The 67,234-nt window shown below is 38.0% G+C and overlaps 1 protein-coding gene across 1 annotated transcript; it reads left to right on the forward strand.

Moving 5' to 3' along the window:
- The first annotated feature begins 35,773 nt into the window (after positions 1-35,773).
- On the forward strand, positions 35,774-37,958 carry LOC149240259 (uncharacterized). Its single transcript, XM_089370121.1, has 2 exons — positions 35,774-37,184; positions 37,834-37,958. Exons 1-2 carry the CDS (start codon positions 35,774-35,776, stop codon positions 37,956-37,958), a joined length of 1,536 nt encoding a protein of 511 aa, XP_089226247.1.
- The last annotated feature ends 29,276 nt before the right edge of the window (positions 37,959-67,234 follow it).

The raw sequence follows: 67,234 nt of genomic DNA on the forward strand, positions 1-67,234 counted from the left end.
CTCTTGTTTTCAATATTAATATAGATTATTGAAAATGGAGGGTTGTTCTTAGTGAGAAAAACTGCTGGAAATTATACATGAGAAAGTATGTCAGGTTTTGCGCAGTCTCTAAAAACTGGAATGCTCTCCTTAAATCCACCAGATTTATAACAACTCGATGGGCCCAAACCCCTCCCAACAAAAATCCATGGTTCATTGTCGTTTGGCTGGATGACACTAAAATTTGTGAGCCATACAGCTTCATCACACAGATACGAGAGAAATGCTTCTCCTCTTTCTTCTCGCAGGAAAGGGCAGCTGCCATAGCAAGGGCTTATCATGTAAAAGTTGATTGCATAGCATCCGCCATAGCCCTGTGTATAGTGGACCTCCTCCTAGGAAGTTTTAGATAATATTGCCCAATGAACATTACACGAACATTCTTGAAACTTCTGAATATCCCATCCCGAGAATGGTAACGACCAAGTCATGTTTGCAAGTTCCTCTAACTGCCCACATAAAACACTCCATGCATACCTTACGCACATAATACGCGTCTCCTACAATAATATTTGAAATGGCAATGTGTAAAATTGGAAAGTCAAAACATTATTTGAGCGATGGGAATATGTATTACCATAATATCATTAACGAATGAAGTCATACTCAAATAAAACTTGGAGAGTGTTTGTTCGACCAGGAGAATATGTATGCCAAATGAAAAATTAAGCCACAAGATTGTAGTGGCGCTACAGTTTCAAAGGGACACGTGCATACCAGACTCATCGAAACAGATTGTAAATAATGTTTGGAATATTTCCCTTTTATTACTTTCCACGAATATGGGAAGTCAGTGCGCCAACTCATATGAAAGGAACATTAACTCCATGAGATTCTAGTTGAGGAAATGAATGCCAACAGTATACAGTAAAGTTGTGTCGCAACAAAGGAGAAGTAGTTACGATTATAATCATAAAAAACGAAGAGGTAATAACTCCCACATCGCTTCCATATCATCAAAATTATGGGATTGGGTTTCGGTTGGATTCATTTTTTTTGTTTGTTCCGGATGTCTCTCCTCGTCCTACTCTCACTTCTACTATTCGTCTCATTAGTTCTTAATGCAGAGTCGGATTCCAGTTCTCCTCAATTGGGGGCTAATTTTCTATATCGACAGACGCTTCTAGACAATGTTCAAACAAAGTTCTCGCATTGTGATCCTTTAGATCAGGGCGCCCGGAGACTCTTGTGTGAGCTTCGGGGAGCTCTGGATTCAGAGGGGCTTAGTAACGATCATGATCTAGAATAGGGAATTCTTTGTCTCGGAGAGGAGCCAGACTATGAGAACACAATAGTCCACATGGAGATTACCCATGTGAGCTCCCTTTTGGAGACTGAGTTCATGGTCTGTCCCTCGGGGGTTTCTAGGGCACAAAATGTGCCCTTTATCATAATGAGAAGAAGCAACCAGTACTTTGCCCTGGGTTTCTTCCTCAACCACACTCTTACTCACTCCGGTTCTGGATGCTTTGTTCCTAGAAAGGAACCATTTCCACATTTTGTCCAAGTATCTCTTTTCTCCCAACGACCAAGTCTGGAAACACGTCCGCCATTATCTAGACAGTACCCTTGCCCCTCCCACGAGAAGGATCGGGGTTCAGGGAAGAGAGTTCATTAAGGAAAACTACACTGATGCCTTTGATCCAAAAGAAATTCTTTGCATTCAATCCTGTTCTGCTCCACAAAACCAAGAAGCTGCTTGCCGAGGACTATTTCTCAGTCTATGTGGCGACTCTTGCTCAGGGCCACATCACGAAGCTCAACCAGATGCTTCACCTGGGTCATAACGAATGGGCAAGAACTTCAGAGTGGCATAGCAAGTGGTGGATGGAATAGAGGATTTCGATTATGGGCATAAGCAGGAGGCTCTTGAAGACATGTGGGTTCTCAGTCTCAATGATATTCTACTCAGCGGTCAAAAGTCCACGTTCGGTAATGTGGCTCAAGCATTGAGCAGATTGGTTCTTTATTTCATAAACCCGCCGGAGGACGAGATCTGCCAGACGGGAATACGACCGATCCCTGGTACCCAAGATAAAGATAAAGATAGTCTATAAAACAATAAAACAACCCAATAAAGATAGTCTATAAAACAATAAAACAACCAACTAATTGAGAAAGAAAATAATAGTTATCGTGCGTGGAACATGCGGGAAATACTAAGTTGTTGATAATGCACTACAAAATTCGATATGAACTCGCACGCAGAACACCCTTCAAAAATGCAGCTAGTGAAACGGAAGCGTATCGGCTTTTGCATGGAAAATGTAGTTAGTGAAATTACAGGTGTGTCGACGGTCGGGTATTTTCAGACGGAGGGGAAATATACCGGAAACTAGATGTCAAGCAGAGAGAGTAAGACGTGAGATGTAAAGATGAAACTAGAAGTGTAGACCAAAATCAAGGATGCACTGATTCAAAAGAAAGCCCTATCTACATAATTAGAAAACAAATGAAGATATAAATTTTCAGCGACTCGTGAAATACCACATCATCTAGTGCAGGCAGACAATATAACTCCATTCCAGCACAATTTCAGGTAAGCAGGTGATGTCAAATATATTAGGACAAATTTTGATGTTCATGATGTCAACCCGAAGTGAGTTTTACATTTGATGGGAACAAATTCTTGTTCATGTTTTCCTTAAGTTAATAGTAATAATAACAAGTAAGAAGAAATGATAAACTAAGTTTGGGATAGGTGTTCGCACTAGGATTGGATGAGAGGAATGTAATGGAGATTAGGGTTTCGTTGATCTTCTTCTCGCCATGTGATTCAGGGTTCTGCCTTAAACCAGTTGACATTGCCATGGTGCAGTGAACGATCTCTAGATTATTCTTTTCGCAAGGATTAATTTCTTCTCCCACTTCTTTTTTGAGAGGATAGATTTATCTTTGGCTGTGGTTTATATATCACTGGCAAGGGAGGCAAGGGAGCTAGTAGAAAGTCAAAATGTTGGAACTATCTCTTGAATCGTTATTACATGGAGAGGGGAATGAAGATCAAAGCTGCTTCACGGCTCCCATGGTGTCGAGACTCTTTATACCGTATGTGGGTCACAAGCCCCAAAACTTTTGTGAAAACCTTGGACACAGCCCTTGCACTTCCATTATCGCAGAGGAAAAAATTGAAATCCCCAAATCCAAAGAAGTCGCTCAATCTCCCCGACGAGTAAAGCAGGTTGTGATGGATCTGACAAAAAGTGTGAGGTCTTCCAAACTGTGGGTTCCGATGACACAGTCTTCTAAATTGTATTAATCATGTGCAGTGTCTATCAAACTCCTAAGAAAAAATTCAAACAAATGATGGTGGAGGGTCTTCAACAACATCACTTCTCCTGCACAAAACATTGATCTCATTGTTTCTCCTTGGATATCTCGATTTTACGAAGAAAGGAACCAAACAAATGATGGTGGAGGGTCTTCAACAACATTGCTTCTCCTGCACAAAGCATCGATCTCATTGTTTCTCCTTGGATCTCTCGATTTTCTAAAGAAAGGAATCTCCGACGAAGAGATTATCTCCAGATCTGCATCCCCTTTTCTAAACATAGGATCTAAGCGTTGAATACCCAATATACTTACCAGATGCTCTCGTCAGATCTACAAAATAATGCCCTTGGTTTAAATCATGTAGAATTTTTCTACAAATCAGCTAGCTCTGATACCATGTAGAAGTTCCCACCTGTAGATCACCTGGTAATGCAATATACTAAAGAAAAACACTTGATCTACTTCTACAAACAATTTAGCGTAAGCTTAATCGAACATGAGCAACACCAATAAGAACACATATAACTGATAAGAAGGAATCAATCACACATAACACAGAAGATATATCACTGGGGAAAGCACCACCCTAAAACCCCAACTCTGTATTATCATACAACTGGAAATATAGTCCGAATTACAAAAAGAATCAGCTCACAAGCTATCATGTTCTCTCTACAATCCCTCCGCTGCTCATAGATAGTCAAAGGCATCTCTCAAACCTTCTCCTCTACCCTCCAAGCCTCCTATTTCTTTGCACATTCTGATTGGGGTCCAGTGCAGCCACTTGTGTGAATTGGCCTCTTCACACACTCACCAACCTCTGATCCAACTATGCAGTCCTAAAGGAGATAAACCCTCATCATGGATGAGCTTCCTTTATAGGAAAAATATTCATCCAACTGATAGTACACTATCCCTTCTTTGATCTCAACTGGGTCTCTCTCTGAATTGACATGCATGAGTTATTCATGAGAGAATATTCAGTTATCTGAAGAACAGTAGTTACATGCATGCAAGCATTAACTAACTGAACTCACATTAATTTAAACAAACTATTTAAATCAATCTAACTAGAATTGACTCAGTTAACTGAGCCAACTAATTACAACTCAAATTAGAACCCATCCTTATCTCTTTAACTGATGGATAAATTCCTCAATTAATAGATAAATGGTTGCATGTCCTCACATAGACTTCATGTTTGATTTTTCACAACTAATTAACTCATGGAGAATTAACTAATTTATTTTCAAACAGTTGTTAAGTTCAAATTCGAATTTTACTTCTTATTTTAGTCTAGGGACTAACTAAAATTGGAATCCATCCCGAACTGCTAAAAATAGAATGTTATTTTTAGCACTTCCATTTTTCATTCCATGTTGCTCAATCCAGCACTGGTACCCAAACTGTTATTTATAGCAGTGTTATTTTTAGCACTTCTATTTTTAGCATTTCTTGTTGCCATTTTCAACACTCCTTCTCAACAAGAAAGGAATTCAACTCGAACCCGATCATGTACCTTTGGAATGCTCTACATGCAACACTTCTACCAAGTGTGGTTTCCCCAGCAACTCTAGAAACAAAAAAAAAACTCCCAACTAACCTCTCTATTGGGCTAGAAACATACTCTGATGTTGAAGCTCTACCTGCTACTGACAAGTGCTCCCTCTCTAACCTCTGAGCTGCTACAACACTCCATGCATCTCGCACCATTGCACACCTTTCTGTGCCATCCTGCACTGGTGCAACACTCCTGTGCCTCTCGCGTCATTGCAGCCTGCTAGCTCTACATTGTCTTGGGACTCTTGCACTGTAGCTCTCTCTGCCACTCCATCCACATCTGTCTCTACCCAATCAGTCAGTCCTGCTACTCCTCGTCGAGGCTCCTGTAGCAAAGTCGAATCAAAGAGGTTGGGTACCTCAAGGATCCTGCCCCTATTCTAGCCTTCTTGGGACGATCACTCCACATCGCCCCACCTCCTACCTGGAGGTATGGATGCATGTGATCCCTCTACCCACCTGGCTTGAAATTTCCCCCTACTGGAGGTCTCTGCATGAGTAGATGTCTCTACTCGATCTCCTCTCAACTTCTCTAGTTGTGGCTGCTCCACAACCTCCTGAAGCTGCTTCACCAATCGTGGCTCCTCCACAATCGTCTGAGACTTCGTTTGTGGCTGTATGTTGAGAGCTAATGTACTCTCCCTCTCAACCACTAAGTATCTAACATGTGCCTTGCTCCTCAAGGCTTTGCATGCATCTTGTACCTCAAGTGCATACAGGTTCTTGGCTAGCACACCAATCTTTTCATCTTTCCCGTCATCACGAAATTTTCTGGAAAAAGAGCTGATTTTAAATCAATGATATCTCCCTCATCCAAACTCCGATTTAGCCGATTTTTTCTTTTGAATTTGGATCTTTTTCTGCAAGGAATCCAAATATGCTCCTTGTTTCTAAAAATTTTGTACTGAAATTTTCAGATCTGCTGTGAAAACTCTCGACCCAAAACTCAAAACTTTGAAATCTCCTCTTAGTATATTGTTCTCTCCTTTGATCACCTTTGCTCTGATACCATGTAGAATTTTTCTACAAATTAGCTAGCTCTAATACCATGTAGAAATTCCCACCTGTAGATCACCTGGTAATGCAATATACTAAAGCAAAACACTTGGTCTACTTCTCAAACAATTTAGCGGAAGCTTAATCGAACATGAGCAACATCAATAAGAAAACATATCACTGATAAGAAGGAATCAATCACACATAACACAAAAGATATATCACTGGGGAAAGCACCAGCCTAAAACCCCAACTCTGTATTATCATACAACTGGAAATATAGTCCGGATTACAAAAAGAATCAGCTCACAAGCTATCATGTTCTCTCTGCAATCCCTCCACTGCTCATAGATAGTCAAAGGCCTCTCTCAAACCTTCTCCTCTACCCTCCAAGCCTCCTATTTCTTTGCGCAATTCTCATTGGGGTCCAGTGCAGCCACTTGTGTGAATTGGCCTCTTCACACACTCACTAACCTCTGATCCAACTACGCAGTCCTAAAGGAGATAAACCCTCATCATGGATGAGCTTCCTTTATAGGAAAAATATTCATCCAACTGATAGTACACTGTCCCTTCTTTGATCTCAACTGGGTCTCTGTCTGAACTGACATGCATGAGTTATTTATGAGAGAATATTCAGTTATCTGAAGAACAATATTACATGCATGCAAGCATTAACTAACTGAACTCATATCAATTTAAACACACTGTTTAAATCAATCTAACTGGACTTGACTCAGTTAACTGAGCCAACTAATTACAACTCAAATTAGAACTGATCCTTATCTCTTTAACTGATGGATAAATTTCTCAATTAATAGATAAATTGTTGCAAGTCCTCGCATAGATTTCATGTTTGATTTTTCACAACTAATTAACTCATGGGGAATTAATTAATTTATTTTCAAACAGCTGTTAAGTTCAAATTCGAATTTTACTTCCTCTTTTAGTTCGGGGACTGACTAAAATTGGAATCCATCCCAAACTGTTAAAAATAGAATGATATTTTTAGCACTTCCGTTTTTCATTCCTTATTGCTCAATCCAGCACTGGTACCCAAACTGCTATTTATAGAAGTGCTATTTTTAGCATTTCTTGTTGCCATTTTCAACAAATCATTGCACTAGACTCATGATCTCCTGCTCTTTAATGACATCGGGCTTCTAGCTGGAGGTTTTGTCTAAGTTTTCTCTGGGGTTGCATTATACGTTCGGTCATGGGAGGCGAGAGATGGGTATGGAGTCGCCCTTGATTTTCAACACGAATTGAATGAAGGCAAAGAGTGCAGACTAGTTGAGATTAATAAAAGGATGGAACTTGAAGATCAATCACCAGCACCGCCCAAAGGAGCCCCGATCCAAATCTTTATCAGAACACTTAGGGAAAACAGTTTGTTTGAGGATCTGGTCTTGGGAGTGGGTAAAAGATCTTAAACAAAATATTCAAGAACAAATGGGTATCCCAACTGGTCTTCAAAATCTGATTTATGTAGGAAAATCATTGCACGATGACTACAGGATGGAAGACTATGGCATTAGTCTTGATTCGACAATTATCCTTAACTTGAGACTTATTGGAGGATGCCTTGGATCTAGCTCAAAATTCCCAACTTCATTCAAAGATGCAGTCAAAGGGAAGGCGGAGCCACAAAAACAACCAGAATAGTCTCCCACTATTTCTGGTCCTTATATTGTGGAATAGATGACCCAGGTGCCAACTTTGACAAATGTAAATGAGATTTATGTCGATTTCCATGCAAGAGCAGTTATATGTAGATTTAATGGCTTTTGGCCCAAATCAAAAGCGTTCCATCAATGGATTTTCTCTACTTGAACAGAAAGATGTGATATCCATCTACGGTCTAGGGGTTTTTTCATTGTAAAGTTTGATACAACAAAAGATAGGGATTATGTATTAAACAAGGGGCCATGATTTTGGGGCAATGCCAACTATTCATGATATCTTGGTTTCCGGGTTTTGATGCAAACACCATCGGAATTTCCAGAATTCTCATGCGGGTTAGGTTACATAATCTACCATTGCATTTTTGGAACCACAAAGTATCAGAAGGAATTGGGAATTCTTTCGGGAAATTCTTAAAGATGGATGCAGATCGAGTCCCAAAAGGAATTTCACCTTTGCTAGAATCTGTGTAGAGTTAGATCTTAGAAAAGGTTGTGGTTTCACAATAATTTGTAGTGGACACAACCCTTGACTATGAGAACATGACTTTTCATTGTCTACATGTCTTCAAATCAGTCATCTTCAAAGCGTTTATCTTCAAGTTAAAAAATATCTCAAAAGAAAAAAGAGACAACCTCAAAAGCCAAAAGGTTGACAGTTTTCATAAACTCGGAATACATAAACAAAAAGGTGCAGAAACCACATAAAACACCGTAAACATAAATGATGAGAAACCTCGGGACACTTCACAGAAGGACGACACTGAGCATAAATCTGCATTAATTCTAATGACTTCCAATAAAAAACAACTGATTGAGACGATTACATCTAAAAAAGAAGTGCTACCAAACAAACTCATTTATCAAAAAGTTTGGATTTTGATAAAGAAATCCTAGCAAATATAACTGAGAATCAAATGACTATTGTATCATCCATGCCCAACTCTAGTGGTTGGCTGAAAGTGGGAAAAAAAATAGAAAAGAGTAGACTAGTGTAACTCTCTTATCAGTTTTTTATTGATATTGGACACCACAATCTCTTGTTTTATGCATATGCTTTTTAGCATCTACAATATATAATTTTGCTCAAAATAATAAAATTGCGATTTTTCCTTGGGACAAAAAAAATAACAATAAAGAAAAACAAAATAATAATCACCAACATATTAAAACCAAATAAAAGAGAGTGGAAATTATAAAATCAGAATAGCTCCCTTGAAACCTTCCAAACCCAAAACTCTCGTATGAAGCAAGTGTGGAGAGCAAGATTGCAATCCCAATATCATCTAACTTGATCTGCTTAAGTCATCAAATTCACAATATAAGTAAAAATGGAAAACAAAGATTGTGGATTTTGATGAAATTCATAATTCCTTAAGTCATCAAATTCACAATATAAGTAAAAATGGAAAACATAGATCATGGATTTTGATGAAAGCAATAATTCATTTTTATGCAGAAGTAGCAGCGACATAGGGAATGATTAGTGGAAATGTAAAATGTTTGTGTTCTCACCTGCTTGTAGTATGATGTATATTTCATGGATTTTGATGAAAGCAATAATTCCTTTTTATGCGGGAGTAGCAGCTACATAGGGAATGATTAGTGGATGTGTAAAATGTTTGTGTTCTCACCTACTTGTAGTATGATGTATATTTCAATTGAAGCCGAAGGTTATTACTATGATGATATAGATGTGTACTATAATATTTTCCAAGTTGAGCCTAGTAATGATATAACTATTGTGCTTCGTTGTGGTCACCTATATTGCCTCCAACAAATTATTCTCCCACATGTCATGATGCACCTGTCATCATTATTCTCCATCTATTATTCTCCATCTACAACTTCAGAAACCTTAAACTCCAATATCCAACACAATTTTGAACACAAATAATAAATAACTCTATCCCAAGTCCACACACACTCCGATGCTTTCAAATCATGAACGCCCACAAAAATTCTCTGAATTACTAGTGCGCAATGACACAATAGATTGATTCATTCTTCCAACTCTCGATCTGCTATGCAAGTCACAAACAAGCAAACATAGAACACAAGCTCACAGGTTCGAGTCTCATCAACCACAATTCTATATAAAGGAAATGCATGCTTCTAATATTACCACTCAGCCAGAGGATAAATATTTAATTCTAAGGACAGGTGCACCATTTTGCATAGTAGTTCCCATGAAATCCATGCAGACATATAAATACTACACCCACCTCAGTCGGTTGAATCGTTCAAAGCCTGATTTCCTGAATACGAAAAAAATGAACATATTAATTGAAAGTCAATACCTATAGAGAACTTTGTAAGGGAAACAACGCCTGGTTTTGAACCCGCGTCCTTAGTTTGTGATTATCACTTCTTTTACTAACATTGTGATTTTACTTGTTCACGTTCATGGATCAAACACCTCTCTACAGTAAAAGCTTCGCAAAGAGAAAGGTTTTTTTATACGGTAAAAGCTTTTACAAAGTGAAAGTTTTTCTACATAGTAAAACTTCGCACAATTAAATATAATAATATTAATTAGAGATGTGTTTGCACAATTAAACATAATAATATTAATTGGAAATTTGTTTAGCTTTTTTGTGATCTACCTAAAAGTCTTGCAAAGCAGTGGCCTAATAGTGTCACTTTCAATATCAGTGCCAGAGCACGCACCTGCAGAATGACCACTCAGAAAAAATAGTTTTTTTTTTTTTTTAAATAAATTCCGGGTCATTATAAATACCCAAAATAAAATGCTCTTCGCTAGGAAAATTATAAAAAATTAGAAATAAGATTTCTAAAAAATTAAGAATTGAATTACTGAAAAATAAAAATATTTAGTATTTTCCTGAAATTTTGGTTAAAATTGCAAAAGCACATCCAAATAACACAGAGCCAACACACTTTGACCATACCGCAAATGCTATAGTCCTTGACTAAACTTTACAAGAAACTTTGATGACTTGCTATAATCAAAATAGTGGAAAAACAAGAATATGCATTGAGATGCTTTGATATGTTTTAAAATCAAAATAACGGAAAACAAATTCATTGTGTCTAGAGGCACTCTAGAGCCCAATAGGGGAGAGATTTTGTCACTTAACATTACATTTAAAAATATTAAAATAATAATTTAAAATACCCAATTAAAAATAATAATAGAAAAAAAAATTAATGTCTAAGTAAAATACATCAATTTTCACCTTAATTTTAAATAACTTTACATCGGGAAATAAAATAACCAAAAGTAAATATATATATATATATATATATATATATATATATATACCTTTTAGTACAAGAAATAAATGCAATTTATTCACTACTTAATAGGGAGATGAATAAATTTTTTTTTACTTTGAAATATAAGGAATAAATGCAATTTCTCCACTACTTAATATGGAGATGACAAGAAATAATATCATTGATATTACCTTATTTGTAATTCATTATATATTTAGTTTACATGTGACATAAGATTTTAATAACAAAAAATAGTTTACTGTAGTCAGTAAAATATTTCAATCTCCATATTAAATAACATAATTTTATATCTACTTTATATAGAGAAAAATAAAGTATAATTTGAATTAAAAAATTTCTTATATTTTCACTTTCTATTAAAAGTTGTTTTCTAATTCAATGTAGGAAGGTCATTTTTAATTTTTTTAATGCATAATATGGACTTGATATCTAATATTTTTAAAAAATATTAATAAGAAAAATAATTAAATTTATGCATAAAGCGAAAAAAAATGAGGAACATGTACTAACATTTTAACATTTTAATGTGGAGAAAGTGAATTATAAATAAATTATTTCAATGTGAACTAAATATAAATTATGTGTGCCTAGATCCATCATAACTCTAGATTCACCAAAGGCCAAAAAAGATCAAATCTTCTTTTACTTTAAAAATGTTTATATCTCAAGAAATTTGATCTCTCTTCAAACTTAACAAACTTAAATAGATCTAAATTAATATTATAACAAACAAAAAAACACTATAAATTATTAATAATTAAAATAAAACTATAAATTATTAATAATTAAAATAAAACCAAAAAATTTAAATGAATACGAGGAAATAAAATCTATAATCTATAGCTAATACATAATTAGCCTAGCTATTCAAAAACTTCATATTAAAGCTCTACTATTATAAATGAAAGACGGATTATTAAAATCCACCAATCACAAAATGGAGTTCAATAAGACTCTTAAATACACCGCTTACAACATATATATAGTTAACATTTACATAAAGTTGAAAATCAAAACATATTATTACAAGCCCTTGCCATTAATATGATATGGTCAGAGTTGATGTGCTAAACCATTAACTTACATTTCTCTTATACCTAAGTCATGCCAATCGACTCGATACGTTTAAGAGAGGAACACTGGAGCGGTATACCAAAAATAATATGCATGAAAGACACGTATATCATGCATGCTAATCTTGAATGTCACTTCTCCATTTGTAAAAGGGGATTTATTTAGTGTTGTATATAATTTGAAGTTAATACCAATATATCATGCATGCTAATTTCGAACGTCATTTTTCTATTTGAAAAAAAAATTATTTAGTGTTGTATATAATTTGAAGTTAATACGAAGGGAAGAGATCTTGAACAAAAATAAATAAATAAATTAAATTAAATTAATAAGAAATTATTTTAATGTTGTATATAATTTGGGGTTAATGTTTGTTTATCATTATATTTGTTGAATGCATGCAATTTTAATGTTCGTTCAAATTTTCCCACTGGGTAGTATGGATAGTAGAAGCATAATTATTATTACTTTTGACACAACAGATTTGCCAAAGATACGTATAACATGCACGCAAGACACGTATAGCATGCATGCAGAGGTTATTGATGTTAATTTTTATTGTAGAATCTGTGTGTATTCATAGCATTACAACGATGGAATTTCTTGGAATGATTTGCATAACAACATATATCAATCAATTTCCAGGACTCCTAGATCAATTATAGTTTAGACAGAGCATCCCGCAAATGTAATTCAAGATGACGATTATTTTACAAGGTGAGCGCCTTTGCATGGAATTTTCTCCCCGTCAGTAGCCCTCTGCGCTTGCTGAAAATTTGAGGGGCTTTATTATTTTTTTAATTTTGTTTTCTGATAATTTTGCAGAGCCCCTCCTCGGACATGAGGTTAACCAAACTCAAACTGTCACCGACCCATCTGGAATCAGTGACTCTTTAGTTGGATGGGTGTTTTGCCACACTAGACAACAATGCCTTTGCTCATGCTTCCAGGTTTGGAAGCCCTACCCATTTTCTTCGCTTGGTTTTGCATGTCCCAACAATTCACCTGCTAGAAGGTTGCATAACTACTAGTACCAACCAGTCTATGCTTACTTTGGTTCTTTCACTATTGAAACCTGGTCAAATGCTCTGGTGCTCATGCGAGTAAGCCACTACTTTATTTTTCGCCTCTATTGCTCTACCCTCCCCTGCTATTGTTCTCTTCGTCGCAAAATAAACCACATGTGCTCATGTTGCATTTAGGTATTTATATCCATTTAGTTTGGATGTTTTACACAGTCTAATTTTTAAACGGGATATGATTCAACAAAGTGTAATTTTTAAACAGGATATAATTCAACTAGACTACTAGCCTTCGAACCGGAACTAGGATGTTGGACCTAGGTCGTGGCACTGAAAGGGATATAGGAACACGTCCAGATGATATTTATATTTGTGCTGCTTTATCAACTCAATTAGCTGGTTATATGGTCCAATCCACTGATTCACTAGTTCTATTATCCATTTCTCAAGGTTTGAAACACTTTTTATGGCCAAAGGAAACTATGTTTGAATCAAGATGGTAGCATTAATGGCTTCTTGTTCTTTGTGGGTAAAAGTAGCATTAACGGCTTCTCGTTCTTCGTGGGTAAAAGTAGCATTAACTAAGATGTGAACTTCATAGAAGAACATTGCTTTGAAACTACAATGGTGGAATATGTTGTTTGTCTAGCTAAATATTAATAGTCCTTCCTATTGGAGTGGATTCTTACTTACCTGTAGGCCTGCTAATATTAAGGGAAAAGCCAGCTAATATTCAGGGAAAAGAATGTGATCGAAATCTCTCATTTTATAACACTGGAAAATCTATTAATTCATTTTATGTCTTTGCATCTTGATTATACATGTAGTATTAGTGTATTTCCTAAACGTCACAAGATATCAGTGTATTTCCTAAATGGCTTGAATTGACTTGGCATGTTTTGTTGGAGAGTTTATGATCTGCAAGAAAGATAGTTGTTATTAATGGGCGTTATGCATGGAACTAGAAGTTCTTTCATTTCTATGTTTTCTTTCAGGAGTGCTCAATATTGCGTGGAGGAAGAGGTAGCCCAATAGGGGAGTAAAAACATCTATTCAAGCAACAGTGACAACAACAGTAGCAGAAGGCACATGCATAGGTACAAGCAAACTTCTATTGAAGTAAAGGTGAACTTGTAGATATTGAATAACATTTGAATTTCGACTAATTTTATATTTTCCTTTCAGATGATGCATAGTCTTCTCTAATATATCCTTTGTAACTGCATCTTCATCATTTATAGAAAATGTTTATAGTATATACTTCTAACTGTAAACTTGAATAAACTTGAATAAAACAATTGGTGGATGGCTTGGGTTTATGATCTGCAGGAAAGATAATTGTTATTTTTGAATATTGAATGTTATAAAAACACTATGTTATGAAAACATGAAGAAACATAACGAAAAGCAGAATTGAAATAGATAATTGATATAATTTTCCTGTAAAGATAACTTACTAGAGAAATTTTGACACTTCCAACTGGTATTTCTGACTGTTCTAGCTGGTATTTCTGACTATTCCAGCTATTAGCAGATGCCTTTCTCTGTGTCCAATCAACCAACAATAAATTCACTGATAAGATAAGAAACATCAACAGTCTGCATGTAACAGTGTGGAGGGGCGTTGAACAGAGACGCTGAGCTCAATACACTTCAATCCTGGAAGACAAGTGCAAAAGAAGGTTGAAGGTTGAGGTGTGGAAGAAAAGTACAGGTTACAGGAAAGCCGAAGCCAAGTTCAGTAAAGCAAGTTACAGGAAAAGAACAAAGCTGAAGTCGAGTTCAGTAAAGCAGGTTACAGGAAAGGAATGTTGAGTTCATAAGTGCATGATCCAAGTTCATAAGTTCACGATCTAGGTGGAGTTCATATGGGGGAGTTAACACGTAACTTAGTTGTACACTCGACACACATCATTACATGCGCACACCCATGTGGCATGGCATGTACCTACCAAAAATAATATAGAAACAAACACACAAAAAAACCAAACATTTAATGTGTATTGACTAATGCTAGCATTAGTTCTGGTTTCGAAAATACTCATCGAGCAAACACCTATTGAATCTAGAAATTATATGAACAAAATAGCCTCATTTGCCTTATTTGCCTAGGGAAGAGGCCAAATAAGATGCTCAAAAGATGAGCAGACATCTAATTGGTTCATTACATCATTTAATAGGTTGAGCAACAATATTTGATATGTTGAAAAACAGAAACTTTAGGTTAATTCAAACATAGACTAATGCTACTAACCAAAACCGATTACTATAGTCCATTGTTGTAGGCAACAGGGACTAATAATATGTTACTTACACCTGTACCAGAACCTTAGTATAAAGAGATTTATAAATGAGGATAAGATAAAAAATAGCAAATCGATCATATAAAAGATTTGGTGGACAATCATACTAAATATAATCATCATTATATTAATGTAGTTGATATATATTAAGAGGCCTATATTAATTACATGTAAAACTATCTATAGAATTTATTAATAATAATAATTAATATGGTAAATTTAAAAGATTATTATTAAAATATTTAAAAATTATTTATATTATAAAACTTTGAGATTAATATGGTGAATATCTAACCGAGAAACTTGCACTTCAAGAGCTCTGCAACTTGTGAAAGGTTTGAAGTTGGCGCCAAGTTTGGTTTTAGGGTTCTATATCGAGTCATGCAAGGGGGAGCACTACTCCCTCCTATAGTCAAGCCGTCCCGGAGGGAGACAAGGAGGCAGGAGGGAAGCAGTTCAAAATACCAATGGAAAAGATTTCAGAAACAAGAGGCAAGCAAACAGTGGGAAGGAATGAGATCCAGAATAAGGAAGAAAAACAACAGAAACCAAGTCAAGAAAGGGAGAAGGGAGGCAGCAACAGGAAAACTACGGGAGTTTGCAAACCCAAATCGAGCATTATCCCCAGGGTCATATTAAGTGATCTAGCGATTCAAGTGCATAGAGACCATATGAGAGAACATGCGATCATCTGCAAGTTCATGGGGTTATGGCCAACGGAGAGGGCTTTATACATCTAGATCAGGAGCCATTGGAAGCCCAAGGGAGAAATACATTTGCATCTGGGTTCTAAGGGCTTCTTCACGGTGGTGTTTGCGAACCTAGAGGACAAAGATAGAGTGTTTGAGGGGGGACCTTACTTCTACGCTGCGGCAAGACTCTACATGCGTCCTTGGATGGTGAACTTTGTGCCGGAACGTGAAACATTCACATCCGTACCGGTATGGATCAGGCTATACTCTTTACCTCTAGACTACTGGCAACCAGAGTCCTTGAAAACTATAGGCAACAAGCTGGGGCATTTTCTCAAAATATCAGAGGCAACTCTCAAAGGTAAATATACCTCCTTCGCCCGAATATGTGTGGAAATGGATCTATCTGGAGCCCTTCCGGAAGCAATAATCTTAGAAGTATATGATGAGGAATGGGTGCAAACGGTAGACTATGAGCACATTCCATTCAGATGTCGCAAATGTCATGAACATGGCCATCTATTTAGAGACTGCCCCACAAACAATGTGGAAAGCAATGGGAAAACCTCTGTGGACAAAGATCATGAGGGTTTTACCAAGGTTGGGGGCAAAGGGAAAGGGGGTAAAAGATCACATAAGAAGACAAGCGAAGACAAACAGATAAGACACAATAGTTTCAAAATCCTAGAGGAAGTGGAGGAGAGCGTGGAGACAGCCCAAGTCAAGGAGAACATTCCCAAGGAGCAGGATATGGAAACTGAAATGGAGGATATCCCAGTAAACAACCAGCAGACAGAGGAGCTACAAAGCTGCATGGAGATCAGCAAGGACCATGAGATGACCCCAAGTGAGGCAGGTACAGAGGATCATGAACTGCAGGAGATTCTAGATAGGGAAAATCTAGATCTAGAACAATTTCTAGAACAAGGAAAGAACAAAGGAGTGGACTCATTGCCAAAAGAAGATTATGATCGAGTCCAACAACTCTATCTATGGAGGGCACAATTGAAGGGAACTGGAGTCAAAAGAAACCACGAAAGCCAAGAGCAGAGTGGGGTCAAAATGATGGAGAACCCGCAGATACTATCTCCAAAAAACACAGGAAGGAAAAGACATAATGAACTGCTAACTAAATGTGGGAAACTACTTATTAACCCAGGTAAGATGAAAGATCTTACTAGCTACTCCTTTACCAACCTTTCTTAATGAAGCTTACAACCTGGAATATTAAATTTTTAGGTAGTAGAAGGAAATAGAAAAATATCAGCAATAGAATAAAAGAAGTAAAACCAGATATGTTCTTATTCAGGAGACAAAATGTTCAATGGAGAAAATAAGAGAAATGCATAATAAATGGTTAATCAAGTATGATTATTTGGAAGTTAAAGCTAATAACTTTGCAGGTGGGATTCTTATGTTGTGTGATCCACAGAAATTGGGAATCCTAAACTATCTTTCTCTGGTGTGTAGTCCCGTAGGTGACAAGGAGACTTACATGATAACTAATGTATATGGCCCTCAACAACAAGTTGATAAACTCAAGCTACTCACCTCCTTGGAAGGTCTCAGAGCATGCTATTCCAATATTCCCTGGATACTTGCAAGAGGTTTCAATATGATAAGATCTCTCGCGGGAAAAAAAGGAGGCACTAGACAGCTTGGCAGAGACTCTGAAGCTTTCCAAGATTTCCTCATGAACATGGGACTGGTGGATACTGAGACTATAAATGGAACCTTCACTTGGAACAACAAAAGGGGAGGGGTTTCCCAAGTAATGTCTAAACTGGATAGGTTTATTGTTTCTGAGGATCTTCTCCTCACAGGTTCAGCCATCACAGCGTCCATTCTGCCCTTTGGAGGCTCGGATCATTGGCGAGTTCAGCTAGAAGCCTCCTTTATGAGCACTCTAAGAAATAGGTCGTTCAGATTCGAAAATGCCTGGCTCTCTAACCCCAAATTCACCAGTAACATTGCCAAATGGTGGAAGGAGGATTTGAATATTCAGGGCACTAAGATGTACATGCTCCAGCAGAGATTGAAACACATTAAATCCAAACTTAAGGATTGGAACAAAAATGAATTTGGTGATATCATCAAGGCCAGAATGAATATTGAGCAGAGACTCCAGGAAATCAATCATATCAACATCACAGAGGGCTTCAATGAGGAAAGGAAAAAACTAACTGACTCTTTGCAGGAAGAATGGGAGGAGTGTTGCTTACAAGAGGAAACATTTTGGAGACAGAAATCCAGAATTCAATGGATTAAAGAGGTAGAAAGGAACACTAAGTTATTCCACAAATCCATTATGGCCCACAAGGCACATGACAAAATCACAAAGCTAAAGGATTCTCAAGGTATTAAGCTTTTCGCTCACAAGGACATGGAATCAGCCATAGTTCAACACTTCTCTAACATTGCAAAGGAGCCATTGGAAGACAGATCTAGGTTCATTGATAAGTTCACCCAGCACATTCCCAAGTTAGTCACCAGCGAGGACAACCACAATCTCAACAGGCCAGTCTCGGAAGAGGAGGTCAGTGAGGTGATCAAGGAAATGCAAAGTGGAAAAGCACCAGGCCCAGATGGTTTCAATGTTGATTTCTTCAAAGCCTGCTGGGATACAGTCAAACAGGACATCCTCGAGGTTGTGGAAGACTCAAGACAACACAAAAAGGTTTTGAAAGCACTAAATGCAACCTTTATAGCTTTAATCCCCAAAAAGGAAAATGCTATGACTCCGGATGGGTTTAGGCCCATCGCCTTATGTAATGTGGTGTATAAAATCATCTCCAAAGTGATAGCCAACAGACTTAAGCCTCTGCTACCTTCTCTCATCTCTGAAGAACAAATAGGCTATGTGGAAGGAAGACAGATTCTGAACAACATCATCCAAGCACATGAGGTGGTACACACTCTCAAAAGCAACAACCAAGCAAGCATGATCATTTAATTGGACCTTGCGAAAGCCTATGACAAACTCAATTGGTCTTACATTAGAGCCATTCTAAAAGCCTATGGCTTTGACCAAACTGGATAAGATGGGTTATGGCACTAATCACCTCGACCAGTTTCTCCATTCTACTCAATGGAGCTCCCTCTAATACTTTTACACCTTCTAGAGGGCTCAACAAGGCGATCTGCTCTCCCCCTTCCTCTTTGTCCTCATGATGGAAGGGCTTGGTAGTTCGAGCTTTACTCAGATGTGAGTCCTTCCGGAAGCAGTGTCAAACGAAGAAGCCCAAAAAGCATTAGCTCTCCCTGAAAAGGAGGTGATCCAGCCGCACCTTCCAGTACGGCTACCTTGTTACGACTTCACTCCAGTGCTTTTCCAATAGTATCCGGCACAGATGGAGTTATGCCACAGACTTATTATATAGTACCTTGTATTAACGAGTAGGTGTTACTTATTAGATAAAACCAAGTGGATAGTGCAATAGAACCTAGTCAATTTTAGGTATGTGAAATTACAAGTTACTCTTTTCAATAGGTGGAATTTCTGTAATACAATCAAATTAGCAAATGTTGAAGGTAGAATTCAGGGAATCAAGCTCACCCCAGATGGATAGGCTAACACCCATCAACAATTTGTGGATGCTATTATGCTGCAGGATATACCAACAGTTAAGGAAGCAAAGGCAATCAAAGACATCTTAAACGATTTCACTATGGCAGCAGGCACAGAGGTAAGCCAAAACAAGTCCAAAGTTTTTTTCTTTAACACTAATATTGCTATACAGAGAAATATCACCAGGATTCTTGGTTTTCAAAGGGACCAGTTGCCTTCCAAATATCTTGGCATTCCTCTTATAGACAAACCTCTGTGTAAGCAAATATGGGAACCTATTTTAAACAAACTTCAGGACAAAATCAGCAATTGGACTTGCAGAGCTTTAAACTTTGCAGGGCGACTTGTGCTCACTCAAGCGGTATTGCAGGCCATTCCCATTTTCATGTTTGCAGCTATCCCTGCTCCTCAAGGTATTAAGCAGCAAATAAGAAGCATTCAAAGAAACTTTCTGTGGGGCAGAGGGGAAGAGAAAAATAAGTGGGCTCTAGTTGCCTGGGACAAGCTCTGCAAGCCCAAAAGCCATGGTGGTTTGGGGTTGCATGATCCGGAAACTCTGAGTCAAGCTTCGGGAGCAAAGCTCTAGTGGCAATGGATCAAGGAGCCGAGAGCCCCCTGGGCCAAGCTTTGGACACAAAAGTACGCCAAGCACTGGCAAGAACAATATCACATTAGAATGACAAGACAAATCAGGGGCTCACACATATGGAACCTTGCATGGGAGAACAAATGGATTGTTCAGCAACAGTGCTTTTTGGAAATTCGAGTAGGGGACCGAGCTCATTTCTGGGAGGACAATTGGCAACAGGAACCCATCCTAAATAGGAATGAACTGGCAGCCCTCAAGAGAGACACAGACAACAAAGGTCTTTTACTAGTAAAAGATTTCTGGGATCAGGGGAGGGATAAGGAAAAATGGAGGAAATGGAAGGACCTAAGTTACAATGAAGAGAGCCCTCTGAAGGCCATGGCAAAGGTTCTTGCCATGAACTTAGAGCAAAGAAGGATTCTGATTTCCTCCTCACCTGACCAATTAACATGGGGAAAGAATAATGAAGGCAACTATAACCTCAAAGAGGCAAAATAGGCAATCACAGAATTTAACTTTGTAAATGTTGAGAAAGTCTGGCAGGAGTTGTGGCAAACACCTCATTGGATTAAAATAAAATTATTTATTTGGCTAGTTCATCGAAGGAAAATCCTAACTTGGGAAAACCCTTCTAAAGAAAGGTTTCATTGGCCCCTCTAAATGTCACCTTTGTGGCTCTCATGAGGAAACGATTGAACACCTTCTAAATTTTTGTACCTTTTCTGCTAAAATTTGGGATTGGGTGGCCTCAAGCTTCAGACTGACTGACAGGGACAGGCTTAGTATATCAAACACTTTGACAAAATGGAGGAAGAACTTCTCAGAGAATGAGATCATCAACAAACCCTGGATGCTTGTACCAGGCTTTGTCATTTGGAATATTTGGAAAGAATGCAATATGCGGATCTTCAAAAATAAAGCCAGGGAGCCCCTGCTTATCATCAATAAAATTTCAAAACAGCTCAAGGAAACAATTAGGAGCATTCTGAGAACAACTCCCTCGAATCCTCCTCTGCCTCATGAGGCACACATTATCATTAATTTGGGTCTTCAATCCATCAACCCTCAAGGAAAGAAGAAAGTGAGAGCAATAAACTCTGAGGATAGGGGTTGGCAGCCCCCTCCTCAGGGCTTCTTCAAAGTAAATATTGATGGAGCCTCTAAGGGCAATCCCGGGAAGCTAGCTTTGGGGGTGCCATCAGGGATCCTGAGGGGCACACAAAATACATTTTCCATGGCCACCTGGAAAAGGGTACCAATAACATGGCTGAACTTTTGGCTTTAGATCAATGTTTGGAGATCCTGGTGGAGGCAAATTTACAGAATGTTATCATTGAAGCAGATTCGGAATTGGTCATCAAAGCAGCCAAGAAGATACAAAATGGAACCTCGCCAGATAAAGTGTCAAAGCACTGGAAGCTGCTGTAGGTTTTTCACCGTATCCACGCACAATTACAAATCCTTAAAACATTAAGATTTGTTCATGTTAGAAGGAAAGCAAATATGCTTGCAGATAGGTTGGCCAACGAAGGAGTGGCCAATAAGGATAGGGACTCTCGGCATCCATGGGAGTTGCTTCCTGCCGGGAAGCTGTGAGAGGATTGTGTCACGCTGGCAAATGCAGATTGGGATTCATGGATGGACAGTGTTGATCCAGAGGACAAGGGTGAGGATGACATTGCCTAATCCGTCTTTGTTTTCTGATCATGGTTACTCCTCACAACTTTCATGGCTTGCGGAGGACGGATGAAGGTTTCAAGTCGGGCAATGACACAGATTGGACTGCCGGTGTACAGTTGGCTCAGCGGGATCAGACGGATGGTCTTCATTTGGCGATACCACGAACGCAAAACCACAAGTGGTATATCGCGCGGGCTTCAGATGGTATCTGGTTTAGTGGAAGGAGCACGCGATTCCACTCAGGGGGTTACACGTGGTGTCATGATGAGAGAGGAAACCGCTCTCATCGTGCGGTTAACCTCTGTGCATCTCGGACGCGCGATATCTCCGTGGGGCGTTGGATAGGGCCGCTTCTTTCTACGGTTGGGATTTGTCGGGCAGGTTACTCAAGGCTCCGGACCCGATGGTCCACGGTGGGTCCCTTTGTGGGCCCGGCTCTCCGCTAAACCAGATTCCTTTTCCTTGAATGGTTATCGTGTGACACTTTGTTGGTTTCTGGTTTTTGGTTAATGCTAGCGATTCCTGTCAGGGGGTGACGTGTGGCATTGAGGGTTGAGAGGAAACCGCTCTCATCGCGCGGCTATTCCCCGAGCATCTTGGCCATGCGATATCCGTGCTAGCTGTTGGATCGGGACCTTATACTCAACGGCGGGGATTGATCATCCCTGTGGGTTGTTAACTACTGGATCAGAGTGTTGGTCTGTTATGCACGGGTCTCGTACCCACTTGCTCTTTGGACTCTCCTTTTGGTTGTTGTGGAGTCAATCTGGGGGTTGATGTTAGCGCTTCTTTGACTTGGTTGTTTCGGTCCTATAGTTTCCTTTCCGCCCCTGCTATATGTAATTTACTTTGATTAATAGAAGGTTCATCTCTTACTTATCAGAGAAAAAAATAATAAATAAATAAAATTATAATTTAATTTTATAAATTTAAGTAATTAAAATTTTTGGAATTTCATTTTAATTTTTTTTAGAAATTAAATTATAACCATTTTAAAATGAGTACAATTTTATTTTAAAAATAAATTAATAAATTAATTATAATAATTTTGATGTTGATATGCGTATCTATTTAAACTCAGGGTGACTGTAGGCTTGTGGAATTTCAAATTCCCACATCTACGACTGTGATTTCCGGGAGTTACAACTTAATTTTTTTTATTTGAATCATGAAATTGATTCGATTTTAAATCCGCCGAGTTGTGTGGCGGTTGAGGTAGTTGATTTAACCGTGTTGCTCAGTGTTTTGTCCCTTGTTGCAATTGTTTAACACCTAAACAATAGAGTTGCGGTGGTTTGTTATGTGATTCTTCTAGAGAATTCGATTTCTCAAGCTCATTCTATATTTTTACATCTAGCTATAAAATCTAACCTTTTTCTTGTATACATGTGACAAAATTTGTGTTTGTATATATGTGACAAAATTTGTTGTCTTTATGGTTTAATCTTCCAGCACTATGTTATTCGCTTCATGGAAGTTTGTGACAAAGAATTTCGATTTTTTAAAGATCCCAATCTAATTTAAAATCTCGCCAAACTTGTCAAATTTGCCGAGATATTGTTTTACAACGTATTGGTTTTTCAAGTTATTCTCAAATTTTTACCAAAAATAAAATCCTTCTATTACATACTAGGGTCATGAAATTACACTCAGAATTAGATTATTTAATCTATTAAATTATATAGATTATAATTAATTAGACTATTGTCTTTTCAAATTTTTTAAGGAGACAAAAAGATTTCTAAAAAGAGAGTACATTTACTTAGCGTTTTCATAAGTCATTAGTATTTTTCTGATTTGTCCATGCATTCTTATCTATATATTTCTACTTTTCTCTTTTATATCTAAAAAATTAATAAAAATTGTAATATGTGAGCATATTGTGAAGAAAATTTCTTACTTTAAGTTCAACTATTTATTACAAGTCATTAATTAAATGTTGAACGAATACTCTATAAGGAGATAAAGGATGTGGAGTTGAAGAAAGCATCCTGGGTGTATGCTGTGAAGTAATATTTACCTAGATCAATGTGAATTCCCCTCTTAGAAGGAAGGTATGTTACCTTATTATGTTATGTGAAGATGTGTGTTTATGAGATGTTCTAAAAATTGCTTTCCAATCTCCTAATACACTTTATTGTTGGATAAGCAGTAATTCCAACACCTACCACATTAAATGATCCAGGAAGTTGTCCCGGAGTTTCTCGATACCTCCTTAGCTTCTTGAAGAAGCCATCACCACCGATAGTGTAGGCGATCCAGAAACTTCTTCTATTTGTATAAATACCCCTCTTTGGTAATCAAATGATCAAGTTGTGTTCAGTGTGTGTTCTTTGATTTAGTATCAGAGCAAGGTTCAATTTTGAGAGTTTTTTTGTGTGAGCCTTTGAAAGACGGTTGTGTTGAGCATTGAGAGTTTTGTTGTGTGAGCCTTTGAAAGAAGGTTGTGTTGAGCATTGTTGTGTGAGCCTTTAAAAGATAGTTTTGTTTAGGGTTCAAAGTTTTTGCTACAAGTGGAACCGCTATGAGAGTTGTGTTGCAACTGGAGCCACTGAGAACGTGTAGTATGCGTGAAGTCCGAGTATGTGTAAGGTGTGCTTGTGAAGAGCTATTGCATAGAGAGTGCAGACATAGATTGATAGAGATGCTAGCTGAAGGAGCTGGATGGAGCCGTTTGTTGTCAAGAAAATAGACTTTAAGATTTCCAAGGAGTTGCGAGGAGAAATTTGCTTGCGCCCTCTCGTACAGAGGGTGAAGTTTGTGTTCGATTGAGAAAAGGAAGCCTACGTTTCTGTTGGTATCAAATTTTGTGGTATCTTGAATGTTTGAACGTGCATATATTTTCTTTGAAGATCATTGTATATGGTTGTGAAGATAGAAAAAAAGAAAAAAAAAATCTTGTGCCCTATTTCTGGTTATTTGTACAAAAGGAGAACATTTTCTGAGCACCAACATTTTATAAATATGTCTACTTTGATGTTTTGCACTCTCTAATGTGTGGAATAATGTTGTCCTTAATGGACATCCGCAAAAGCACCTTCGCTTTGATTTATTGTCGCTCCCAATCTTGAATTGCAACATCTGTGGCTTGAGGGGGCACTTGCCTGACTTCAGCTCCACACACAATCATCCATATATTGTATCCTTGCATGAAAGTTTGCAACATAAACTTCCAATTTGCATATTTTTCACCATCTAACTTGTTAGAGTCAGATAAATAACATTCCGCCAATACATTAGCCATTATTACTTATGTTCACCAAGTACCCAAATCTTGGCATGAGAAAATAGATAAATTCTTCTTTCATAAAGGATTTAACAAAAGCCAAAAGGATCCTAATTTGTATATCAAGACAGATAGAAATGGAGATATAATTTAATCTCTATATATCTTAATGATCTAATAATAATAGGGAGTGTTGATAAATTGATTAAGGATATGAAAAGGAAATTATCACAAGAATCTGTGATGAAGGATCTTGCACAAATGCACTATTGTCTAGGTCTTGAAGTATAGAGAGATGATCGAAGGACTTTAATCACATAAAGAAAATATACAAATGAGGTACTAAAGTATTTCATATGAATGAATGTAAAGTAGTGAGTACTCCATTGGAACAATATATCCACAAAGAAGTGATGAAAGTACTCCACAGAGAAGAAGAAGAGGAGAACGTACTCCATACTGTAGTGAACCTCTAAGAAGGTCAACACGACAGATTCAAACCCATATCAGGTATAAATATCATGCTTTAATGTCTCAAGTAATGACTATTTTTGAGCTTTTAAATTTTGAAAAGCTAAAAATCATAAACATGATTGGAAGCTACATCAATTAGATGTGAAGTGAGCTTTTCTAAATGGGGACTTAAAAGAGGAGATTTATCTTATTCAACCAGAAATATTTGTAAAGAAGGGAGAAGAACATCTTGTATGCAAGTTAAAAAAGGCCTTATATGGACTAAAACAGGCACCCAGATCTTGGTATGAGAAAAAAAGATAAATTCTTCTTTCAGCGAAGTTTAACAAAAGTAAAAATGATCCTAATTTGTATATCAAGACAAATAGAAATGGAGATATAATATTAATATCTATATATGTTGATGATCTAAAAGTAACAAGCAGCGCTGATAAATTGATTAAGGATATAAAAAGGAAATTATCATAGGAATTTGAGATGAAGGATCTTGGAAAGATGCACTATTGTCTAGGCCTTGAAGTATGGAGAGATGATGGAAGGAATTTAATCACACAAAGAAAATATACAAACGAGGTACTAAAGATATTTCATATGAATGGATGTAAAGCAATGAGTACTACATTGGAACAAAATATCAAATCGAGAAGTGATGATATATAAAAAGAGGTGAATGGAACATTGTATTAAGAATTAGTGGGAAGTCTGAATTATCTTACTACCACTAGACCTGACATTGCTTATGCAATAAGCATACTTAGTAAATTCATGGCTAAGGCTCATGAAAACCATTGGATAGCTACAAGAAGGGTCATTCGATATTTAAAGGGAACTACCAATTTTGGTATTGAATATACTAATTATTATAATGTTGAATTGATAGATCATTTTAATTCTAACTAGGCCAAAAATCCAGATGATATGAAATCCGCCACTGGATACGTGTTCAATATAGGATCAAGAACTATATCATGGAGGAGTATGAAACAACCAACAATTTCCCTATCATCAACTGAAGGAGAGTATAAAGCATTGTGTAGTGCCACCTGTGAAGGTATATGGCTTAGAATGATACTTGAAGATGTTGGTGAAGGCCAACAAGAACCTACAGTGATCAGATGTGATAATCAAAGCACCATAAAATTGTGGAACAATCATTTATGTCATGCAAGGTCAAAAAATATAGACAAACAATATAATTTTGTAAGAGAAAAGGTCCAATCAAAATAAATTGACTTAATATATTGTAATACAGATGAGAATGGGCTGACATATTCACTAAGCCTCTTGGAAAGGATAAATTTGAGTTTTATAAAAGTAGGTTATGTGTTGTAGAAAATCCAGACTATGTTGTAAGCCTAGCTGAGACTTAGACTAGTAGGCATGTCAATTAAGAGTATGTTTATGTCTTACGTATTGTGTTATAGTATATTTTGTGTGTTGGAATTAAGGGGGAGTGTTGGATAAACAGTAATTCCAACACCTGATCCCGGTCCGAGTGTGACAAAGGACCCTTCCAAGACCTTTTGCTTTCGTGATGTGTTAAATTGCATTTTTAAAAGAACATAAATGAATACATCTGCATGTTGTAAATAAGAGGAACATGACATTCATCAACACATGAAAACATAAGTCGTTGATAATGGAGTTCGTCAAGGAGGGACTATGTCTCCGGGCCCTGGTGTCAAGATGGTGTAGGTCGATGCATTAAGTGTTGTCAATAGTGATGATGTACATAGAGGTGATGTTGCTATCATACAAGGAAAATGCCCTCATGCGGGAGTGGCTCCAAGATATGTTCCACTACAGGAACTCTTAGTCAAAAGACTCCTCTCAGTATGACGCAAACTCATGCATGATGAGCATCCTACCAACATGGCATGAAAGGAGTCTCAATGCAAACATACATGACGACAACATGAGTATCCCATCAACATACAACAAAGGGATCTCAAAACATAACATGACGAATCATGACAACAAGTACATCACATAGAGGATTTTGCGTCACATCAAGCAGGGATCATGAAAACAAGTAATAAACAAGATCCCTCATCAACATCAAACAGGGATTTGTGCAGCACAATGCATAGCAAAAGAAGTACATGAACACACTGCATAAACCTCACAACCAGGGGCCATCTGAAGAAGCGGATGTAAAACTGCTGAAGTTTTTCATGCAATCGATCTCAAGACATCAATCACATGGAAATGGTTGCTCACACATAAATGCTGACACCTGCATTCCACTTAGAAAAGTGTCTGAAATAAAAATGAGCAAATGAAAAATCTGAACGTACCATCAAATTTGTGGTGTCAAATAGTGCAAAATTTGACTGTCAAATTTCTGAATTCTGAGAAATTGAGAATTTGGGGCTCAAGGAATCTTTTAGATTCCCCCTAGATTCCTAAAAGATTCTGCTCCATGGGTGCACTAGAAATATGCAACTCAAAAGGAAAATCTAACCTCACCATTTTGATCCCCGCAGAAAACCGTGAAAAACGACTATAAACTTGACTATATTCCGACATGGAGAAAAATTACCTCCTCGGAAAAATTTCAAGGATCATGGTTCTGCTCCATGTTTCTATAGCAGTCATGGTTCCACCTGCATCAATTTTTGTGTACGTTCCTGGGCGCACTAGTGAAATGAATGTTTCTCTAAAATCCTGGGCAAATTAACCAAAGCAAGAGTTTTGGTGTGTTGGTAAAGTTGGTAGTTGGTTGAGGAGGCGTCAAGTGGTCAAACCCCGCACCTCCTTTTTTTATACATTTTTTTTTTTTTTAAACATCAAACATTATTGTTGAGGGTCGGGTCTGCATTGGGCGGCCCACCCCCATAACCTTCGTATCCAAAACCTGGCACGCTTTAAGGTGTATGCATTAAATGGTAATGGGGGGCACGTTTCAGTGGATATGAGGATGCCCGGTGGGAGCCCGCCCACATGGGTCGGGCGGGTTCGATCCCTGCCGAACTCACCTTTATAAATGGCACGGTTGTTAAGGTTGGAGGGTGGTGTGGGCCAGGTCCACCAGAGGTGGCCCATGCCCACCCTCGTATACATGTTTAATATGGTTACGGTGGCATGGCTCCGAGAATGGAGGGGTCATGGCCGCCCACCCTTAATTTTAAATATTTGTTCGGAGGTTGAGGGAGGGCCAGTGGGGGTCATGGCTTGTCGGCCCAGAAATAATATTTTTTAAACATGTGGTATGGGGTGTGGCGGGGTTGGTGGCTCGCCACCCCAAATTATATATTTTTTTTGTTTCATTTAAACAAATTTTAGTCGTTTTTGAAAACTCGAAAAATGATCGAAGGGGACAAATTAACTAGGCCATAAATTCGCCTGAAATCTGGCCTAGGTTGGCCAAAATCCGATGGTTGGGTTCTGTCCGAATTGTGGCCTCCTTAAGCCTACCTAGTCAGCAAAAGTCAACTAAACTTTGATTACTTCTAACTTTTGCATACGGACTTGGTTTGACAAACCATTCACATCACCGCAATTAGGATAACGAGATCTACGCTCTTGTCCTAGTCTGAAATCATTCTGATCACTTTGATTTTTTAGCGTTCATAAGCCCTCTTTGCCTTGTGTGTGTCTCTGGAGCCACCTAGATTAATCCTCCCCATTGAGGAGCTTTTGGTCCTCCAAAATCATGAAAAATAATCTACAACTTCTATGTACCATGTCTGCATCACAAGCGTCCTGAAAGGTATCACTTCCATCTCCTTCACCTTTGTTCTTTGGAGCCTTAAGCGATGGGCCAACACCTGCAATCTTTGTAACTTATAGTACATTGTTTTGAAAATTACTTTCTTTACTTACGTGACCAACTAATGACCCAAGCATCCCCTACTTGCCACGAGTTTATAACTCATACTCGGTGGTCAAGTTTACATCAAGAGGGACGCAATACTCCATCTAGAAAAACAAGGGCAGCATATCATTGTTGCTTCAACAAGCGATGGAAAATACATCATCACTGCAACACATGATTCACAAAGATAAGGCCAAACACTGTTTGTTTTGACAAGTGATGGAAACACAACATCACTTTCAGAGTGTAAAATGCAACTCAAAATAAGACCAAACATCATTGTTGCTGAACAAGTGATGGAAAACACACCATCACTTTTACATTTTAAAAATGCAACAAATAATTTACAAAAGCACGACCATGAGATGCTAACATATCTAGAAACCATTTTTCACTTATCAAGGCGAATGGGTTGCCTCCTTGTGGCACATTTGATTGTCGAACGGCTATTTCACCTGGTTCATACAACGACGCTTTGTCTTTAAGGCACTGCTCTCGATGGAGCCTACAACATGTGTCTCTTTGATGGCCATTTCTGTCGCAATGACTGCAATAGGTTTTCTTCCTCCATATCTGCTTAACATGTTTCTTTACCTGTTGTTGAGAGGGTCTTTCACGCCTCATATTTTTGTGTGCTGCCATTCTTTTCCAACTATTAGAAAATGTATGGTTATGTAATCCACAAAAGGTGCATGTTTTTCGATGCCATGTTCTTCATTCATCATTAATGACATGATCATAATCGAAATGAAAATTCAAATGTCAAGAGTGGTTATACCTTTCCTTGTTGTCTCTGGTGTACGTATGACGATGAGAGCTTGCCTCAGCTCTCTCCCTGCAATGAGCACTGCCATGGGATGATGGGGATGTGTTCCCATCATTCTTTTTCCTCGACAATTTCGACGTTGTCTCGGAAGAATTTGACACCTTTGAGCATTCTCCTTCACTATATCTCGATCTTGCAAATTGAGGTCTCTGCACAACCTCCAATGATTGAGTTATGCCTTGGTTATTAACGCCAAGTTTTTCTTCCTCCTCGTGCCTCGTCCTTGTAAGGAGCCTCATGTTTGTCCCTGTAATTGGGATCTCCAAATCTCCAACAGAAATCGTACTTTGTGACGATGAAACTGAAAGGAAATCAACATCCTTTACCTCCTCTGTCGAATTGGAAAGAACTGATGATGGCTTCTCATCATCTATTGTTGGTGGTTCGCTAGTTGTCCTGGCGCATTCCCAAACTTCCTTTTCTGACATACCCAAGTCCTACCTGACAGGGTAATTCTTCTACTTTGATGGGGTTGACAATGCCTTGGCCATTAATGCCCAAGCCTTTTCCTTCATACCCCATTTTCTTCAACATTTTGGAGCCAATTCTTGTGGTATGATTTTCAAAAACAGCGAAATCATCATCAAGACACATACATGAATTCAGAGAATTACATTTTACCTCACATGGGTCACACTTCAACTTTTCCAAGGCTATTTCCTTAGCTTGAAATTGTCGTAGAAAACTTTGTTTTTCCTCTTTCTCTTCATGTATACGCATCTTCAATTCAACGTTCTCTGTTTGAAGATTATGTTTGTTATGCTTCAGTTCTTCCAGGGCCTCTTCCATGGCTTGCAACTGAAGCTGCAATCGCTCCTTTTCCTTTGTCTCTTTCTGTAGAGTTTCATACATTATCTCTACCCTTTTGGAAATGTTGAGCATGGTCTCGTACATCACTTTTTCATCCTTTGTCACTGCACATTCCATTGTTCATGTTTGCAATTCACATCCGCGCAAAGATCGCTCTGATACCACTTGATCCCGGTCCGAGTGTGACAAAGGACCCTTCCAAGACCTTTTACTTTCGTGATGTGTTAAATTGCACTTTTAAAATAACATAAATGAATACATATGCATGCTATAAAGAACAAGAACATGACATTCATCAACACATGAAAACATAAGTTGTTGATAACAGAGTTCGTCCAGGAGGGACTATGTCTCCGGGCCCCGTCTCAAGATGGTGTAGGTCGTTGCATTAAGTGTTGTCAATAGTGATGATGTACATAGAGGTGATTCCGCTATCATACAAGGAAAATGCCCTCACGCAGGAGTGGCTCCGAGAGATTTCCCACTACAGGAACTCTCAGTTAAAAGACTCCTATCAGTATCATACAAACTCATGCATGATGAGCATCCCACCAACATGGCATGAAAGGGATCTCAATGTAAACATACATGATGACAACATGAGTATCCCATCAACATACAGCAAAGGGATCTCAAAGCATAACATGACGAATCATGACAACAAGTACATCACATAGACGATTCCACGTCACATCAAGCAGGGATCATGAAAACAAGTAATAAATAAGATCCTTCATCAACATCAAACAGGGATCATGAAAACAAGTAATAAACAAGATCCTTCATCAACATCAAATAGGGATCTGTGCAGCACAATGCATAACAAAAGAAGTACATGAACACACTGCATATACCTCACAACCAGGGGCCATCTGAAGAAGTGGATGTCAAACTGCTGAAGTTTTTCGTGCCATTGATCTCACGGCATCAATCGCATGGAAATGGTTGCTCACACATAAATGCTGACACTTGCATTCCACTTAGAAAAGTGGTTGGAAAATAAAATGAGCAAGTGAAAAATCTGAACGCACCATCAGATTTGTGGCGTCGAATAATGCAAAATCAACTGTCAAATTTCTTAATTTTGAGAAATTGAGAATTTGGGGCTCAAGGAATCTTTTAGATTCCCCCTAGATTCCTCAAAGATTCTGCTCCATGGGTGGACTGGAAATCTACAACTCAAAAGGTGAATCTGACCTCGCCATTGTGATCCCTGCGGAAAACCGTGAAAAACGACTATAAACTTGACTATATTCCGACATGGAGAAAAATTACCTCCTCGGGAAAATTTCAAGGATCATGGTTCCGCTCCCTGTTTCTACAGCAGTCATGGTTCCACCTGCATCGATTTGCTTGCGTGCTCCTGGGCGTACTGGTGAAATGAATGTTTATATAAAATCCTGGGCGAATTAACCAAAGCAAGAGGTTTGGTGTGTTGTAAAGTTGGTAGTTTGTTGAGGAGGGGTCGGGTGGTCAAACCCTGCTCCTCCTTTTTTAATATTATTTTTTTTTTAAACGTCAAACATTATTGTTGGGGGTCGGATCTGCATTGGGCAACCCACCCCCACAACCTCCTTATCCAAAACCTAGCACCTTTAAGGTGTATGCATTAAATGGTAATGGGGGGCACATCTCAGTGGATATGAGGTCGCCCGGTGGGGGCCGGGCAGGTTCGATCCCTGCCGTCCTCACCTTTATACATGGCACAATTGTTAAGGTTGGAGGGGGTGTGTGACGGGTCCACCGGAGGTGGCTCGTGCCCATCCCCGTATATATGTTTAATATGGTTACGGTGGCATGGCTCCAGGGGTGGCGGGGTCATGGCCACCCACCCCTAATTTTAAATATTTGTTTGGAGGTTGAGGGAGGTCCGGCGGGCATCATGGCCCGTCGGCCCAGAATTAATATTTTTTAATACATGTGGTATGGCGAGTGGCAGGGTTGGTGGCCCTCCACCCCAAATTATAATTTTTTTGTTTCATTTAAACAAATTTTAGTCGTTTTTGAAGACTCGAAAAATGACCGAAGGAGACTGTTAACCAGGCCACAAATTTGCCCAAAATCTGGCCCAGGTTGGCCGGAATTTGGTGGCCAGGTTCTATCCAAATTGTGGCCTCCTTAAGCCTGTCGAGTCAGCAAAAGTCAACCGAACTTTGACTGCTTTTGACTTTTGCATATAGACTCAGTTTGACGAACCGTTCACATCACCGCGATTAGGACGACGAGATCTACGCTCTGGTCCTAGTCTGAAATCATTCTAATCACTTTGATTTTTGAGCGTTCATAAGCCCTCTTTGTCCTATGTGTGTCTCTGGAGCTACCTGGATCAACAACTACAGTATTAAATTCTCCAGGAGGTTGTCTCAGAGTTTCTTGATACTTCCTTAGCTTCATGAAGAAGCCATCACCTAGAAAATTCTTCTATTTGTATAAATACCCCTCTTTGGTAATCAAATGATCAAGTTGTGTCGAGCATGCGTTCTTTGATTCTTATCAAGTTGGAAAGGATTGGGGGATTGAAAAGAGTGTGATCCCTAACCCGGTCTATAATTCTCTTGGTATCTCCATGAATGAAGATTTGTTCCAATCTTGATTAGACTATTGGCCCTTCTATTTCATGGAGGTATTTAGTGCACTAGTAAATAGCTTTACCATTTGTCATCGTTGTCATCATTCATTCGCAGGAGAAACCAAAGTTCCCTTAATAACATTGTGACTTTGCTTGTTCATGGAGGAACCATAATCCTAATTTGTAAACCGCAAAGCACATATGGGAATGTCTATTTTGATTATTTTCAGCTACTTATGTATATACCTATAGATTTTGGCCATGCAATTTAAAAAGATACAATTGTTTCCTTTGATTCCTTTAAGCCAACTTACAAATATTACCAAGAATGATTACAACATTCCTTTCAAGCCAACTCACAAACATTACCGAGGTGATTACAGTATTCCCTTTAGCGCTACATTTCCTAGAAAAATTACAAGCTACCTACTCGCAATGCCCTTTAGAATCTATATTAAACTTCTTAAACAAGCTTCAAATGTAACCCATTGAGATTCCAACATTCCCATATGAATTGCAACGAGCAAAATTGTTCAGCATTCATAAATTATTACTATGAAGGTTTTTCTGTGAGAGAAGCTATTGAATTTCTTTATTTATTTATTGAATAATCTATTAAATATTGATTAAAAATAAGAATCAACACAAACAAATACTCAAATTAAATTTAATATACAAACTAAAAAAAATTCAACGTATATTTAAAGTTTATTATTATTACTTCAAGTTCATTATTATTACTTGTTACAACTTAAGAAGATACAAATGTTTCCTTTGATTGCTTGCTTTAAGCCAACTAAAAAACATCACGAATATGATTACAATATTCCCTTCACAGCAAATGCGGTAAAAAAAACCTAGCTGCGCGCGCGTTTTGAACGCCTGGGCGTCCATCGAAGATCTGCTGCCTCGCTCCAGCGCTCCCGCCGGCTCTCGGTCCCCATGGATCCCCCGGATCCACCAGGGGGGGATCCAGCTCTACAGCAAGCCTTCTCAAATTTGATAAAATCCCTGCCTCAGCAAAGGCCAAGGCCGACGGCTACCAAGTTTGTCAAAAAACTCGATGTGATTCAAGAAGTTCTTCTGCCCCCGGCCATCCCTCGCATGGCAGCAATATCTCTTGCAGAGAAAGGATTAATCGGCCAGTTTACAGGTCTATGGCCCTCACCCAAATCTGTCCAGCGATGGGTTGAGAGAAACTGGGCTGACAAGACTCAAGGGAAAATCTCGATAAGGTTCTGTGGCAGAGGTTATTTCACCTTCCACTTCGAAACCAAGGAGGACAAGGACTTGATATTTAGAAATGGGCCTTACTTCATGGACTCCCGAGGCCTCTATCTCAACAAATGGACCCCGGACTTCGACCCAGAACTAGATATTCCAAGCGCTGTCCCTGTCTGGGTCAGGCTTCCTCACCTTCCTCTCCACTGTTGGGGAGATGACTCGGTCAAGGCAATAGGAAATGCGGTAGGAAAATATATAGACCGCAGCGAGCCCAAGGACAACATGCAGGCCTGTGCGCGAATATGCGTTGAAGTAGATCTGGGACGCGGCCTACCGGAAGCAATCAAATTGAAGGTGGACGACTGGTGCCATATCCAACAGCTGGACTACGAGCAGATACCCTTCAAATGCAAGGTATGTCATGAATACGGACACTTTGCTAATAGATGCCCAAAACTTATAAATGTTGAATCATCAGAGCAGGAGGACCAATGGGAAACGGTGAAAAGAAAAAAATCTGCCTCAACCCTCAAACAATCTGAATCTGAGCAACCGGGGCCATCCCATCATCCACATCCCCACCCTCCCTCATCTAATCAGCGTCCACCCTCCTCTTCACAGCAAGCCCCTCCTCCTTTCCCCTCCTCTCCTCCTCGTTCCACTGACCCCTCCATCCCTCCGTCTTCAAACCCTTTCGCTTCCCTTTCTGAAGAAGATCCTATTCAGGACCCTTTATCTGATCAGCATATCCCTTCATCCCCCCATACCTCTCAGCCCTCCCCGGACACTACTTCAACAAGAATCACAAGAAGCTTATCAAAGGACCTAGGAGCATCTAGTGAGATTCCAAAAAAACATGGGCCAGGAAGGAAGTCGGCAAAACAGCATAGAGAAGAAAGCGCGCAGAAGGATATAGCAATGGGATCACAGACACCGATTGAAACCTACATTCTAGGAATTTCGGACAAGGAAAACAATATCAAAGGCAAAGAGAGGCGAGCACCTCTGCACACCACTGGTAAATCATGATGAAAGTGTTGTCTTGGAACAGCAGGGGACTAGGGCACCCCTCCAAAAAAGCTGCCCTCATGGAGTTAATCCACAGTGAAAAGCCTGATATCTTACTTATTCAAGAAACAAAATTAGATCAGTCCGAAATCAGCAGACTCATTGGCCAACAAAAACAGTACGGTGGCTGCACCAGTGAAGCAAGAGGAGCTTCAGGAGGTATTTTAACAATGTGGAACATCAGCAAATGGAGCTGTAGCCTCGTCAAAACACAGCAGCATTGGATAAGTGTTAAATTGGAAAACAAGGACAATGGCACAGAAGTTAAAATCTACAACATCTACTCTCCCAACCACTTCAGGGAAAAAGAAGTTTGCTGGACTACCTTAGAGGAAGATTTAGAAGAAGAACGTGATAACAACCTCATCCTAGCAGGGGACCTAAATCTGGTCATGCACTCAAATGAAAAAAGGGGAGGGAACTTCACTGCTGATCATTTCCGAAACCGGCTGGAACACATCATGCAAGAAAAAGACCTGGTTGATTTAAAGCCCAAGAACCGCAAATATACTTGGAGCAATAGGCGGTTGGGAGTAGGTAACATTATGGAAAGACTTGACCGTTTCCTTGTTAATATCGCCTTTCTGTCCTCATTCTCCAACGGGCAGTCAGACATCCTCAATACTTCTGCCTCGGACCACTACCCCATCACTCTTACCTTGCAAAGCCAAAGCCACCTCGGCCCCCTCCCCTTCAAATACTCCTCCCTTTGGAACCAAATTCCAGCAGCCCGTGATATAGTCAAGCATGCTTGGTCACAGCATGTGGAGGGCTCCCCAATCTTCATTTGGGAATCAAAACTGAAGCAAACGAGGCAGGCGCTAAAGACTTGGGCAAAGACCAATTACAAGGAACCCGAGGCAGCTAAAAAAGACATCAAGCAAAACCTTGAAAAAATACAGCAAAGTATTGAAGCGGAAGGACTCACTCAGCAAGCAAGACAAGAAGAGATCAGATTGTATGCAGAGCTACGCCAAACAGCTAGAGATGAGGAAATCAAATGGAGATTAAAATCTAGGCAGACCTGGCTGCGTGAAGGTGACAAAAACACCTCTTATTTCCATAAACAAGCCACAATCAGGAAGGCAAGAAACACAGTTAATGCAATCAGAGACGGCGAAGGGAACAATCATGAAACTCAAGATTCTATAAAGGCTGCTGCAACCTCCCACTTCAAATCTCTCCTGACAGAGGACAAAAATGAGGAGGATTTCTCAAACTTCCTCCAACATATGACCAGAGAAGTCACTCAAGAAATGAATAACAGCCTCACCCAAGAAGTTGAGGAGGATGAAGTTAAAAAGGCGATCTGGAGCCTCCATCCGGACAAAGCCCCAGGTCCTGACGGGTTCCCTATCTGCTTCTTCAGAGAATATTGGTCAATGATTAAAAAGGACATTCTCAAGATGATTCGCTGGGTCCTCAGGAAAGGCAAACTAGGGGGCTATACCAACTCAACATATTTAGCTCTCATCCCAAAAGAGAATAGACCGATCACCTTCTCTAGATTCCGGCCAATATCCCTGTGCAACTCTGCTTATAAAATAATCACAAAAATCCTATCCTCAAGACTCAAGCCTCTCCTTCCTTCCTTAATTTCGGAAAATCAGGGAGGTTTTTTAGCCAACAGGCACATCTCCGACTCTATCCTTTTGGTACAAGAAGCCATCCACTCTAGTCTTAGTCGAAAGGAAAAAGGATTCATCCTTAAACTTGATCTTGCAAATGCCTTCGATAGAGTCAGACACTCCTTCCTTTTTGCTGTTTTGAGCAAACTGGGATTCAATGCATCCTTCATCAATATGGTCAAAGCCTGTATCTCAAATCCTTGGATCTCGCCTCTGGTGAATGGAAGACCTTGTGCAGCCTTTCAATCCTCCCGAGGCCTCAGGCAAGGCTGCCCCCTTTCTCCCTACCTTTTCATTCTCATGGCTGAATCCCTCAGCAAAGCCTTGGATTACAATCGAAGAACAGGCTTAATTACAGGTATCCAATTCGAGCAGGGCACAAAGAACATCAACCACTCCCAATTCGCCGATGATACCCTCCTGATGGGTGGTGCATCGACCATCATTGCCAGGCGCTTCAAAAAGATCATGGACCAATTCATGGACTGCTCCGGAGGAAGAATCAACCAAGTCAAAAGCTGCATCTACGGATGGAATGCAACAGCTCACACCATTCAAAATATTGCAAATATTTTAGAGGTCTCTTACAAGATCGATTGGAATCATTTCACCTATCTAGGGATGCCGGTGAGTAAGGGTCCCCTGAAGACTGAAACTTGGAACACAATTCTCGACAAAATCAAAAGGAAAATCCAACAATGGGGAACCATGTGGCTGAACCCAGCAGGCCGTCTTGTTCTTCTCAAATCAGGTTTGATTTCTCTCCCTATCTATCGTTTTTCATTGTTACAAGCTCCAATGAACTTCCATCACAAACTGGAGAAGGCCCTTCGTTTTTTCCTCTGGCAAGGAGGGAAATCGGAGAAAAAAAAGTTCAACTTGGTTGGCTGGAAAAATGTCATCCAGCCCCAAGAAAAAGGAGGCCTCGGAATAAGGTCCCCATATCTTTTGAATCTAGCTCTCGGGGCTAAAATTGTTTGGAGATTAATCACTGGGGGTTCTGCCTGGTGGAAATCAGTCTTAGAAGCCAAGTATCTCAGCAGTTCTAGGCACAAGCTCCTGGAAGCTAATATTCCCAACAGAGACAGCTCCAACATCTGGAAATTGTGCAAGAAAATTATCCCACTCATGACCCAGCATATCTCCAAAGTTCCTGGAGAGGGAAGTAGCATCAGCATTTCTAAAGATAGAATCCTAGGCCAGAGCCCCATAGGATCCAAAGCAGAAGCAATTCCAGCCATAAACTGGTTAAACAACAGAGGAATATGGAATTTAGCCCAAATCACTAAGTGGGGAAGCTCCTCCCAAGCTTGGATTGGCTGGACTTTGCCGAACTACCCAAGGGATCTGGAAACAAGCTTCATCGCTCTAAAAGACCAACTGCACAGTAAGGCACCTATTCATAAGGGAGGCAGAGATAGTTTTCGATGGGACCCCACAGGAACTGAATACACAGCCAAAGCAGGGTACCACCATTTATGTGCTAATACCTTTCCGCAGGACACATGGAGTCATTGGAGACTGGTTTGGAAAGCGGAAGCCCCTCCTAAAGTAAAATTCTTCTGCTGGCTCCTTCTGAAAGGTAAGATCTTAACAGCTGAGAACCTTAAAAAAAGGGGCATCCTAGGCCCCTCTAGGTGCCCAAACTGTCTTCAAGCTGAAGAGACAATACAACATCTGTTTATGGAATGCCAAGTGGCTGCAAAATGTTGGAAAGAAATAGCATCTGTGGGGGGAGTAGAATGGAATCCTAAGCCAAACATAGCAGAGACAGTCCAAAATTGGAAGAAGCTTTGCCCATGGAAGAGTAAGAAGATCAAATTATCTCAGAGGATATGGAACACTCTACCATTAACTCTTCTTTGGAGCATATGGCTAGCCAGAAACAAGAAAGTGTTCCAAGACAAAGGACACAATTCCAGATATATGTGTCATAAAACTATCAGCTTAGCTGTAGAAGCTGTGACTATTCGCACCCACAGCAAAGTCAATCTCAGCAGCTTCAGTGCAGAAGAAAGAAATTTGATTAATTATGGTAGCATCATCAGTGCCCACGAACAAGAAAAGGATAACTCAAGCTCAAAAGAGACAATCACAGCTTGGAAGCTGAGGCCTAAGGAGGAAGAATTCGCTCTTTGGTTGAGCAACTGCAACAAATATTGCCTCTTCTTCGATGGTGCCTCAAAATCTAACCCCGGTCTCGCAGGTGCTGGAGGCATCATATGCAACGCAAATGGTGAGTCTATCTTGCATTTTGAATGGGGATTGGGTGACCTATCCAACAATCGGGCCGAAGGCCTGGCTTTATTCCAAGGACTCAATCAAGTGATCAATCTGGGCATAAAGAAAGTGAACGTTTTTGGTGACTCAGCAATTATTATCCGGCTCATGGAGCAAAAGCGGACTTCACCAAACATTCTGCTGCAACAAATCAACAACAGAAATCAAGTTCTGCACAGCATGCTGGAGGAAGCCCACTATTTTCATATCCTAAGGGGACTCAACAAAAAGGCTGACCACCACGCCAACAAAGCCTGTAATCGACCCAAAGGCCAGCTCAGCTGCAATGATCACTTAACTATCCAATTGCTGCCATGAAAGACGCACATCTAATCAGCTCACGCGGTACCCCACCCAATAGAATCTGCCACAGCAACCAAATCACCAGATCAGAGGTCAGAACAGACCAGAATGATAGAAATTGTATCAACAGTCGGCACAGAAGCTCACTCCAAAGCAGGGGAATCAAGATTCATAGATCAGAAAATCGTCCTTGTCACAGAAAAGTCGATCTCAGTCAAGATATGAGCAGAAATAATCAGTGGAGCATCGGGAAGTGTAGATCCCTCTCCCGCCCTCGTATCTGCAGAAATTCTTTAAATATCCCTTCAGCGCAAAAGCTACAACTCACAGTTGAAATTCCCTGCGGTAAACTTGAGAGAGGAGCCTATTTTGCAGACCATCTTAGTAAGCCAGATAGAAGCAAGATTGTTGAGCGTTTTAGAAGTTCCGTTCTCACTCTGTCAAAAAGTGGGAGCGCTGTTGAGCTTAACCGATTCCCAAGCGGTATTAGCGACAGTTTCAGGCACTTAAAGCGCTTTCTCCTAAGTGCTCTTATTACCTCCGAGAGCCTTAGTAGAATCCCTATCAACAGCAAAGTGAATCGACAACATCAAGGGCAAAAGCAAAGGAACAGCGCTACTACTCAGACAAAGGATACAATGGAACGCCCAGAGGATTGTTTTCACTGCCGTGACCTGAACATGGAGTTTAATGAAGTCCGAGCTCAACAGAGAGCCTTGGAGGACCTAGTTCGCAGCATGGAGAACCGGATGGAGGACAAAGTTCGTATTTTGGAGAATCGGCTGGAAGAGCAAGTCAAAATCCTCCATGATAAGTATAGAGCAGAAATGAACCTTTTTCTGCACAGGGTCCATACCCTCCATGAACAGTTCAGCGATTTACACAACAGATGCGCCCACGCTGAAGAGAGGATTGAAATTCTCAAGAATATGCTGGAAAAGAAAGACGCCACATCCTCCTCCAGCGCCAAGCCAATCGAAGCTGACCAGGATCCAGAGGGATCAACCGCAAGAAAGATGAGCCACATCGAGATTGACTAATCATGCTTTGTAAATGTAAATTTTGGGGACAGCAGTATGTCAAAATCTATAGCAGCATAAGTAGCAATAGTAGCAGTCCAGTTAAAGTAAGGACCAAGGAAAAAGCCCTTTTTGTAATTCCTTGGCCCCAAAATGCTCCTGAAGCATCCTATGTAAGGCTTTAGCCTCATCTTTTTTCAGTTTAATGAACAGCACCCGACCTTTGTCTAAAAAAAAAATATTCCCTTCACAGCAGACAAACTATAAGCCACCTACTCGTAATGCCCTTTAGAGTTTATATTAAACTCCCTGAACATGCTACAACTATAGCCCATTGACATTCCAACATTCCCATATGCGTTGCTGCAACAAGCAGAATTGTTCAGCGTCCATAAACTATCGTCGTGAGGGTTTTTCTATGAGAGAAGCTATTGAATTTGTTTATTCTTTGTGTAATCTATTGAATATAAGAATTAGCGCAAACACATGCTCAAATAAAGTTTAATATACAAACAAAGAGGGTTTACAATGTATTATTGATTAGTGAAACTTTTACTCTTTTTCTTTTTCTTTTTCTTTTTTTTCTTTTTTCAGAAGAAAAAGCTTTCATAGATTATATTGAGTCAATATAAAAACCGAGATAGGATACAAAAAAGATAGCTTGAGCAGCGATGTACCAAGACATCTTTTGAGGATAAATAGATAAACAGATATCCATGAACAGAAAGACAAATAGCTCAGCACAACAAAAAAAACACTGTGGAAAACAGGATCTACCAATAATCCAAAACATCTAGAACGGGTTCTAGATCGTGGCAAAAAAGCACTCAAAAATACACATGTTGAACATCATATTCACCAAAAAACCATAGACAAGAGGCCATAGTCATGTTAGGGACTCGGACTTTTGGGCTGCTTTTTTGGAACTGAATCAAAAATTGAAATGATGCGCTGCAAAATGGAATTATAGGGGGCCTTTGAGTCTCTGAAAATTTTATAATTCCTCCAGTTCCGTGCACACCAAATCATAATAACGATGAGATAACGCCTTGGCTCCCTTTGTCTGCACCACCATTGGAAGGCTGCATGAACAGAAACAAAAACCATATGAGGAAAACCAAAAAGGATGGCCAGATCATACCAGATTTCCTGCGAGGATTTTGCATTGGAAGAACATGTGGAGATTCGACTCCTCATCTGATTCACACATCGAACACCTGCTTGGGTCGTGCCAGCTTCTTTTCCTCAAGTTGTCCCATGACAGGTTCTTATTATTATACACCAACCATGCGAAAAGAATCATTCTAGGTGGGCATCCCGATTTCCACAGAACCTTCGGAAATTTAGAGCTTGGGAGCGGAACCTTTGAGGAGATAATATCAGAGTAAATATCTTTTACTCAGGCTGGCATAAGAGTATTTGACATGGACCAGGTTAGGCGGTCATTTGGCCCTCCATGATGAATCCCACATACATCTAGAGCATCTTTGACAGCGTTCCAAGTTGAAGATAGTTCGCCAGGCAAACTAATGTCAGAGGCATCCTTCCATAAGGGAACAAGGCCAAACCAATCGGAAATGAGTTTATCTCATGTAAAAAAACCTATTCTGTGAAGGAAAAATAATAGGTTGTCTGGAATGGAGAAGCTTCCCCGACTGCGTGCAATAGGATCAAAACCTATTAAGACATTGTTTCCAGAGTGAATCCTCCACCTTAGATTCATCAAGAAGTATTTCTCAACCTTTATAAAACTAAGCCAAATGGCAGACCCTTTTTTGGTTCCAATTGCTCCTGTTATGTACCAATATTCCAGGTTTTTGCCTTTCAGATATTTTTGTTTTATAGTAACACTCCATGGCCCATCCCCAAATATCCCTCTCCAGAGCGATTTACACAATAGAGCCTTGCCAAAAACCCTCAAGCCCATTAAACCCCATCCACCCAAATGCTTTGGCACTGAAACACTGTCCATTTTGGAGAGGTGAAACTTTCTCTGTTCAGAACTTCCACCCCAGATAAAGTTAGCCGTGACCTTGGTCATCTTTTGAATAATGCTTGCCGGAAGGAAGAATAAATGTGCCCAATAAACCGCCATCTGCAGTAGGACAGTTTGAGAGAGGATAACTCTACCTGCCAAGGATAGGCTCCTATGTTCCCATGCAGATATTTTTTATAAAATCTTTCTGTCAGCCATAGCCAGTCATTCTTGGAGTAACCTTTTGCTTTGAGATGAAAGCCCAAGTATTTGAGACCTTCCTTGAGCGATCTTGACTCTATACCGAAAAGCTCAGAAATCCAATTCACCATCTCCATGTTGACATCATTGTGATAGAGTAAGGATTTCGCTTTGTTGATAAAAAGCCCGGAGGCTCTTTGGAATCTTTCAAGAATATCTTTTAAGCACATCCACGATGTTCTGCATAGCATTGCAAATAAGAAGACATCGTCAACAAAAAAATTGTGTGAAATGAAATTGTGCCTACAAATCTTAATAGTCCTGCATCTATTTTCGATTGCACATTAAAAAAAGGAATGGACTAAAAGGCCTTTTGCAATTGTGTATGTCTTAATTTTTAGTTTATTAAAATTTATTTTATTAGAAATTTGGAAAATTTAAAGCGATGATAATTATGAGCCGGCATTAAAATTGAATATATATTTTAATGCCATAGATTATTTATAAATTTTTAATTCTTTTATAGTGTAAAAATGTATTTCAATATGTTTTTGAATTGATTATTCGAGAAAATTATTAGTATGATAAACATTTTGAAATTAAAATTAAAATTGAATATAAATTAATTACTCATTTAAGAAAAAGTATTTTTAATTTTTAGTTTTTTATTTTTATAATAAATATTTAAAAAAAATTAAATCGTTATAATTAAAAATAAATTAAATTTATATAGTGTATTTGATTTTATCTAATAATACCATTAAATTATTTTAAACAAAATCTTACATTTTAAAATATTTTTAAAATATAAACCATGTCAAACCATTAACTTTATAAATTTTCTAATATTCCAAAATATATTAATTAAAATACACTCAACATCATATACCTTAACTTTGATTCAACCAAATAAAATAAAACATTTACCTCTAACTTTGAAGACCATATTTATAATTTATAAATTATAATTTATAAATGAGGGGATCCTCAGAAATGCTCTCTCTTTCTGTAATGCAAATGGTAATTATAATCAAATAGCGTGAAATACTCTCTCTTTCTGTAATGCAAATTGTAATTATAATCAAATAGCATGAACCCTTAAACAAAAGCTTCTCAAGTTTTCCAACTATGCGCCTTTAATTTCCATTTCATACATGGACCAATTTGCACAAATGCTTCTCTGTGCTTCTCTCTTTTTCATGGTATACATGGAAGTATTTACACAAATGCCCCTCTTGACATTGAATATTTAACTTCCATTAATATTAATATAAAATTTATTTGTAAAATTTATAATATTAATCCTGAACCCAAGAGATTAATAAATTCAAAGAACTGTTAATATTATAAATTCAATTGATTAATAAACTGGAAAAAAATAATATTATAAATTGAAGGTTAATATTAATAAATTCATGAGATTAATATTATAAATATAAGTAATTAATAAACCCATGAGATTAATATTATAAGTCCAAGCGAATAATATTTAACCAAAGAGATTAATAAACTTAAGAGATTAATATTATAAAGTCAAAGAATTAATAAACCCAAGGGATTATTCATGTAATAAAACAAAGTGATTGATATTATAAAACTAAGGAATTAATAAACCCAAGGGATTATTAAACTCAAAGGATTAATACTATAAACCAAGGTATAAATGTGATTGGCATTGTTAGAGTTTATAATATTTACACATTAACACATGTTAACTATGGTTGACTATTATTGACTTGATCAACTACAGTCAATATGGGCATCATAGTCAACAATAGTCAACATGACTACCATTTTAAACCATACTTACCCTAGTAATTATGGTTTATCTATAAGTGACCTATAACGAACCATAGTGGATGACTATGGTTAACAATATTAATTGAAGGGTTTATGATATTAATCCTAGGGTTTATAATCCTCAGGTTTAATACATTAAACTTGGGTTTTATAATCTTAGGGTTTATGGTGGTTTTATAGCATTAGGGTTTTGTATTATGGTTTACAATTATGAAATTGGATTGGTGCAAAAATCTATCCAACATCGCATTGCAACAAACATTGTCTTTATGCAACAATTAATCTAAAAATCATTGTTGCAATGTTACATTACATTGTAATTTATTCAACGTCACATTATAACATTACAAATTTGAGACTTAATATTAAGGTTTATAATATTGAGTTTTTAATATTAGGGTTTAATATTTGGTTTAAAACTTATAGTAGTGAGGTTTAACATTAGAGCTTATACTATTGATCTTAGGGTTTATTAATCCCATGGTTTTATAATATTAATGTCTAACGTCCATGAGGTCTTGGATAGACAGTGATTGGGTGTTGTGTTAAGGCACTCCTTGATGTGAAGTAACAAGTTCAATTCTCTGCCCCGATTGGGGTGATATATTGGACATGATGAAGATGTAGTCCTACCAAGCTTACAAAAAAAATTATTAATGCCTAACGGATTAATATAAAACCTAAATGTTAGGGTTTTATAGTGTGAGTGTTTTATATTAGGGTTTGATACTATGACGTTGGCATGGTACGAAAATCCATCCAACGTTGCATTGTGACAAACATTGTCTCAATATGACATTCAATATCACAATCATTGTCACAACGTTACATTACATTGAAATTTATTCAACATCAGATTATTACATTACAAAACTCAAGTTTAATGTTAAGTTTATAATATTACTTTTTATTAATTGACTTATAAAATTAAATAATGTAACAATCGTTGTCACAATGCTTATAATCTCTTGGGTTTATAATATTAATCTTAGGGTTTATAACATTTATCTTAGGTTCGATATATTAATCTTAAGGTTTATAATATTTATCTTAGGGTTTAATATTAATCTTTGGTGAAATAATTATTGCTTTGATTTCATATTAATCACAATGGTTTATAATATTAATCTCTTTGGTTTTTAATATTAACCTTTTAGGTTTATTAATTACTTGAGTTCATAATATTAATCCTTGCTTTTATTAATACCCTCTATACATAATATTTATAATATGAATAATCTCTTACCCGGATGCGGGTGCATTAATAACGTGTTAATGCCTGTGCATGCGAATTGGGCAGCTGGCATTCCACTTAGCTGGCTCTAGCGGTTCGAGGTATGTGATTTACAGGCATTAATGGATCATCGGGCTCGAGGTCTGCAGGCAAGTGATTTCAGTATGGCGCGCATTCACCACGGCATATTTGCTCCGAGTTCTTCAGGTATTGGCACTTTGGTTCTCCTCTGGTGGTTATGTCCTCAGCGCCCCTGCACAGCTCAGAGAATTTGGAAGCCCCCCTGGCTTCATAACTGGTCTCAATCTGCCTGCTTCAGGTATATGGTTCTGGTTCTCTCCGCCGGTGTCCGGTGTATTGAGTTAGTCTTCTCCGTCTGCGTCCGGTCTACTGATTTCGTCTCGCCCGTCTCTGTAAGGTGTTTCGATTTGGTCTTTTCTGAAAGTGTCTGGTTCGTGCATTGGGTTTATTCAGTCTTTGCTTGGTTTTTTCTTGTGGTCTATTCCATCTACTGCGAGCTCTGCATTTGGGTCTTTTGTACAGAGGTCTGGTCCTCGAACTGGGTTCAATTAGCCTGTGTCTAGCCGCTTCACTCTCACCTTCAGTCTCCCGGCTCCTTCAATCCGCAGATTCATACTGTAATGGCCCGTCGTCGCGACATCCCCAGGTGTGGCAGTAATTCAGGGTCCCGTGGAGGTTCTCGGGGTCGTGGTGGCTCTGTCCCTCAACGCATAACTCCGTTAGCCTCTGCCTCTCCATCCTCTCCGCCCTCTGACCATTCTAGACCTACCCTGAACAGCTCATTTCAAACGACCCGGTTCAAGTTCAGAAGCAGGCTTAATAAGCCTCTCATCTCAGCCACTATAACTGTTATCTTCTCGGAGGAGGAAGATGAGCTTACAAGCTCGGATGAAACCTCCAAGGAACAGTCTCATTCTCAAAATTCTAGTGATTTTTAGGGTAGCTTGGCTGGAGTCGTCCTCAATGACTCTGCTGCATTGCACGAGGAGGGCCAACAGGAAGACTTTCAACCTCAGCCAGCTTCACCTCAAGAGAAAATTATTGCTTGTGAGCCTGCGTGCCTCTCTGGAAGTGTTCTGAACCTTGTTCTTCCTCCAGAAAGCAGTATGATGAAAGCTGAAGACAATGTGATGGTAACCTGGGTAAGCTCCCCCAACCAGGCAAATGAGAACGCTACAGGCTCTCCACTGCAGGTTTAATCACTCTTGGCTTCAGCGACATGACAACAAGTTATCTTATGATTTCTGGTTTTTGTGTGAAATTCTCATTGTGCATGGCTTCTTTTCTTAGCAGCATGAAATTTTACAGTCTCCAGGACATAATTTTGGTTTTCAATCTTTTTGTAATAGTGACTGTAAAGGACAGCATTTTTGTAAAAGATCAGCTTCTTTGAAGCTTCGATCTTATATAGCTCAGTTTAGTTTTGGGTCTCTCAAGCTTACCATAATTCTCACTTCTATGATTCTCATTTTTGTAAAAGGAAAGCAATGTGCTACTTGCAACAGTCTTTTTGGTAGAGGGCAGGCTACAGCCCCCTCAGAGGTTCAAACCTCTTTGTAAATATTTTTCTCCTTTTATCTTAATAGAATAGTCTTTATACAGAAAAAAATATGAATAATCTCTTAAATTTTTAATATTAATCTCTTGGCTTTACAATATTATTATTATTATTATTATTATGAAGAAGAAGAAGTATTCATTAATATCAATATTAACATTAGATACATACTATTGAGGTTTATTGGTGTATAAATATACACAATTATTAATCTAATTATGCTGGTAAATAAAAAATATGTAAAATAAGAATAAATTAATTAGATTAAAATATAATATCTAAAATATAAATTTTAAATATAATTTTAAATGATAAATTATAATATAATTTTAAATTTGATGTTTATTTTTAAATAATTTATTTATATGAAAAATATATTTTTAAAATTATTAAATTACTCCGTTGTTTTCCGATTTAAACAAAAATAAATTATAATTATCAAATATTTGTTCTATATACTTATTATAACGTTTATAAAATTATAGGAAAATGGTCTATTTTAAAACTAATAATTAAAGTATATACAATAGACCATCATAAGTAAAACGAAAATAAACCATCTACCAATTGGAACACATCAACCCCTCCAATTCACTGGATTGATTCATTAATTCATGATAAAAATCTTACAAAGCGGTAGATCGTTAATGTCTTGGGAAGTTGCGTTAGGTTTCACATTAGCAATGGGTTGTCTAACAAGATCATAATTTTGTGGTGAATTTTTTTTAAGAAATTTCGTGAGAATTTTTTTTTAAGAAATTTAATTTTAAATGTTTGAATATAAAAATGGATTAAGTATTATTAAAAAAATTTGGGGCACCCAAAATCCTGAAGCTTGATGAAATCCAAATTCTGCACGATTTTCTCAAAATCATGTAAAAATTTCATTGTTTTCTCAACAAAATTATGTCCTCTTTAAACTATTATTATTATTATTTAGGAGAAAAAGCTGTATATATATTTTATATGTCAAAAATTTAAATTGTACATTCTGTAGATTGTGTATATATTCAGTCCAGTTGGTGTTTTGCCAGGAAGATAGCAAAATTACAAAAGAAATAAGAACCAGAAAGATTTTTTCCGGAATATACTAATTTTCTGTAGATTGGTCATATCTGCTTAGTGGAGACCAGTCATTTATATAAATAGCAAAAAAAAAAAAAAAAACTTTCCATGGGCTAGATATTTTGATCGAGAAACTGAAGCATACCAATTCTGGCGACACTATATGCCGGGCATTTTGAAAGGCTGTGGAAAGTATGTAATGGAGTAAACAGAGATGCTCAGGTTCCACATACCTCGAGAGGATTGCAAACCTTTTTTTGAAAGTTTGTCCGCCTCCACATTATGCAAGCGCTTGATGTGTGATATAGGAAAACGAGATGGTTTCCAAAGAGCTGCAATTCTGTTCATCCATCCCATGAGAGAGTCATTTTTGATAGAAAGTTTTCCAATGACGTGCTCTATAATGACTTTTGAGTCACCATAGATATGTATTGAGTCAATCTCCAAAAAGGTGCAGAAGATGAGAAGTCCATGGAGAGCCATTGCCTCAGCTCGGTTGCTCGTTCCCATTCCACCATTCCAGTAGATATAGTACTGCATATCCTTTGCCATGTGTAAATAAACTCCGCAACCACATACGCCTTCTTTTGATGCTCCATCGAAGTGTGCCCAAGGATTGGAGAACTGGATTGTTGCTGATATGTGTTGAGATCTTGTTTGGTGGGGAAAATCTGGAAGAATTGTTGAATAAAAAGGAATAATTTTGTCATAAATGTGTCCAAAATCCTCCTTTCCATTTTCAAAAATTCTTTTGTTTCTCCACTTCCAGACAAACCAGAAAACTAAAAGAGGGATAGGTCTCCATTCGGTTTTCTGGGAGCTCCACCATTGAAGGGCATCCATTATAGAGGAGTGCGCAATGACAACAAAACCGAAATGTGTTGCCAGCCGATTCCAAAGAATCCGTGTTTTATGACAGTTGAGAAAAATATGGAAATTGTCTTCCGCTTCTGCAAAAAAAATTGAGCATATGGTTGGCCCGTGCCAGTTTCTTTTCTGCAAATTAGTCCAAGTAAGATTTCTATCATGAAATGCTAGCCATGCAAATAGTGTGATTTTGAGAGGAACACCAGTTTTCCAAAAGGACTTGGGGAATATTCTCCGGGGGGCATCCATTAAATTTTCCATCATGGAGAGGTATATATCCTTGACTAGTACATTGGACTTTCCTTCCTTAATCTGCAGGACAATGCTGTCATTTTCCTCTGATTTGTAAAAACCCGCGAGTTTCATATCCCATAAAGTCTTATTCCATAAATCAGTTAGAGTATCATCAAGACCCAGCTCTATGGCCGATTTCCAAATAGGAACAGATCCCTGCCATCCATGTAAGACTTGTGACCAATAGAACAGGCCTTTCTGATGTAGAGACATGATGAGTTGTTAGGGGAAAGGGGAATCTGTCTGTACTCCAAGATAGGATCAAAGCCAATTAATATGTTGTTGCCAGTATGTAATTTCCATATCAGTCTCTTAAGGAAGAATTGAGATACCTTTTTAAAGCTTCTCCATATGGCCGAACCTTGGCATGGGCCAAGAGATCTGTTCCTGTACTAAAAAGAGTTGTCTTTGTTCCCAAGATACTTTATTTTCATAGCAAAGCTCCAAAGGCTGTCTCCAAAGACAGCTCTCCACAGTGATTTACAAAGAAGGGCCATGCCGAAACTGCGAAGATGCATGATGCCCCAACCCCCCATTTTCTTTGGGAGGGTTATGTTTTTTAGATTTGTGAGATGATATTTTCTCTTTTCTTTAACTCCTCCCCAGATGAAGTTGGCCATCAGATTGTTCAATTTTTTTATTATAGCAGAAGGTAAGTAATATAGTTGCGCCCAATAGACTGATAATTGGGTCAGGACAGATTGGGAGAGAATCATCCTGCCCGCCAAAGATAAACATCTATATTCCCATCCCAAAATCAACTTATAAAATTTGTTGATGATCCATGACCAGTCGGATATGGAATATGCCGAGGGCTTTAGTTGGAAACCAAGATATTTCATACCCTCCTTGATAGAAATAGCCTGAATTCTGTACAGCTGAGAAATGTATTCCATATCATTCATATTCATTTCCCATAATGGAATGAAGATTTTCCTTCATTTATACATAAACCTGTTGCTCTTTGGAAGGATATTAATAACTCGTGCATAATAATCCAATATTGTCTACAGAGCATAGCAAAGAGCAGGATATCATCCACGAAGAGGTTATGAGAGAAATAACATCCCCTGGTTATATAAAGCGGGCCAATGCTCCCCATATCCACAGCCTTTTTTAGATGAAGACTTAGTGTATCCATAACTAATATGAATAACAGGGGGGACAGGGAGCATCCCTGACGAAGAATCCGAGAATCTCAGAGAAACAGTTCAGTGTAATTGCAGAGAAGTTCGGTGCTATTTTAGAGAATCCAATTCTATCTACCTCAGTGATGGAGACCGAAAATTTCAAAGAAGAACTTGGGATATTACAGTGAGAGAATTCAATGTACCCCATGATTGAGGACTAGAGTAAGGACTGTGTTTCTACTTCTAAAGATAAGGATATCAATTCAAGAACAAGGATATCATTACTGAACCGAGACACACCTTTGTTATGTGACTGAGCTATCATATGTCTACTACCTATATATAACTAAAGTATGAATCCTATTACAGAACTATATCATTCTTAGAGGACAAAAGTATGATTGTTGCATCACACCAAAATTTGTCAAGGGGTATCTCATTGTTGCAAGAAGGTTGTGTTGAGTACACTTTGAAGAATGAAATACTATACACAGAACTGAAGAAGAACAAAGAAGAATGACTAGATGGAGGGAGTCTCTAGTTTAGGTTGTAAGGGTCTTGGTCGTCTCATCTTGTTTTTTAGTCTACTAAAGGAAGAATTCTTGATCGGGTTTCCCCTAGAGTGGGGCTTTTCCGTTGCTACGTGCCTACATCTCGTTTCCTCTATTATTTGTTGTTTGGAATTAGTATTGATGATAAAGAAAAGATAAATCAAGAAAGGGAATAATAATAATGAGACATCATAAGATAATGTCATAATAAGAGAAATTGATTAATTGCCACACTTTGGATTTATCAACACATTGGCACTGCAGTTTTGGATCTAATTCATGAGAAGAGCTCCTTGCTCTCCGGCGGGTCCTTTTTTGTGCATCTTGGCTTGAAATCTCAACTCTCACTATATTTGTGGATTCCAAATCCATTATAGATTTGGAAAACAATCCAAGCACATCGAATTCATCAAACCTAGATACATGGAAATGCTGAATTAAAGTTAGGCTTTCAACTCTGTCTCCATCACTCACATCTATCAAATAAAAATGTAGATTCAAATCACCTCTCAAAGGAAGGTTGTCGCTCATATCCGAACAAGAACTTCCAAAGGAATGTGTAATAGTAATGATCCAACAATGCATGTTAGAGAGATGATTAATCATCATAGGAACCGGTTTTTAGAGCATTATTTAATCAAGTATATAATGGTTTATTCTTAAACACAGAGGATGAACTAGTGGGACACTATTCCCCTTTTTTATTGTACTTTTTTATTTCTATTAATCTGAAACCTTTTTTCTGTTTTGGAAAAAAATAAACCTGACAATTAACCATACTAAAGCCATGGTTGGGCTTTCTTTTGTTAGGGAAAATATGAAGCCCCAACAAATAAAGTGAAAACCAATTATATACAACATATTATGTGTATGGTCATTACATTTGAAGCAAAGTAACATGTTTTGTAGTTTAAATGATTTTCTATTTTCATAAATGATTTTTGTGTCAGTTTTGATTCAAAAATGATTAGAGCACAATGTGCAGAAATATTTATAAGAACAAATGAAAATTATTAAAAAAAACTGGTTCAAAGGATGCATATCTAAAATTTAAATACGTTGAAAAAAATCATTAAATCAATAGAGCTTCTAGCTTCATATGTCAATTTGAATGAGAACAACAAACAGAGTTCAATTCTCGTGGAAGTTGAGTTTACCTCACTAATCCAATATTACATTGTCGATCTCAAAAACACATCTGAGTTGATTGAAGGTTATGGCTACCACATCCCCTAATGCTTTCAAGTGGATTAATAGTCCTTATTCTCATTCTCCTTCCTTTCGCATAAGGTACAACACATAGATGAGGGAGGAGGGATTCTCCCCACTGCTTAGCATCTTCAACTTGCCATTATAACAAAGGCATATCAGCTTATTTCAGCTTTGTAGGTCAAATGAAAAGAATTGGCTTATAAGAAAAGGACCCATATCCTGTCACCTCACATAAAATAGTGATATGTCAAAAAGATAAACAAAACACCTTTTTCTCTACATATTTTATAGCTTTTCTAGGATTATCTACATTTTGTTGTACTATCCACTAACCATTTAAATCTATGTTGGAACTAGATGGATCTATAATGGTAGAACATTGTAGTAGTTTGATTTTCATTGCAGTGATGGAAGACATCATTAATTATGCTGTGTAATATAACAAGAATCATAAATGAGTAATGCCATCTCGAATAAATCTGACACAATTAAAATTTTTGTGGTTTGATTAATAATGCAACCAATAATTCATTTGGGTGATGATTTTATCATTTCAGCAGAAGGTCAAATTTGCATGTCGCTGATCATAACAATTAACATATTGTCTTTTTTCACAAAAGCATTACGTTATCTCTTAATATTTTCCTATTCAAACTTGCTCAATCTCTTGTCAAACTAGGGGACTACCTACCGCTATTTGGAGGCCTTGTTAAGTACGGAGATGAAGAGTAAGGAGTTGCAAATTATCATTTGGAAAACAAAAATCCATGTATACATACTTGTATGAAAAATATAAGTGAAGATTATTTGTATTACAGTATTATGAATATATATTTGTAAGAAAAATATAAATAAAGATTATTTGTATTAAAATATTTTTCTAAATGAAAAGCTATTTATATTAATTAAAAAAAAAAAAAAAAAACAAAACAAAACAAAACAAACTAGCTAAAACTTTTTTAATTTACTGATGGTGTTGTGCAACTTTTTGACTTAAAATTAGTTAATGGTGCAGCATAATTTAAACAATATGTTAAGTATCCTCAATAGTTTTCATTGAGCTATGTTAATTTTGAAGTAGTCAAATAGGAAAATCAATAAATAATTAGGAAAGGTAACACCTTTCCATTAATACTTTGTAGGTATAAGTATTATTAATTACGTAAACTCAGTTATACGTATAAGTATTATTAATTAGATAAACTCAGTTATATGGATCTTAGAAGGGATTTAAGATTAAATCTTAAGTGTTTAATTTTTTTAATTATATAATTCATTAAATCCTTTTAATCATACACCTCAATTTTCATTGACGATTTTTTGGCTTTAGCAAAACCAAGTTTTTTTACAGCGAAGATCTCCAACAAATTTGCAGATTGGTAAAATGGAGGTTTCCCTTAGAGCTGGACAAATAGTCAAATTAGTTTGTCCAATTAGATTCTTGAAGAGTTGAGGCTTTTATGGAGTGCTAAATTCACACGTACATTGGTCAAAAGGAATTTGATTTTTGGTATAAGGTTATTATTCTTTTCCAAAATTTATAGAGGCATTTTATTGCATGTAATATAAATAGCACTATGTTTTTTATTGGAGTTGTTTTTAGTGTGATTTTTTGGATTTTTTTTATTTTTTTTTTTTTAATGGGAGGGGCTAGTTTCTTTTAGAAGCATTATGGGCCTTCTTTTTTTACATATTGGTAAATATGCGCGTTAGAACAGTCTCACCGTCGTCACATCGAAACAACACTGGAGGCTCTAAGGAACAAATGCGCTGCAGTGTCTGCAGCTCCGCAGGAATCGAACTATGGCCGGGGGCGTGTAAACCAAGCAGCCCGACCAACACATATGGCTGTAATTTGGCAGAATAATTTGAGATGAAATTTTGATTTGTGTTATTTAAATTGATTTTTTCACTGTATATATGGGTTCAGCGCCTGAAAAACCGTTAAGACACTTTGATTGTGTAGAGATTACCCATTGTTTTGTCATTTATGTTTTATAGATAATCGGTTAATTATTGTTCACATTATATCAAACAAAAGCGAAATGCAATATCTGATATAGTTAGCACTCAAGCTTTAAGTTCACATTATATGAAACAAAGCAGCAAAATTGCGTCTAATTTAATTCACTATATTATTTTCAGCCAAAGTAAGTATGCAAGGTCTATGCACATGAGTGAGTGCATGATTTAGCGGTGGGGGCTGTCGGTTATTTCGCTCCCCGACCACGTTCGATTTTCCTTGGTGTAGTTGCTGCTGCACTGTATGCTAACTCCATTACGAATTGTATGATGTGACGGCTGTTCCATAACAAATGTATGTATGATATGATGGTTGTCAGCTCGTCTAACAAATATAATGTAATAAAAAAAGACCCCATATCGCTTCTCCTGAGAACTAGCTCCTCCCTTTTTTTTAAAAGGTCTATGAACATAAGAGAGAAGTTGCTACAATTAAAATACCAAAAAAATGTGCATACATTTTTATGGAAGAAAACGTATTAGCGATTGCAAATTATCAGCTGTTATTGTTCCAACAGCATTATGTGCAATGGCTAAAGGTCTATGAACATAAGAGAGAAGTTGCTACAATTAAAATACCAAAAAAATGTGCATACATTTTTATGGAAGAAAACGTATTAGCGATTGCAAATTATCAGCTGTTATTGTTCCAACAGCATTATGTGCAATGGCTACTTGTAATGGATTCTGATTTAGGAAGCGAGCGAAAGCTGAAATTATTAGTTAGGCATACATTTTGTCAATATGGTGTTCTGGAATAAGTTATTGCTTTTGTTTCGATATGCTTAAATTAAAAATGCAAAAGAGAGAAATGTGAATTCTGTGGATTATGGGTTTTCATTTGGCTGGCCACAAATTAATATAATTCTCCCCAGTGGGATAATTTCGGGGGTGAATTCTGTGGATTATGGGTTTTCATTTGGCTGGCCACAAATTAATATAATTCTCCCCAGTGGGATAATTTCGGGGGTAATAATGAATATTAGGGAGGGCCAGACATACGTTTTGGCCATTCAAATTTGTGTTATTGTGTAAAATTATGAAATTCCAAATTCTTTTAGCTGGATTATGGGCCTAATGTTGAGGGCTTAAAACTGATTCTTACTATAGTAAGAAGACGGTGGGACTTATTGTCTAATATGCTTGAAAGTATTTTTGGAAATTAAAGGTAGCAAGGAAGGAATTTAGGAAATTCAAGATGGTAAGCATGTTGATAAGCTTGTTTATTTTGGAATAGAATTTTCAAAATTTTAGTTTAATTATTAATAATTATTAGTTTTTTTTCTTTCTAAGAGGGCTATCAAAATTTTAATTTAATTATGGATAATTATTAGGTAAATGGTATGGATTTCACATCTATGGCATATTCTAAAATATCCAGTTTAGGAAATTCAAGATGGTAAGCATTATATTTAAGTTGATAAGCTTGTTTATTTTGGAATAGAATTTTCAAAATTTTAGTTTAATTATTAATAATTATTAGTCTTTTTTATTTGGAAGAGGGCTATCAAAATTTTAATTTAGTTATGAATAATTATTAGGTAAATGGTATGGATTTAACATCTATGGCATATTCTATAATATCCATAGTATTATATATAAATTAACGGTTGAGATTTATCTTCAAAGTAGTTATGTCATTTTTGTTAGTTATCATGAGTATTAAACATTCAATAAATGAACAAGAAAAGCATAAAACAGAAACTAAAACACACACATTTACACAATAGAAATTACCTGGTAAAACCTCTATGGGGCAAGCGCTTGGAAACACATTAATCAAGAATAATTCTCCATGATTAGAAGCCTCTCCAACAATCCCAATTAAAATGGGTTCATTCATTACATAACTCATTCTTGTTATATAGCTCGTTGACCCGTAAAAACCAAACTTACCCATAATTACATTATTTAGATTATTTGTTGTCATTCTTTCAACAATTTCCACCTTGACAACAATTTTCCTAATGCCTTGCCCATGCACATTCATCATCTCTTTAGCAAGCCAAGAGAAGCCAAACACCATTGAAGCTTCTTTAGTGTAACTGGCTTTGTGAATATGTCTACACGATTCCCCTATGTATGGACCTTCTTGAGAGTTACTTTACCCCCATCAATCACATCACAAAATGGTACCTCAGATCAATGTGCTTGGTCTTGCTCTGATAAGATGGATTTGTAGCCAAATGAATAACACTCTCAATGTCAAAAAATATATTCACTTTCACCTGCGTCCTTCCAATCCCATCAAGTAGACCTTTCAACTAGATTGCTTCTTTACTAGCATCTGAAGCAACTATATACTCTGCTTCAGTAGTGGACAAAGCAACTCTATCTTGAAGCTTTGACATCTAGCTAATTGCTCCACCTGCAAGAGTAAAGACATAACCTGTAGTAGATCTCATTTTTTCCAAATCACCTGCATAATCAGCATCCACATATCTGCAAAGTGGTCCTTCACAACCATTAAAGATGATGCAATAGTCACTTGGGCCTCTCAAATATCGAAGCACCCATTTCACTGCTCGCGAGTGTTCTTGTCTTGGATTTTCTATCAACCTGCTGACAACTCCAACTACATTTGAAATGTGAGGTCTTGTAGATACCATCACATACATTAAGTTTCCTACCACATTTGCATATGGTACACGAGGTATATACTTCTTTTCTTCATCAGTTCTAGGACTCAAAACTGAAGAAAGCTTAAAATGGGAAGCTAATGGAACAATAACACGTTTCACATTGTTCATTCCGAACTTTTCAAGTACTCTTTCCACATACTTTTGCTGTGAAAACCAAAGCTTTCCATTTTTCCTATCTCTATGTATCTCCATGCGCAAGATATATTTTTACTCTCCAAGATCCTTCATATCAAACGTCCTAGAGAGTTGAGCCTTTAACCTATTGATCTCTTCCATGATTTTGATTGCAATAAGTATATCATCAACATACAAGATGAAGATAATGAATATGCCATTGAAAATCTTAAAGCATACATAATGATCATACTCACTTCTAGTAAAGTTTTGGCTCATCATGAAGGAGTCAAACTTCTTGTACCACTGCCTGGGAGACTACCTCAGGCCATACAATGATTTCCTGAGCTTGCAAACTAATCTTTTGTTGTGTCCTTGTATAAAACCTTTTGGTTGTTCCATATAAATGTCTTAATTCAAATCACCATGTAGAAAGGTCGTTGTAACATCTAACTGTTCTAACTCAAGATCAAGTAATGCAGTTAGTGCTAACACAGTATGAATAGAAACAAGTTTTACGATTGGTGAACAAATATCATGAAAGTCAATACCTTCAACCTGAGAATACCCTTTTTCTACAAGCCTCGCCTTATACCTCTCGATATTTCCATCTGAATTTCACTTCAATTTGAAGATCCATTTGCATCCAACAATAATTATGCCTTCATAAAGTCCTACAAGATCCCAAGTTTTTTTCTTGGCTAAGGAATCCATTTCTTCATCCATAGCCCTTTTCCATTTTTTTTAATTTGCATCATCCACTACTTCCCAACAACAACAAGGTTCCCCATCTTTAGTAATCAATGCAATAGATGAAGTAGAATCATCATAGATTTTGGGTATTTTGCTTTCCCTTGTAGACCTTCTTAGAGTGACTGGTTGTTGAACTGGTTTTGGAACTTCAACAGTTTCCTTTGCATATTCTTCACCTTTTTCTTCAAAAGTCTCTCCTTCCTTTCAACTTTTTGAAAAAGGTTTAGCCTCCAACTGAATTTGTTGATTCGGTGATACCTGTTCCTATTCAACTTTTTCAACATATGCTTTTAGAAGAGAAGATTCATCAAACATTACATCTCTACTAATGACTATTTTTCATGAAGAAGGATTACATAACTTGTATCCTTTCACCGCATAGTCATACCCAACAAAGACATAACATTTCACTTTTGGATCTAATTTTGAGCGTTGATTCCTAGGAATATGAGCATAGGCATCATAACCAAAAATTCTTAAATGTGAATAATCACAACGCTTCACCAACCAAACTTCTTCAGGAATTTTACAACTAATGGCAACATAAGGTGATCTATTAACTAAATAACAAGCAGTAGATATTGATTCTTCCCACAACTCCTTTTGTAGGTTAGCATTGATGATCATGCTTCTGGCTTTTTCCATAAGACCCTGATTCATACATTTAGCAATGCCATTTTCTAAGGAGTATAAACAACAATTTTATGTCTAACAATTCCTTCATCCTTATAGTATTGTTCAAATTCTAGAGAAGTAAATTCACTGCCATTGTAAATTATTAAACATTTAATTGATTTGCCTATTTTCTTTTCCGCCATAGCTTTACATTGTTTAGAAAGATTAAATACGTCAGTTTTTCTTTTCAACATATAAACCGAGAATTTCTAGGATAAATGATCAATAAATGTTAAGAAATATAATGCACCTCCATAAGATATAGTAGGAGATGGTCTCCACAGGTCAGAATGAATATAGTCCAAATTTTCTGATCTAGGGATCTTTCACTTATAGATGTATGAAAAGAATCTCATGTAAAATTGCAGCTTAACACAGAAATTTAATGTGCACACCAGAAAGAATAAGAAAGCACATAAAAGGCAGAAAAGAAAGACACCAAGACTTGATAACAGAGTTCATCCGACTCGGACTACGTCTCTGGGCCCTACTCAAACAATGGGGAGGCCTTCTTATATTAAATGACATGAAAAGAAGAGAATTACAATCATTAGTTGCATAACAAGAGGCTTATACCTCCATTCTTTAAAATGGCTATTAAATGGAGACCTCGGATGGAGAAGTGGGTAGCACCAATGCGTCCATGGCATTGAAAGGGGCTAAAAACATCTAAAATTTGTCCAAAACAGACAAAATCCACTATCGGCCACCTGAAAGCTCTCCTGCCTCGAACAACGTGTTGAAAATCCTCTCCTCGATCCTTTTTCCAATCATTGGGTTTTATATGTGTCATTTAGGACAGAAGCCACTTAAATCAAGGTTGTCTGGTTCAAAATAAAAGTCGGTGGAGTAGAAGGATCGGTGGGCACAACCAAACCTTCAAAATAGTATTTTTATCGTTGAAGCGATAATACACTAAAAACCCCGTAAAACACTATAATCCGATCAAAATCTGTTTACCTGGATTTCAAATTTCCTTAAATCAGGCTTATATACCCATCGGGTCTGGTCCCCATATCGCAATCGCAATTCACTGAGGTCAAAGGCCCTGTATATTGGGGAACTTTGTCGACCGCCGATCGCTGATATCGGTGTCAGCTGATCACACCTCCGATCACCGATCGCCAATATCGACGTCGGCCGATCGCACCTCTGATCGCTGATACCGATTACCCCCGATATCGCTGATACCGATCCCGCCGATCCAATCGCCCTCCGATCATCGATCCAATTTAATCAGACACTATTGATCGGGGGTTCCGCTGTGTCTATTTAAGTCCACCCCTTTGGATGTGCCGATTGTGATTTTTCCCTTTAAAGCTTAAAAGTCCATTTTTCTCAGGAAAAATCCTCATTTTCTTAAGGAACAAAGCAACCTTCTTTTCGTGATAACATCATCTTCTGGACTCGAATTGAAGTGTCGTTTGCGCCGTTTGAATCAGGACGATGAGATCTACGCTCTGGTCCTAGGTCGACTTCATTCTGAGCACTTTTATTTTTTGAGATTTTCCATGCCATTGTATCTGAAGATCCACCTGGATCAATCCTCCCCATTGAGGAGCTTTTGGACCGCCAAAAGCTTTCATTAGTCAATTGGCAAGTGAGGGAATTGTTCCCTCACTCTCTCTTTCTCCAGCCATTTGGCCTTGCTGGGGTGCATTCCTTTGAAACCAACTCGAAGGTATTCCACATCTCCTCGTCGTGAAGTCCTGGTTCTTTTGTCGAGGATGATGTCTTCAGGTAACTCATCGAGATATTCTGGTGCAAAATCATCAACCGTAGGAATTGTGCCCACTTCCTCAGTATCCATAATCAAAGGTGGTTCATACAGCTTTAGGTTCTCCACATTCACTACTAAGTACATCTGCATATATACTAGAAAGTCGAGATGAAAGACATTGTTCCCAATCTTCTCCAAAATGGTGAATGGTCCATACTGGATTGGTCGCAACTTCTTTCCTTCTCCCTTCATCCTGTCCTTGCTGATGTGGAACCACACTTTGTCACCCACTTGGAATTGATGGTCGACTCGGTGTTTGTCATGTCGAGCCTTGTAACGGGCTTGACTTTTCTCCAACTGCTCTTGCACTGCTTGGTGAATCAATTGGATTCGATGAATGAACTGCTGAGCTTTGTCCCTATCATTACGTCCATTGGAGCCATATTCCCTTCCATAAAACATATCAAAAGGGTCCTTTGGTAGGTAACCAAAACATGTCTCGAATGGTGAACGTTGCGTAGATGAATGCATTGCTCGGTTGTAGGAATGTTGTACATAGGGGAGATGCTCATCCCACAACTTGGGATGTTTCCCACAATAGCCTCGTAACAAGTGTACCACGGTACGGTTAACAACCTTTGTCTGTTCGTCAGTCTACGGATGAAATGTCGTGCTTCTTTTCAATTTGGTGTCCATCATCCTCCACAAGTTGGTCCAAAACTCTCCGAGAAAGCAAGAGTCCCGATCTGACACAATCGATGTGGGTAATCCAAAGTGGACCCAAACATGCTGAAAGAAAAGAGAAGCAGTCTACTCTGTAGTTATCTGCTTTTTACAAGGCATAAGAATACACATCTTGCTAAAATGATCAACGACGACATACAAATAGTCGTGACTCTTCCTAGACAAATGCAAACCTCCTACAAAGTCCATTAACACACTTTCCCATGGATGACTCAGAATAGGGAGTGGTGTGTAGAGCCGAGTTTCTATTAGTGGGCTTTGAAACAGAACACATCACACAACCCTTTACATAGCGAGTCACAATGTTTTTCATATGAGGCCAAAAACAAAATCTTTGTACATGACATAAAGTATTTTCGACACCAAAGTGTCCAGACATAGGAGAGGTGTGGGCCTCTCGAATTACATGTACTCTTTCCCCTGTGGGAATACACAATTTACCAAGGTGATACAACAGTTTCCCCTGCAAATGATAGTTGTCCACCTGTGAACCATGGGTTGGTTTTGTATAAATCTATTTAAAGTCATCATTGTTAGCATATTGTTAAACATAACTCTCAAAAGACAACGAAGCATTATGCAAAATAACAGAAGCAGAAATAGGAGGGCGAGATAGCATATCGACCACTTTATTGCTAGTGCCCTTCTTATACTTTATTACCAGATGAAACTATTGAAGAAAACCCATCCACCTGAAATGACGAGATTGCTGCAACTTGGTTTGTGACTGAAGGTACTGCAAGGGCTGATGATTTGTATGGATGATGGTCTCCTTGCCAATTAGGTGGTGTTTCCACTTTTTCACACTCTGCACCAAGGTATAAAGCTCCTTGTCATAAGTGGGATAGTTTATCACAACTTGAGAGAAATTCTCAGAATGGTAACAAATCGGCTTCTTTTGCTGCATTAGTACAACTCCCACGACATAACCTTTGGCATTGGTTTCGATCTCGAATGGATGTTGGAGATTGGGTAAGGCTAATACTAGCGTGGTGTTGATCTTTTCCTTCAATGTTTCGAAGGACTTATGTTGTCTTCCTCCCCATTGGAATACCTGTTTCACAATTGTCAATGTGTGCAAAGGTGCTACAATAACAGAGAAATTAGCAATAAATCTCCTCCAATACTAGACTGCACCTAAAAAGCTACGGACCTCGGTTACACTAGTAGGCTTAGGCCAATTTACAATTGCTTCAACTTTAGAGGGATCAATTTTTAACTGACCATGACCAACAATATGACCTAGGTAACCCAAAGAGGTTTTTTCGAACTCACACATTGACAATTTTACAAAAAGTTTTTCTTTTTTCAGTACATCAAGCACTTTCTTTACATGACACACATGTTCAATCCAACTCTTACTAAAGACAGGTATATCATCTAAATATACAAGAACAAATTCATTAATGAAAGGCCTAAAGAGATCATTCATGACCCTCATAAAAGTGGTTGGAGTGTTGCAAAGTCCGAATGGCATCACCATCCATTCGAACAGCCACTGTTTGGTCTTGAAGGCGATTTTCCACACGGCCTGCTCTGCAATTTGGATCTGGTGATAACCATTGCGCAAATCCATTTTTTTGAAATAAACAACATTCTTTAATTGATCTAATAAATCATCTATGCGTGGAAGAGGGTAGCGATTTTTCACCGTGATCTTGTTTAGTGCGTGGTAATCCACGCACATCCTCCATGTGTCGTCTTTATTTGGGACTAAAAAAATCGGTGAGCCACACAGAGAGGTGCTTGGCCTGATGACCCCTTGGTCTAGCAATTCCTGCACTTGTTTCTTGATTTCCTCCATATCAATAGTTGACAACTTGTACATGCTAATATTTGGCAAAGGAGCCTCATGTTGTAGATGGATTCCATGTTGGATTTCCCGCTTCGAGGGTAATCCCTTCGATTCCTGAAACAGCTCATCATAATTAGAAATTAATTCAAATAATTCTTGTTTATGTTCCCGATCACAGCCCTGGAAAGCATCAACGAATTCTACCTATTTTTCCCTTACAACCATAAGCATGCAACCCTTACTAGAATTCACCAATATTTTCATTTTTCCAACACTTACCAAGTTGGAATTGATTCTATTTTGATGAGCCCTTACTATATATTGTACCCCATAATTTGTGATATGGTATTTGTTTTCATGACGGAAATAGACTGCCTTTCTATCATATAAATATGGGCTCCCTAACACCATGCCACAAATATCCAATGGTATTACATCCAATTCTACTTCATCTACTAGCTTAGAAGTGATCACAAATTTTACTTTACACTGTTGGGTTACATTCAATTTTTCTTTATCATGTATCCATCCAAGCGGGTAAGGTTTCGGGTGTGGTTTTGTTTCTAAGCCGAGTTTCTTTACCAGGGATTCTGCAATTAAGTTTGCTTGGGACCCAGTATCAAACAGAGTTTCAACTTTAGTATGATTTATAACAACTCTGATATGAAACAGTTCAATTCTCTTTCGGTCATTAGGAAGGGACTCATTTACAGAATTGGTGCCTTCATGCGATTTAGAATTAACATGAGGTGTAAGAGTACCTTTTGTTCCTGCTACTGTGATCAACGCTTCATCTCCCGAATCCGATCCAAGGTCTTGCTGCGCTGTTGCCACTGTCTTCTGCTTCCCTTTTCCTCCATACTTCTTTGGACGCTTTTCTAGGTGTTGTTTCCAACAGTGATCGTCATCGTGGCCTTCCTTTTTGCAATGATTGCAATACGGCTATTCTCCTTCTTTGGTTGTTGTCGTCTTCTTCTCTTTTCCTTTCCATTTCGCTTTGGATTTGTCATTGGGAGGTTTAAACAGTGGTTTTCTGGAATGATCATCTCTTTCATTTTTGCCCCTGTTCTCAATATGAATTGCTTTTATGTTGGCTGAATCAATAGTGGTTGGTTCAAACAACAATAGTGAATGCCTATTGTAACTATGCAATGAGCCAATATACTTAGTTACAACTTCTAGTGTATCAAGTGCAATACCCAAATTCAGCGCTTACTTTCTAAATTCCTCTGTAAAACTCTGAACATGCTGACCTTTGCCTTGCCTTAAATACTACCAATTCATCAAAGCTTTTTGCTTGTATCCTAATGGATAAAATTGTTCCTTTAATGCAAAAATAAAATCAGGCCATGAGGAAAAGAGTTTACCCACATTCTTACTGCTCTGCAATTTGCTCTCCCACCAAACGAGAGCGGTGTTGCTCAGCCATAGAGAGGCCAACTGAATCTTTGCCTCATCCTTCACGATCCTTTGAATCCTGCAGTAGACCTTAATCTGCCTAATCCAATTATTAAGCTTCGCTACTGTACTTTCACCATTAAACATAGGAAGATCAAATTTAACATATAATTTAAAGAAAGGTTTCTTAGATGCATCCCTGGGAATTTTGGGATTCTGGTGGTGAGAGGAAGAAGAACTTTCACTCGCGGGAGGAGAAGGAGGGGCATCTCCTCCACCATCTCCATGCGCTGAACCTTGTTCTTCTGCAATTCTCCCTTCTGCTCTCTCCAGCCTTAAAACCAACTTACTGACATTCTCTGCCATCGAATAGAAGGTCTTTCTGAAATTATGCTCCTCTTCAAGACGAGCTTCATCTTCTGCCATGTTTCTCCTTCGAGGTACACACCCTGCTTCAGGATCGAAAGGTTCTAGTTCCCCTTCGCCTCTTTGAAGCCTGTTTCTTGTTAGCATACAAACATGCAATTCACATCTAAAAATCCCTGCTCTGATACCACTTGATCTAGGGATCTTTCGCTTATAGATGTATGAAAAGAATCACATGTAAAATTGCAGCTTAACATAGAAATTTAATGTGCACACCAGAAATAAGAAGAAAGCACATAAAAGGCACAAAAAGAAGACATCAAGACTTGATAATGGAGTTCATCCAACTCGGACTACATCTTCGAGCCCTGCTCGAACAATGGGGAGGCCTTCTTATATTAAATGGCATGAAAAGAAGAGAATTACAATCATTAGTTGCATAACAAGAGGCTTATACCTCCATTCTTTAAAATGGCTATGAAATGGAGACCTCAGATGGAGAAGTGGGCAGCACTAATGCGTTTGTGGAGTTGAAAGGGGTTGAAAACATCTAAAATTTGTCCAAAACAGACAAATGCACTATCGACCACCTGAAAGCTCTCATACCTCGAATAGCATGCTAAAAATCCTCTCCCCCATCCTTTTTCCAATCATTGGGCTTTATATGTGTCATTTAGGACAAAAGTCGCTTAAATCGGGGTTGTCTGGTTCAGAATAGAAGTTGGTGGAGTAGAACGATTGATGGGCACAACCAAACCTTCAAAATAGTTTTTTTTATCATTGAAGCGATAATACACTAAAAACCCCGTAAAACACTAAAATCTGATCAAAACTCATTTACCTGGATTTTAAATTTCCTTAAATCGGGCTTATATACCCATTGAGTCTGGTCCCCATATTGCAATCGCAAGTCGATGAGGTCCAAGGCCCTGTATATCGGGGAACTTTGCCGATGTTGATCGCCGATTGTCGATATCGGTGTCGGTCGATCGCACCTCCGATCGCCGATCGTCGATATCGGCATTGGCTGATCGCACCTCCAATTGTCGATGTCGATTACCCCCAATATCGCTGATACCGATCCTGCCGATCCGATTAATCAGAGATCGTTGATCGGGGGTTCCATTGCGCCTCTTTAAGTCCGCCCCTTTGGATGTGCCAATTGCGATTTTGCCCTTTAAAGCTTAAAAGTCCATTTTTCTTAGGAAAAATCCTCATTTTCTTAAGGAACAAAGCAACTTTCTTTTCGCGATAACTTCATCATCAGGACTCAGATTGAAGTGTCATTCGCATTGTTGGAATCAGGACAATGAGATCTATGCTATGGTCCTAGGTCGACTTCATTCTAAGCACTTTGAATTTTTAAGCTTTTCCATGCCATTGTATCTGAAGATCCACCTGGATCAATTTCTTTGCTATTATGACTTCCAGTTTTAAATTTATGTTTGCATTGTTTACCATAAACACAATGTTTACAAAAATCCAACCTCAAGGATTTCAAATCAGGAAACAACTCGTTATTCACGAGTACCTGAAGACCCTTCTCGCTCATGTGATTGAGTCGTTGATGCCATAAGCGAGTGCCTTCTTCTGCCTCCTCTGATCCAATCATTTCCTGACCAACCCGAGTACTTCCTTTGAGTTTGTAGATATTTCCAATATTTTCTGCCTTCATAACAACCCAGGCTCCTTTTGAAACTTTTAGCACTCCGTTCTGACCCTTGTAACCTTCTGAGTCCAACACTCCCAAATAAAACAATTATTTTCTCAATTCAGGTACATGTCTAACATTAGTTAATGTTCTAACTATATCATCATACATTTCGATTATGATTTTTCCCATCCCAGCAGTCTAACAAGATATATTATTTCCCATAAACACATAACTATCATTCACAACTTCATATGAAGTAAAACAATTTATGTGCTGACGCATGTGATGATAAGAACTAGAATCCAACAACCAATATTCATAATTATGAGAGACACTACAAACAGGTAAAGCTTCATCTACCATACCCAATTCAGTAGATAAAACTTCATCAATCATACCTTACTCAACTTGATTTGCTTCCTTCTTTGGGTTTTCAAACACCTTTCGTTTCCAATAATCT

This window comes from Pinus tabuliformis, chromosome 8, assembly GCF_031772625.1.
Source record: "Pinus tabuliformis cultivar Carrire ecotype Pingquan chromosome 8, CPIR1, whole genome shotgun sequence".
NCBI lineage: Eukaryota > Viridiplantae > Streptophyta > Pinopsida > Pinales > Pinaceae > Pinus > Pinus tabuliformis.

Excerpts from the sequence above, each read along its gene's own strand:
- LOC149240259 (XM_089370121.1), top strand. The coding sequence starts at position 35,774 with ATGGAGTTAATCCACAGTGAAAAGCCTGATATCTTACTTATTCAAGAA. Across the intron at positions 37,185-37,833 it reads TCGCTGGGTCCTCAGGAAAG|GCGCTTCAAAAAGATCATGG; the intron begins GCAAACTAGGGG and ends CATCATTGCCAG.